This window comes from Labrus mixtus, chromosome 11 (genome assembly GCF_963584025.1).
Source record: "Labrus mixtus chromosome 11, fLabMix1.1, whole genome shotgun sequence".
NCBI lineage: Eukaryota > Metazoa > Chordata > Actinopteri > Labriformes > Labridae > Labrus > Labrus mixtus.
Window position 1 is genome coordinate 3,004,652 of NC_083622.1, and position 70,018 is coordinate 3,074,669.

The window sequence follows — 70,018 nt, forward strand, 5'->3', positions numbered from 1 at the left end:
GAATCCCACTGTGATGTCACAAGGAGTGCAAATTTGAAACGTAGCATTTTTCTCTGTTTTGTAAGACTTATGCCGAAATCCACAAACAAAGGACTGGATGGTTTATCACATTTTGTGGGTCAGTAGACACTCAGGTTACCCAAATATATGTTCAAAAACACTGTAAAAGTGGATTTTTCACAACATGTCCCCTTTAAATGATTTTGACGCACATGACGAGAAATTATGACACTTGTTGGCTAGCTGTTTTCCGGTACATCCATTACGGTAAACATTTTGATCGGACTCGTTTCCTTGTCCGTTTGATTGTGGTTGTTTATGGCAAGTTGGTCCTGCATTTATGACGTCTATCTAACTTTATGCTTCATGTTTGCTGTTATCGCCATGGTTATTGCTGTTGTGCTTCCTGCTTTAGTCAACTTGCTTACTTATTGGCTATTGTTCCGTTCCACGTGCGCTTCGGCTCGGCCGTCCTCTGTGTTCTCCCCACTAAACTCGATTTCTGATCATAAAACCAAATAAATGAGTAACTCATTGTATAAAGTTACACAGCTTTTTAACAGAACCTTTAAGACACTTTCTTTCATATTATAATGTAATAAAACCCTATCAGAGGGTGTGTTTTGTTGTTCTCCATGTTTAACTGTATTATTTTCTCCTCCAGGAGGATTCCTGATCCCGTACATGATCATGCTGGTTCTGGAGGGGATCCCTTTATTCTACCTGGAGCTTGCCATCGGTCAGAAGATGAGTCTGGGCAGCATCGGGGCGTGGAGTGCCATCAGCCCATATTTAGGAGGATTGGGTAAGGCACTGAGCTTAAAGACAAAACCGGAAAAAAAAAATATGTGAAAGATTAAAAACATGAATGTGGAAATGTGAAGAATAGTGAGAAAAAGAATCCAGATGTGGTCATGAAAATGTTGCACTAAAGAGGAGACACACACTAGTGTTGTAGTACTCGTAATCCGTCTTGGTCTTGAGACCTCTTTTTTGAAAGTCTCGGACTGGGCGGACTCCGGATTTTAAATGAAAACCGGTCAAGGCCATCACAGAGAACAAATCATTTCAACTAATTTGTAGTTTGATTTTATTAATCTTTATTAAACACAAGTTGATGATTTCTCAGTGATATTTATGGTCTTGGTCTTGGTCTTGTCTCGGTCTCGCCCTGACTTAATCTAGGTCTTGACTGTGTCTCGATCCCTAAATATTTCTGTCTTGTCCCGGTCTCGGAGCACTCTGGTCTCAGGTATTTCTTGGTCTCGGTTAGTGTTAACACACATATTGGTTTTAATTTCAATGTCTTCTTCTTCTTTTAGTTTGGATTTTATAAAGCTCTTAAACACCCCTGACCTTGTTCTTACACATCGTTTGCTCGCTGAAAATGTTGATACCATCGCTCTCCAAACATATGGCTGTACTTCTGAGTAGGTTGTTTAGTAGGCTAGCATACTACTATGGCGTTGCTAAATGATGTGAAGCAGAGTATTTTAGAACTTGGCTCAGGCACGACCTCAGCCTGTGGACAATATTCTGATTTTAATGATTGATTTTATTATTTTTTTACTGGTCACCCAAGTAATGTGCGTTAATATGTGAGAGTAACACATTAATTTTCTGTCCTTTTTAGGCAAACCAAAGCTAAAAAACGTGGGCTTGGTTTGTCTCTGAGATTTGACTGGATTGATGACTCACATAGACTCAGAAGCATCTTTAATTGATTTATAATTTTTGTTTAATTCTCTCACTTTAGGTCTTGCTAGTGTTATGACCTCTCTGTATCTGTGTCTCTATTACAACATCATCAACGCATGGAGCTTCTGGTACCTCTTTCATTCATTTCAAGTAAGCTGATTTTCAATAAACTACTATATATCTTTTTTAAATAGGTTTCAGTTTTCAGGTTAATAATCCTTCCCTGTGTTCTCTTACGTCACAGTCCGTGTTGCCGTGGGCGGAGTGTCCACTCAATGCTAACCTGACAGGACCTGTGGAGGAGTGTGAGCGGGCCACGCCCACTCAGTATTTCTTCTACAGAGAAACTCTTGGTATTTCTTCTTCTATTGAGGAGAACGGAGGAGTTCATATGGGCCAGGCTCTCTGCTTCCTGCTGTCCTGGATCATTACGTACCTGTTCATCGTCCGAGGAGTCAAGTCCACTGGAAAGGTGAGACATTGAGTCTCTGCGATCAGACACACTGCTAGTCAGTCTACAGATGTTGTATTTAAAAGAAACTACAAATATCTATGTCTTTAGTTTGGTTGCGCCATGGAAGCGTTTAGGTTCATCCTTATTAATACAGACTGTAACATCCAAACTACAGAAATGTTGCAGAAGTTATTTTTTGACTTCAGGTGATCAGTCAGAAAGCATTTTTGTTTCCTCTTGTGCCTAAATGCTAAAAATACCTGATGTTAACCGACGTTAATCAGCAAACAGCAACATCTATGTAAGCTATGACAAAGCATCGTTGTCGTTACCCTTAATCAGGGGTGAAAGCAGAGGCTTCTTTGGTCACCAGGTCTCAGCGAAAAGCATATCCATGTGTCCTCTGCATAAAAATGGGAAGGAGAGATTGTGTTGTTGAATGATGTTACAGAGAGGAAGGATAAAAATAGAAAATAAAAGTGGACCTAAAATCAAACCTTGCGGAACACCCCACAGGTAATAAGGGAGGTGGCGAATGAGTGGTTACCTATGGCGGCCGCAAAGATTCTGTCTCATAGATAGGTATTAAACCAACTAAGTGGCGCCCCCTTGGCACCATCCCAAGTCTTGAGGCGTTCAATTTAATTGCCATGATTTACTGTGTCGAATGCCGCACTTGATCTCTCTCCTTTATCAGTAGCTAAAAGAAAGTAGTTTGCTACTCTGCGGAAGGCGATTTCTGTATGAAGTGCTAAAACCAGACTGAAATTTCTCTAAGATGTCTTTTACATTCATAAAAAAGTTGAAATCTGTTGAAACAACTTTCTAGGGATGCAGGTTGAGGTAGTTGTACGGGCAGGAATTTAAAACACCTTTAACCCCTGACCTTACTCTACAGCTAGTGTGAAATATGTACAGTCATGAAGGGGGGCTTAACATATTCAACTATGACATGAGGTAATTTAATGGTACTCTATCATTGGGGCGGGGGGGGGGGGGGGGGGGGGGCACTCATGTATTGTTAACTGTTAACAGCTAAACCACAGAAAAGCTGTTTGCCTCAGAAAACAGGGAGGCTGCCACAAAGCTACCAGGAAATGTAGTTAAACTGCTAACGCTGCTATTTGCAGTCCTGTTACTGTCCAACACTGAAGACAGGTTTTTAATTCCCTCAGGTTTTTTCAAATTCCTCCAATGTATTAAGTATAAAGTTGATACTTTTAACGTTAGCCTTCTTTTTACAAGCTCAGTGTTTGCCTGACCAAAACATCTGCAGAATGCTGATAAATAAACACATCAGTTACTTTTTTAACAAGGCTTTAACTGTGACATATTTGTATATATGATTTGAACATTTTACCAACTTGCGCTGCAAACATCGCACTCAAGCATGTTATAGGCATGGCCATCTAGTGGTACCTGTGTGTTTCTACAAAATATAGTAGGTGTGAGATTCAAAGAGTTGGTAGGTTGCAATGCCAATTAAGACAACATGAAAATACACACAGTTTGGGTCTACCACTTGCCTATACCCGGGAAAGGCCTTTATTTGTTTATGTCCAACAGCTTGAGCCTGTGTTTGACTACTGGCTTTTAGTTGAGGAAACACAGCAGATGACAGATCTGTAGACCAAACTGGATGATAATTGGGGTCTGAGGGTCTCAAATTTGCCGTCCAAACCCCACAAACACACCCGTATATTTAGACTTCGGCTCTAACTTTTCCCCCCTGGATCCCTCTTTAGGTGGTGTACTTCACAGCTACATTTCCATACTTGGTCCTCTTCGTCTACCTGATCAGAGGTGTCACTCTTCACGGAGCCATCAATGGTATCGTTTACATGTTTACACCAAAGGTAAGGATCCAAGTTGTATATAATCATACCATCCACAAGTTACATAACAAACGGCTTCCACAAGGTTTTTTTGTATCAGAATTACAACCCCTAATTCCCAAAAGTTGGTAGTGCATCAAATGTAAATAAAAACATGATGTGATGATTTGCAAGCCCCATATTCATTTGAACAAGCAGAGAAGGACTAAGGGCACACTCACACTAGGAAACACGTACTGCGCCCAAACAAGTTGACTGGTGATTGAACCCCGACCTTCCAGTTGGGAGCTGACCCACTCTACCAACTGAGCCAATTACACAAGCTTTGGGCTAAGTGGTAGAGTTAGATGTCTCTTAACCAGAAGGTCAGAGTTTCCATCCCCAGCTCTTGCAGCTACATGACCATTAGCCATTAACAAGCACTGGTATGCAACGTGGACATGACATTTAATCGATAGCCGCCTTCCATAATCGCAGGAGTGTAAAAGGCTGAATCTGACCAAAACGACTCAACATAAGCCACAAAGTCAGTAAAAGTTGCATTTATGTTCTCTGTGTTGTTCTCCATAGTACTGACTCTGAGAATGCGTTACTTGATGACGTACAGTATGTAAAAGGGGTTAACCGTGCTCAGGTCCGGAGCAGTATGAGCGCACCCTCTGCCTCTTTTCACAACTTTTTCAGTGTTTTGTTGCCTTTGTCACAACTTTTTTAAAACACGTTGTCAGCATCAAATTCAAATGAGCAGATCATTATCCAAAAACAATAAAACTTCTCTGCTATTTTCTGTTATATGTGGAGTTTCAGTGTTTTGCAAATCATCACAATGTACGACCTTTTTATGAAACTGGGGGTTGTTTAAGTGACATTTTATTTCAAAATACATTCTCCCCCTGTTATAGTGCCTTTGTTTCAGCCTCAATGAATTCTTAAAATGTAATGCTTTGTGCTCAGATTGCTCATATGTTAGTGTGTCTGCACCTGTTCCCACATGTGCTGCTGTCTTATTTTTAGATGGAGCAGCTCGCCAACCCGACCACATGGATCAACGCGGCCACTCAGATCTTTTTCTCGCTGGGCCTGGGTTTCGGGTCCCTCATAGCTTTCGCCAGCTACAACGAGTACAACAACAACTTTGAGCAGCAGGCCATCGTCGTCTCCTTCATCAACAGCGGGACCTCCATCTTCGCCAGCATCGTCACCTTCTCCATCTACGGCTTCAAGGCCACCGTCAACTACGAGAACTGTCTGGAGAGGTGTGTGTGTGTGTTTTCTGCTTCTCTGTGTGCCATGAAGGTGTTTTTTGTGCGAGGTGAGACTACATGCAAAGTCACAATGAAGACTGAAATTTACACCAATATGTACAACTCAAATATGCACTGTGCCATGAAAGCAGAGCGGCAATGAGGTCTCTATGGCATCATCATTTTGAATCAAAATGATCATCCTGTCCATCCAAACTCCAAACATAATTATGGATTCAAGCTTTTTACAAATCAACATCAGGATGTAGTTATTTCAGTATCCACTCAACCTGTTTATTGTAATGAAATCACAGTAAAATCTGTTTATTTCTGGTTCATAGCGCCGTAGCAAGACAGATTTCAGCCGACATGTGACTTGCTAAATACAGTGAAATTGCCACTCACAACAACTTTTAACAAAGACAAACCAAAACAGAGCACTGTCAAGCATGCTGAATCCTTCTGACCTTTTAATTTAATTGTGATGGTCCTCACCACAGCTGTGTCTGCATCGTCCTCCTCATCACAGCTGTGTCAATACTAAACATGATGTTGTTGAAAGGGATCGGACATCTGTGTGTGCAGAAGTAGTCTGTGCCTGCTCGGTTGAGTTTCTATCAATCTTTGTGTCAGAAAGCAGTTTTCAGTTTGAAAAGTTTTGCACGGTGTGTTAAGTACCTCCGGTCTGGTCTTAAGGTATCTGACTCCTGTCCACAGTGTTTGAATATGTGTTGAGGTTTCTGATATCAGCCTGTAGCTACTGCAGCCGTAAAAAGTTAGTTAGTTAGTTTTCAGTCGTCTTTTTTGCTCAAATTAATAATCTGTTGAGCTGTTTCTTTTGGTCAGGCTGCTTGTTTCCTTTAAGGTCCTGTTTAGCCAAGACCTTCTTAGCCTAAGATTCTTTGTAGTTTCCAACGGTCTGCTGCCATTTTACATATTGTTTTGAGCTATTTTCTTCGCTGGGGCTTTTGCGATGTTATTGCCTTATCAAAACTTAAAATGGTTTGAGTACATTTTTGAAAAGTAAAGACTAGTGTGGAACTCACAGGTTGTTTTTTTTTACATAACGAGAGAGATTCTTGATGAGTGATTAATTTGGCTGTTAAAAGGTCACATATTATCCTCCTTTTCAACCAGTTTAAATAAGTCTCAGAGCTCCACATGTCTGTAAAGTTTCTTGTTATAGATCCACTCTGATCCTGTATTTGATCATGCCTATAAACCCCTCTATCTCAGCCCTGCTCAGAACAGGCTGTTTCTGTGTCTGTAGCTTTAAATGTAAATGAGCTGTGTCTGACCACGCCCCCTCCCTGGAAGGAGGTGTGGCTCTGGCATTCTCGCTCCATGTCCTGTTGTTTACGGTGAGAAGGCAGACTCAGAGGGCAGAACAAACACCTAGATGTGGGAGTGTCACCCACCTGGGGGAGGGGTTACTGCCCTTTGTGATGTCATGAAGGGAAAACCTCCAAATGGCATGTTTGAGCACACATTTTCCGAAAAGTGGAGCAGGCTAAAGATGGAGAGGATGGACTTTTCTCATCATTGGGTGGTTTATAGACGGACTAGAGACACATATTAGTGTCAGAAACACTTGGTGAAGTGTATTTTGTATAATATGTGATAAAGAAATTACAAAATGCCTCTGTAATTATTAATTACAGAGGCATTTAATAATCTCCAGATCATGTGTGTGTCACCTAATGTGAGGGTGAATGTTAGGCTTTTTATTTGCCATATTATATACCGGTACACTTTTTAAGACATGGCTGATATACAAACATATTTAATAGAATACAGTGTTGAAATATGACTCACTTGGGATGCACTGGAGGACTCTAAAAGCTCATAATATTCTTGGTGAAGATACATTTTTACTGTTAATTTAACAGTCCTGTTTCTTCCTTGTCAGCACTCGTGTTCTGCTGCTGAACGCCTTCAGCCTGTCAGAGGACTCCATCAACATGGAAAATGTCTTCGAGTGGCTCGAGAGGCTGAACTCGACGTACCCGCAGCAGTTTGCTGAACTCGGTCTCCCAGATGTCCCCTGTGACCTGAACAAGGAGCTGGACACGGTCAGTGCCTCATTACTACATCTTAACAGTGCTGAACAAATCAAAATGACCATTACTGATTAATGATAAAACATTAAATAAATACATTAGAATAGTACATATCACAATGAGATAGTGACAGAGAGATGTATAGGGGTCAATCGCCAAGAAATATGCTCATTTGGTGAATCAGGCCCTCAATTTCTGTGCCAGTCTTCAAGAGTTTGCGTTTTTCTTTCTCATGTTTCAGGCGGTAGAGGGGACCGGTCTGGCCTTCATAGTTTACAGTGAGGCCATTAAAAACATGCCTCTGCCTCAGCTGTGGTCCGTGCTCTACTTCTCAATGCTCCTGCTGCTGGGCATGGGAAGCATGTTGGGTAACGTCACCGCCATCATCACCCCGCTACGAGACTTCAAGGTCTTCTCCCACATTAGCAATGAGTTGTTCAACGGTAAGATCTGACTTCAAAGTTGTCACATATTTTTGTTCATCATACTTCGGTCGGTCAGCGTGTTCTTTTGATTTACTACAATTCTTCAATTAATTTATCAGACGCTTTTATCTAAAGTGACGTACATCAGAGAGTAAGAACAACACAAGAAATGATTTCGAAAAGAGGAAACAACATCAATAAGGGCAAACAAACATCCTTAAGTCTGATCGTACACACAGGTGCTGACAGAGAGTGACCAGAGGCAAAGCACAACATCGACAGCTGTTCTTGAAATTTCTAATCAACATCAAAACCTTCCTTAATGTCGTCATCATTCTTATCAAACAAAACCATCGTTATCATCATAAAAACATTGCATGACATCAGCCTTGCGTAACCTGCGGTGGTTTGCATCGTTAGTTGTGCACGTCCTCAGAAATTAACATAATGCATCTGCAAAATGCAGTATGAATAGAACAGCTTGGAGCAGTATAGACTAGTATGGTGATGAGACAGTAAATGACAACATCGGAGACACCAGAGAGCCGCTACAACAATGGCCGAAATTTTTGGAGAAAAGTGAAAATATCGAGTCCGTAACTACCGGCACTATAATGTGTCATTGCTGTTGCATAGCATACAAAAATGCAAAATTTGAGCCCCTAAGGTTGGCACGATACCAGAATTTTAGACTCCAATACAATACCAGTAAAAATCAAACAATATGAATACCTGGGAGAAGTCCTAGAAACCCAACACTGGGTGATTTATTATTTGTAATTAACAAAAATGGCTTGATTGATGAAATGATAATCTAATTATAATGAACGAGTGTCTGGGACTGTATGTGTTTCACTTGCAGGTTTAGTGTGTCTGTTCTGTCTGCTGCTCGGCTTCGGCTTCACCACACCATCAGGAAACTACTGGTTCACCATGTTCAACGACTACGGAGCAACTTTCTCTCTGCTCTTCATCGTCCTCGTTGAGGTCATCACCGTCAGTTACATCTATGGAATTAGAAGGTTTGTATGCATTCGATATCACGCCCACAACACAACCAAATAAATTAACATGTTCATGGAGTATAAAGAACCAGCAATGCCCTCAGTGATGTAACTTTGAATCAATTTGGATTTACATACACCATCTACTCATTTTAGGTTTGAAAAGGACATAGAGGACATGCTGGGTCATCGTCCTAACTGGTACTGGAAGATCATGTGGGGCGGAGTAAGTCCTGTCCTCCTCATCGCCCTCTTCATCTTCTACATCATCAACTACATCCAGGGAGGAACCCCCACCTATCAAGCATGGAACAAAGACAAGGTTAGCTGTGGCTTATTTAACTTTTTTATTATTGATGTTTTAGATTTTATACTTTTTGGCTGGTGAAAATCTGTGAAAGGGGTCAGATTTTGTCAGCCTGAATGAAGGTCTGCCTGATTTACAGATCGAGCAGCTTTTCCCCCTTCAATATCCTGTCCTGAATAAGGGCTGTTTCAGGGAAAAAAAGCTGACATTAACTTGCAGATCATTAAACAGCAGAAAAACTCTTTCCACCACTCTTCTTTGAAGCTTGCCTGGAGGATTTCACACATTTTGGCTCTCCTTGTATGCAGACGACTGTCTGACTTATTTATGAAATCCAATGTCCTCCCATCCAAAATCTTAATGACAATCCGAAACAAAATGGTTAGAAACTCCAAAAAACAAACAAACATTTCCATATCAAGGTTAGGTTACAGCCTAAGGATCTGTTTTTTTACAGAGATCTCTGCTTCCGGCTACTGGTGAAATGGATCTTTTTTTTTTTTTAATTCCCCCTCTCTCCTCATTAATTAATTGAGGAGATTAATATCTCAGTATGAGTGACAAAAGTAAAAGCAGCTTTAACTTATCCAATATTCCTGCATTGAACAACTAAACACATTATGAGAGTAACAGTAGGAAAAGGTGAACCAGCTGAAAGTGAGATAACAATGTTGTTTTCAGGCAACCACTTAAACAGAAAGCTCAGTTATAAGTTTACAGGCACACAGGCACACAAAGAGCAGAGATGGTGCAAAGAGCATTAGGTCAGTCTTAATGTTACATAACACAAAGGCCCCGACAGTTGTTATGATCACAGTGAGCTGATCTGAGTATTTTTATATATAATATATAAGTATGATTCTTTAAAACCTTCTAATGCATTTTGAGATTTGACATTCTGATTACATTTTCATATCTCCAAATTTGGACTGTAAAGTGTACAGTTCACCTTCACTTGTACATTATTGTCAGGAGTTGGGAGTGGGGTAATAGCTTAGCCTAACAACAATGTTCAGTTTTCAACACATGGATGCCTAATGAAGCATTTTCATCTCTTTAATGCAAAAACTGTGCTGTACAAAGCAGTAGACATCTGTACACATGAGCTCTTTGCAAATTTTTAGCATATATTCAAATACTGGTGCACAGAATGCTGGTGAATTTAAGGTTAAAAAAATATACATCTATTATATTTGTTATTTCAGCTAGACTGTAACCATGCCTGTCGTTTCCTCAGGGTCAGTCGGAGGTGATGGAGTACCCGGTGTTTGGTCAGCTCTTCATCGGACTGCTGCTGGCGTCATCGGTGTGCTGTGTTCCCCTCACAGCTCTGTATGTGTACTGCAGGAAGAGGAGACATGGGAGCCATCATAAGAGGCAGCGTTCTATCAGCACGGTATCTCCTTAATGACACAGAGCCACCTGTGAACATCACCTGCCTTCATAGACTCCTCCCCCTCCAACTGAGCTCAGAAACACAACATTTTTTATCATGGATCGTATGGAGGACACGATATGAATGGTCATTTTGTCCTTTACATTTTATACTTCTTTTAAAAAATAACTGAGTATTTAAAGTGAATGTATTCTTATAGCTATATCTTTTCCCTCAGTGTTAAAGTTAGACTTCTGAGCCAGGAACACTCTGGACACTGATATAGGTAAAGGCCATCACATTTGGAGTAGAGACTCTCCCACTCTTAGCCCGCAGGCTCCACTGCATTTCTAGTACTTTTTAATATTTCGGGGTCCTATCTTACATGTTTTGGTTTGTAAATCACCAAATGGTTCAAAACGTTCAGGAATTTCTCCAGTAGATTTCTTCAGCCTGCAGCAGTAAAACAGTCTGCAATGGCTGCAACATAATCCTTGATAAATCAAAGCGCATCCACTAAAAGGTCTTGTTTTTGTCACTGAAAACATTACAGAAGGGATCCCTACAGAGACAGACATTTGGTTAAAGATGAACATGGTTTTTACCATTATTAAAATAATAGTAAAGTATTGTTGTTGTGTTATTTTGGTGTTTTTTCTTTATTTATCTGGCTCCACAGAGTATTTGTGTAATCTCAAATAACACAAACAAACAGATCAAACAAACCGGTGGTAAAATTACTGTTTTTATCAATTGGAGTCTGGTGTCTTTGAAGAGAATGATGTTACAGCTGATTCTTGTTTTAAAAAATCCTCTTACTCTGTTGGAAAAAGGTCTCTCTCTGTAGGGATAATTTCTGTCAAGTTGTTTGACACTTAAAATAAGAATCTGAGCCTGTCAGAGACAAAAACAACAACTTTAATGGAACAACTTTGATCAATTAGTGACTATGTTGCAGCCACAATGACCTGTTTCACTGCTGCAGGCCGAAGAGAAATCTACTGGAGAACTTACAAAACTTGTTTGTTAATATATGAGTAAATTAAACCCTAAAAAAGATTTAAAAAGTAGAGCTCGGGTTAACTAATGTTGGAATTTCCCTCTAACTTTAAAACATAGTGTTGATATAGTTTATTGAATTACCAAACATTCACAACAAATAAGGTTGTAATACAGTATTTGTTGTGACACTAGTTATCTTAGTGTTCATATGATGAGTGTTTGTAGATATTAGTTTACTCAATGAGTAATGACATGTAGCGTGTGCAGTCATTGTTGTCATATTGTACACACTTACAAAACGCTCAAAGTCGTTCTTATTAAGCCTTAAAATTTTCTCTTGTAAACGGAGTGAACTAATTCAGGGTCAAATTTTGTTTATTGGTAGATAAACAAAATCCAACAACGGGATTAAAGTCCAGCAGAAGGATTAGTGGAAGTCCAGCTCTAAAACCACCAGAAAAAAAAACTATTCTTGTAGTTGACCTTTTATTTCTAAAAGTGTCAGTATTTACACTTGGTTTTAAACAGTCAAAATTGGAAATGTTTTAATGTAGTACTCGTAAAAGAAATATTTTAAAGGTCACATATTATTCAAAATACACTTCACCTTGTGATTCTAACACTAATATGTGTCCCTATTCTGTCTACAAACCCCCCAACGATGAGAAAAGACCATCCTCTCCATCTTTTCCCTGCTCCACTTTTCAGAAAATGTGTGCTCAAACATGCCGTTTGGAGATTTTCCCTTCATGACATCACAAAGGGCAGTAACCCCTCCCCCAGGTGTGTGACACTCCCACAGCTAGGTGTTTGTTCTGCCCTCTGAGTCTGCCTTCTCACCGTAAACAATAGGACATGGAGCGAGAAAGCCCGAGCCACCCAAGCCCTTCCAGAGAGGGGGCGTGGTCAAACACAGCTCATTTACATTTAAAGGTACAGACACAGAAACAGCCTGTTTTAATCAGGGCTGAAAAAGAGGGGTTTATAGACATGTTCTGAATCCACTCTGATCCTGTATTTGATCAAGAAACTTCACACACATGTTTTGGGGAGCTATGAGACTTATTTAAACTGGTTGAAGAGGAAGAGAATATGTGACCTTTAAGTCAATAAGTGTGTTTATATGTTTGCTCTTTATGAGAAGAATGTACAAATGATAAATGTTTATTACATATGAAGTGCTTTTTGATAACTACTTTTATATATGTTTTAAAGGGGCTGGTATCTGCTGTCATACATTTACTATAAGAGATGGATGTTAAACAGAAAGCACATACAGTAAAGTCTACCGTGCCAAATATGCATTTTGATCATTTTGCCTTTGTACAACCTTAAAATGTGTAAAACGTGTAAATACTGTAGATATTTGTTTCTTTTACAGAGCTGATGATTGGAACGGTAACGGTTAAACTAATAACTGCCTTAAAAAACTGTTTAATGTTATTGAAACACAAATCAAATGTTGTTGACATGTAATGTCCTGAGTAGAAATCTAACTATTTGTTTTCAGCTTTTTAACTTCCTGTAAATAACCAACAGTGATCCTTTTTTTTTTTTTTTTTTTTTTTTTAGTAAAGACAAAAGTTGCTGTACATTAAAGACATTTGGTCTGTGTGATTTTTAAGTGTGCTGAAGTTATTGGAAACATTATTTCATGTTTGATTCTCTGACTGGTTTATATGATTTTTATCACTGAGCAGACGACACTCTAGAAATCCCTCGGACCAGAGTGAGTTTGCAAACAAGGTTTGAGGTCTGAATGTGGAATGTGAAGTGTTGTTGTTTCTGTTTGTAGTCCGAGTAGTATTGACTAATCATTTAACAACAAGCTGTGCCGTTCAAAATATTGTAACGTCAGTGAAAGTGTTACTTATTACACTTCTGGTGGCTGAACTGTCCTGTGTTTTCCTTGCATGCACAGCGGATGTAGCTCAGTGGCAGAGCGCATGCTTTTCATGCATGATCAGGGTTCAAACCTCGGCACGTTCGACGCAGAAGTCAGCAGATACTGTACATGCTCTTTGAACTGGGTGGGATTCATCCAACTCTCAATCCATTCTAGCAGAGGCGCTGCTTGTCAACAGGCAAGGCAGGCAACTACTTGGGGCCCCAGACCAGAAGTTCAAATCTGACCTGTGGCCCCTTCACAGTGTGCCCGATTTCTCTCCCAGCCCCGCCTGCACGTACACAGTCATTGACGTTAGTGCCCGCCCACCCTGCCTCTGACTCCCATCAAAACCTCTGTAAACAACAACCTGCTGTTAGGTGGTGTATGCACCTTTAAATTGGGATTATAATATGCCAAAATACACAAACAAGAAGAACAACCTTTTAACACCTGTATTTATTTGAGTGTAAGTTTAAAATACAGTGAAGCAACTTTTTGAGTTGACCATCAGGGAGGAAAAGGAAAAAAAAGACAGAATTTGAGGGACAGAGCTGCAGGTTAGTTTTGCTTTAGTGAAACGTTCTACACATTCACAGAAATATTTAACAACTGTGTAGAGAAATATGGTGTGGCAGAGATTTTACGTCCTTATTCTGAATTCTGGCATTGGGCTGGTTTTTGGGCTATAGCTTTAGACGCTGTTTGGCAAGTTTTGGGTTAGTTTCTTTCACACCGACCCGGCAGCCCTGGCCTCCCTCCTCCTGCTCGCTGAGGCTAATCTGAACCGGCATCTTAATCTGGTTGTTTCCTCATCTCCTGATCCCCGTCACAGTGAACACACAGGAAAAAAACATCCAGGTAGAAAGAGTGAGACCAAACTACACTAACATGCATTTAAAGGTTCTTAGAAGTGCAGGTATAAGAGTATTAAGAGTATCACTGACAAAAAACACTGCATAAATGCAAGTTCTAATTGTGAAAGAGTTTGTATATGGTATGCAATAGGGCAGGGGTTTTCTAATTGTGGAAACATTACAGTGCCGAAGCATTGTGGATGCCCCCCCCCCCTCCCAAACTACAACACCTGTGGTTGCAACCAAACCCAGGATCTTGCCTTCCTCCTAAAAGTCGATGATAAATCACCTCTCCAAAGCCTAATCTAAGAACCTTATTCTGTGTAACAGGTGTTCTTTACAGTGTCATAACCAATCCTCACAGGTCAGCTTGATTAAAAAAAAAAAAAACCTAAACGTAGACATTGTTTCCTGCACTGTTTAAACGATCCACAAAGTACAAAAGAAAATTAAAACATCATGACCCTCATAAAACAACAATGAACTGAATCCAGATAAAAACAAGGCTCAAAGGAGATAAAACGGTCAGTAAAATAATAAACAGTGGAAACACTTTTAGTGCAGTGTATCCTGTCAGACCAAGGCTGTTCAAAGTACTGCTGTCATTACTCTCTATCTAATCTGATAAAAAATAACCCAGGTGTTAACACAACACGGCCTGAAAATGAGTAAACACAGCTCACTGTTTCAGGGAGCTGGAGGTGAGAACATGAGGAGAAAATGTAAGAAATAACACATTACATAACAGGCTCAGATGAATCTTCCTGCTGCTGTTTATAACCTGTAACCTGCTGTGATGTGTACAGACGGTGAAATTTCACTTTCAAGTTCCTCTCCGCTTGTTATACATGTGTGACTCTGCAGTTTGTGTCTCACAGTACCGTCATAAATTCCACCTTTGAGCATCTCAGACTTCTGTTTTTATTGACTCTGTATCGCACGAAGGGGTCAACACATCTGTTGGACGGAGTCACTAAGTTGTATTCTGTCTGTTTATTCAGGCGTTTGTCTTGAGCTATTTTACTACAAATCGTAATCCTGTCACAAGCAAACACGGTCCTCACAGCAATCCTCTTTGAATTCCTGACCTGATGAAAGCAGTTTTTGTTTCAGCTGTTTGTTGGATTAACTGGCAGCGTAAACACTCCGATTTTTCTGGTCAGTCAATAAACAGCTCACTGATAAACAAAAAAACCCAACAACAACAGATTTAACATCTGAACAAGAAGTGCTTTAAACCTGCATTCTTTCTCATGTCCAGCAGGGGGGGCGATCCAACTGGTTTTTAATAAAAAGTAGGAGGATAAAATGCTCTGAATTCCCAGCTGATTGAACATTGAACATTGAACATTTTCCTGAGTTTATGGTCTCAATCTATAGATCGAGTCTTCTTCAATACAACATGATGTTCACTTTGTTATTCACGGTCCCATTTAGAGTCAAATACGAAGGTCGTTGTTGTTGGGGGGCTACAATAAGCAGATAGAAGGATGACCTAAGGTAACACCTAAGAAACCAGTGAAACACTCCTATGATTACACAATGTGATTTTACATGCTCAGTTCAGCAGAGTTACACTGACAGTAAGGGGGGGGGGGGGGGGGGGGGGGGGGGGGGGGGGGGCTGTTAATGATTGTGTGCAGACAGACAGACAGACAGGACAGGTGAGCACTTGTTAAAGGTTGGATAAGGCTTCAGTCTGCTCTGATGACCACATTCTGCTGATGTCACAATTGCATGGCTTAACTAGTCCATGTTCAAAAAAGGGTGTAGGACAATGTGAAAAAACACATCCAGTCCTACCCGTATCCAAGGTCCAACAAGGGCTAATTTAGATATCTGTCCTCTAGTAAGAAAAGGAACAGATTTAATATATTACAGACATTCATTGGTAGACGGTACAGACCTCACAAATGACACTGATTACATTTTTCTCATTATACATCTGTTAAATATGTTGTTCTTGAAAATGTGTTTGAACTCTCCTGTCTTTATTTCTTCACTGCAGATGTTGATACAGTGTAGCTTCGCATTGGTCCTTACTGCTTGTTTTTTTTTTTACATAAATATTGCTGTGAGGTTTTCTGTCCTTCTCTCTGCTTAAAAGAAACCTTTGGATACTGTTTGGCAACTGATCATTCTTATCTCTGTACATGATTTGGATGGTTTTAGAGTGGACCAGGTCCATGAATTTCAGAGTACTAAGAGTGGGCTTGTTGGTCCTCTGTAGGTGGATTTAATTAAAATTCTTATGGCTCTTTACTGAAGAATGAAGATTGGCTCTGTGTTTGTTTTGTGCTCCCCCACACTTCCATACAGTGACCAATGTATGGGATCATTTGGGAGCAGTACAAAGTGTAGTGGCTGTTGATTTAACAGCATGTTCACTTTATATAAAATAGCAATAGATTTAGATATTTTCGCCTCTATCCTGTATTATTTGTAAAAGAGGAAAATGTGAGGGTAGAAAAGATTAAATTGCGTCAGCCTGCTTTTCCTAATATTGTAAAGGTGCTGCTTGATTCTGGATTTCAGGGTCTTTCCCTCATACAGTGTGCCACATACCTGATACACAAAACAAAATAAACAAGTTCTGGCTTTGGAGAGTAAATCTTGCCACAATTGGAGCACTGGTTCCTCCATGTGGAATAAATAGGAATTGCATTGATTTTCTTTTAAAGAGTCCTGCATCCATTTAAGGACTTAAACCAGCAACCACTCATTCATAAAAAGTAATAATTAATAATCAATCACCACATTGTTAAATTGGATATTTGTGTAATATCTTGACACTGGGGTTGTGTGGCACTAATGTCCTTGTGTCTGTTTATTTTTTTTCCCTTCATGGAAACACAAAATCTTTTCAAAACTATGAAGTGAGCCACAAATCCAACCTGTCAATGCAATAACGATGTAAAGCAATTTTTAAACATTTATTTGACTGACTTGTAAGGATTCAACATTTACCATAATTGATCTGAACCTTATACTGATGACCAGATAAATGTTTGGATTATAAAGTCATGTGGGAAAGATAATCGTCCTGGTTTTTGTGTAGAATCCTGCACATGGTGTTTGGATTTGACCCCGTTTACTTACGTTTGACTTCATGCAGTTCTTTGCATCTAAACTTGAAGTTAAAGGGACACCACACTCCTTATTAATCATGTTTTCAATTTACATTGTTATTTCAGTTAACCTTTTAGTCATCTGTAGGTGCCTGTATCAGAGGAATTTTCTCTTTTGTTGTGATGTGGTGGCTCTTAAAAGAGCCTTTGTGTGTGTTGAAGTCAGGATTTGGGTCTCTACTTCTTGGCGGCCTTCTCGGTCTTCTTGGGCAGGAGAACAGCCTGGATGTTGGGCAGCACTCCTCCCTGAGCGATGGTGACTCCTCCGAGCAGCTTGTTGAGCTCCTCGTCGTTGCGGACAGCCAGCTGCAGATGACGGGGGATGATACGGGTCTTCTTGTTGTCACGGGCAGCGTTACCGGCCAGCTCCAGGATCTCAGCGGTCAGATACTCGAGCACAGCCGCCAGGTAGACGGGGGCTCCGGCACCAACACGCTGGGCATAGTTTCCTTTACGCAGCAGCCTGTGAACACGACCGACTGGGAACTGGAGTCCAGCACGGGAGGAGCGAGTCTTTGCCTTTGCTCTGGCTTTTCCGCCGGTTTTGCCTCTTCCTGACATGGTGTAGGTTACTCTCTAGAGTCGGTACTGAGAGAAATATATTTTGTGCCGAGATGTCCCCCCTTATATGTCCGCGCAGCGCGCTCGTTTTCCTGCCCCTCCAATCAGAAAAGAGGCTTCGAGTTTAGCAGAGGAGGGCGGCCCCGCTCGCAGCCTCGCTCCGCAATTCGAACAACTTTTCATGGCTCTGCAGGAGTCCTTTTTGATAAAATATTTGTAGTGAAAATAAATAATACAATTAAAGAATATCAGAGATAAATGGATCGGATCAGAATTATTATCTTACAAGAAACACAGACAGTTGCAGACAATACCAAAGCGAGATGGGAAACAGAAATGACGATAATGATTTCATCAGTATGTTTAATATATTTATTGAATTTGTGCTATTTAAATATATTATATTTTTGTGTTGGGTTGTTATAGACTTTCTTTTTGTTTCAATATTCAGATATCATTTATTGAAAGAAGCTGATAGAGCTTCCTGTCCTCCTCTCCTGGATGTTTTTATGACCTTCGCTGTCCGAGGTGCTGAAATGATCCCTGCTGCAGCATGTTGTGTCATTTGTTTAGAAACAGAATAAAAAGAATCTTCCTTCATCTCGGTGTGAAAGATTTCAAGCCAAGATGTTGAATGTTTTCTTCACCTCCTGGTCAATGTGGAGCTCAGTCAGTCTAACAGGAGTTACGCTGTCCGTGATTCATGCTGCTGATCAGAGGGGGGCGCTGATGCTTGAAATGATTTTGTTTTTGAAATACATGAGCGAAGAAGAAGAAGAGTAGACTTTGTCTTCTATAAGGTTCTCATAAACCAGATATAGAAAACCGTGAATTCTGGTAAGGATCAGTCAGCTCTTAAAAACTGATCTGCTAACATGTCTGGAAGAGGAAAGGGAGGTAAAGGACTCGGTAAAGGAGGCGCTAAGCGTCACCGTAAAGTTCTCCGTGATAACATCCAGGGAATCACCAAGCCCGCTATCCGCCGTCTGGCTCGTCGTGGTGGAGTCAAGCGTATCTCTGGTCTGATCTACGAAGAGACTCGTGGTGTGTTGAAGGTGTTCCTGGAGAACGTGATTCGTGATGCCGTCACCTACACCGAGCATGCCAAGAGGAAGACCGTGACCGCCATGGATGTGGTTTACGCCCTGAAGAGACAGGGACGTACTCTGTACGGCTTCGGAGGTTAAACCTGATCTTGACCCACTCGCACTGAAACCCAAAGGCTCTTTTAAGAGCCGCACACTTAAGCTGAAGAGTAATTCCTAGCTGCAATTTACTGTATGACGAAGATTATTAAAGGTGACCGTAAGTGAAGTTATGTTTGTGTTATTGTTAACAGTAGAGGTTGTTGCAGTAGTGTGACAAGTTGACGCGTTGTAGCCGTAATAACACCCGTTGAGAACCGTCAGGACGGGGCGACAATGACGTCACCCTTGAGTCATCCTACATGTAATCCGAAGTCCCGTTTCTGCCTTACATTCTGACAATCAACGTTTATATTTCTGTAAATGTTTGAAATGTGGAAATGAAACCACTGCGTGCTACAATTCTATTCTTACTGTCCTGTGTCTTTGTTCCAATGTGGTTTTTATGCTCCAAATGGCAATAAACTGAACATCTGATCATCTAGGGGTGTTCTTTTTTTTTTTTTTTTTGAGGTTAATATGTATGGGAGGGGGGCGACGGTTTTGTGGTTTAATTTGTAACGAATGTTTCATGTCATGTACGTCTTCGTAACCTGCTACTGGATGTTTTGAATTTCCCTCATGATCAATAAAGTATCTATCTGAACATGCAGAAAAGTCGTAGTTAACCTCAAAATGGATTCTTTAACATTTATATAACCCCCAAAATGATACACTTTACCAATATAACATTCTTCAATCCCCATGTTTTACAAACATAATTAGACTATTCATTACCAACATAATAATAAGTAGGCTATAATTATATATCGATGAGCTATAGGCAACATGTCAAACACTGTAGGACTAATAACACTTATAACAGAACAGTTAGAATAGAAAAGAAAACAATAGAATAAATCTTTAATGTCCACCAGAGGTTTATATTTGCCTCTCCAGATACTCTCCAGGTTTCTTCCAGCACCTTACATGCTGAAATGTCTTGATGAGGTCAAGTATCTTGAGGTTTTATTTGTAGAGTAATTCTTGCCTACTCAATTACATTTAAGTCAAAATCCAGAATAACTACTGATGAAGTTAACGGTGAATGAATTCGGACAAAGCATGCTCACGCCACATGACGCACGGCCCCGAGCGCGCAAATCTCAGCCAATCCTGTGAGAGCAACAGCACATGGACATTTGCTTCAACACCAAATATAACCAGCTATCTGACACTGACTTTGACATCAGTTTTTGAGATCACCACTCAGAAAACATGCCTGAAACCGTGAAAGCTCCCAAGAAGGGTTCCAAGAAAGCCGTGTCTAAAGCCACCAAGACCGGCAAGAAGAGGAGAAAGTCCAGGAAGGAGAGCTATGCCATCTACGTCTACAAGGTCCTGAAGCAGGTCCACCCCGACACCGGTATCTCCTCCAAGGCTATGGGCATCATGAACTCGTTCGTGAGCGACATCTTTGAGCGCATCGCCGGGGAGTCCTCTCGTCTGGCTCACTACAACAAGCGCTCCACCATCACCTCCAGGGAGATCCAGACCGCTGTCCGCCTGCTGCTGCCTGGTGAGCTGGCTAAACACGCCGTGTCTGAGGGCACCAAGGCTGTGACCAAATACACCAGCTCCAAGTAAACCCACTGATAACCAGCAACAACACAACGGTCCTTTTAAGGACCACCCAACACTTCATCTAAGAGCTGAAATCCTGTTTGCTGTAAACAATAATCACTTATATTTCAGTAGACAGAGGTCAATCACTTAAATCAGACTATTGATTCTGGGTAAGAGAACTCCAATTCAAACATTAATTTAATCTTATTTCACTGTGTATCAGAATTTTGGTTTGTTGCCAAGTACATATACACATACAAGGACTTTAACTTGGTGTATTGGTGCTAAACCATTAACAAGGAAATACAATGAAAACAGTTTAGTAGGACATTCAGGCAGGAAGTCAAATGTTAGAAACATGCTGTGTTCACCTTAATGCAGCAGCAGTTTAAAAAAAAACAGATTTCCCAGCTGCCCAAGCCTTGATTATTATAAGAGTCCTTTCTTTTGCCTGTTCTTATTGTAAATTAAATAATCCAACTTTAATTTCCACTGCTCCACCTTGATCCTAACATGAAAGTAATCTCTAAAGAAATTATCTTTATATTAACTATAATGTGAAGTCTGTGAACTCTTGTATTGTATCTGTCACAGTTCACTTTTATAAGAAGCTACATTGTTAATTTAAATGCTGAGATTAACAGTATGTGGTCTCCTAAACCTTTTAACAGATTAACTCTCTTTTTAACTACATGCATGATATAGTCATCACACAGCCTGAAACTATATTAACATTTATTATTTTTTACATTATAGTCTAAATGTGAATGTTTACACGTGTTATGATAACTACAGGGCTTTAACTTTTTAGGCCTAGAGCTTGATTTTAGTTCATAACACAACAAAAGGAATTTGTCTGAGATGTTGAAACTTCATGCAGGTGATGTCGTCAAGGTGATTTCTCCCTTAATTAAAACAAATAAACACAACTTCAGATCTGTTTTCATCTTTGCTGTGTGCAATGGTTATAAACACAAGGCTTCAATATATTCTCTATGTATTCACATGCTGTTAATATGACACTATAGTCAGCTGATTTACTCACAGCCCGCTGTGATCCAAACCATCTCTACTGCAATTATATCAACTGTTCCCAGGTAAAAGTGCTGGAATATGTGAAAAATTAGTATCTGTCTGGGGCCCTGTGCTCAATTATATAACCAAATTAAAGACACTACAGGACAGTTGATTCTCTAACTATGCTCTGTATAACAATGTAAGAAGAAAGGAATAGATACTGTTATATCATTGTTGTTTTTTATTTTACTATTACATGTTTTTTTAATTATTATCATTATTTTTCTTTAGTATTATTATATTATTTTTGTGTTATTTTGTTGTTGTTTGTGTTTTGTGCTTGTCTTTTCTTTTTACCCCCTGGTATGGTTATTTTATTGTAATTAATGTGTCTATGTGTGTGTGCATGTCTGCGTGTGTATATGTATGGGTGGGCAGGGGGGGTTTGTGACATGTTACCAAAAAAAAAAAATGTCCTTAATGATTATTGTATCATGATACCGGTCAAATTAATAAAGAGATATTTAAATAAATAAAAGTGCTGGAATAAATGTGACCACTCCCTGAGCATGAGAATGTTTTTCATTCAAATCAGATATTAATGTACCTTTAATATTTGTTTACAGTGGTTGTTGCCTAGCCTCAAGACCCCTCCATTACTTTCTTCATGAAAAATCACAACCGTAGTTTCTGATATTTTTTTCATCGAATCAGAAAAATGACATGAAAAGTTCTGCTGTTTGGACCTCAGACGGTACACAGAAATGTGACAGAAAAAAGACACAGAACAATAAAGGATTTTTTAAAAAGCTCTTCACTTCACAGACACTTTTTTTTTCAGGCACTCTGCGACCCACTTTTGGGTCCCGACCTACCAGTTGAGAAACACTGTTTAAGAATGTAAAATAAACATATTTTCTACACATTGAAATACTAAATATAAAAACAATAAATCAACAACTTACGTTAAGGATGTTGTTTGTTGATTTGATTTGTTTCTCCAAAAGGTTTTACTGACTTTCAGAGCAGCAAAGACAGATTGTCAAAACTTTAGAAAACCTCCTCAAAATGAATAGGCTACAAAAAACGTGAAGTCTGTTGTATTTTATATTTCACATGAACCAAAAGTTGAATGACTTTTACATATTTATGTAGTTTACAAGACAATCATAAGCCATAGTCTAGAATCCATATTAAATATATTACAGAGGAGAGGGAAAATAACTCTCCTCTGTAATATATGTAATAACCATGCTCGAAGATGTGAGCTCAGCTGAGGAGAATGAGATTCATTTAATTAATTTGAAGTTATTAGTCAGTACAGTGATTTTTGGTAAGACTATAGAAGGTTATTTCAGAGACAGTAACCACACAAACTGAAACTCAATGTGATTTATTCAGTTAACTCTGTTGTTAGATTGTTAAATCGTACTAATTTTAAACTTTATCCCCTTCTTATAAAATCTATCATTTGGTCTGACCTGGAGATCAAACCCACATCATCATCTGTGAGTCTGTGTGACCTCCTGAGTCTCCGACAGCCTCCGTGTGTTTACCTCCACAGAAAACTCTCCGATTAAAACTAAACACATCAAAGTGTAAGGTTAATGTTTGTTTTATTTAAATAACTGATGTCTCTGCTTACACTATCATCGTTTTAAAACTTTCACAGGTCTCATTTAGACACTTTAGGAGCCGAAATGTGACGGAAAATCCCCGCGTGTTGTCCAAACAGAGCGGGTATCATAGAGGTTTGAAGCCTGCTGTAATGAAATTAAAGAGTCCTCGTCCACAAACATGAGCTGAATCTGAAGAGATGAAGGTTTTCTAACTGATGCGGGACGTTTTTTCCGTTCAAACAGATTCTGTGTGTGAGTTTTATCCCCATAAAGTTGAAGATAAAACACAAAGTGTCGCCACATTTCAGACAGGAGGAAGAGCGTCTGTGTGGGTTGACTCTTTACGGTTCTCATGTTCCCTATAAGTCCCGCCTCTTGTCGGTCTACGCCACACGTCTAGTGAGAGATCAACATGGCAGAAGAAGCTCCAGCAGTACCAGCAGCAGCCCCGGTGGTGAAAACCCCGAAGAAGAAATCGGCTTCCAAGCCGAAGCCGAAGTCTGATGGACCCTCCCTCCCGACGCTCATCATCAGCGCTGTGGCTGAGTCCAAAGAGCGCAAAGGTGTGTCCTTATCGGCCGTGAAGAAGGTACTGGCCGCTAAAGGTGTGGATGTGGTCAAGGCTAACAAACGCATCAACGCCGCCGTGGTGAAGCTGGTAACAACGGGAACTTTGACCCAGACTAAAGGCAGTGGTGCCTCCGGATCCTTCAAGCTCGCAAAGAAAGAGCCCGCAGCCGCCAAACCAGCAGCGAAGAAGGCCGCAAAGAAAGCTCCAGCCAAGGCGAAGAAGCCCGCTGCAAAGAAAGCTACACCCAAGAAGAAGACTCCAGTCAAGAAAGTAGCAGCAGTCAAGAAGTCCCCGAAGAAGGTAGCAGCCAAGAAAGTTCCACTTAAGAAGGTAACCAAAAAGCCTGCTGCAAGTCCCAAGAAGGCTGCTCCCAAGAAAGTGGTGAAGAAGACTCCAGTGAAGAAAACTCCAGCTAAGAAAACAGCAGCAAAGAAGACTGCAGCCAAGAAGGCCAAGAAGTAAATCTGTAGACCAGCATTCAATGCATCAAAGGCTCTTTTAAGAGCCCCCACAACTTCTACTAAAGAGTCTGTCCTCAATATTATATATTATTTAGAATCATGTAATCTATGTTTATAATCACCTCTGAATGTTGACATCAGCTTTTAGTGTTTACACTTCTCACAGTCTTTTAGATTCTGTCATTACTTTTTCAGAGTATTATCTATAAAATACAGGATAGTTATACTTCTATAATCATTTAATAATGTAGGTATTTGTGTAAACACCTCAATGAGTGTAATAAATTGAATACATACAGTACATTTCTTAATCCATATCTATAGAAACAGAATTTAGACAATAAATACACATGTACGGTGATCAACACTGAATTGTGCTCCAGGGGAAAACGTGTTGTCACAGCTTTGTGCAGTTGGCACACAGGTATACATATACGATGACATGGCACATGAACATGAACAGGAAGAAACACAGACGATGAAATAGGCCGGTCAGCGTTGAAGCTTATTTAGAGCTTCAACAGCTGAGTGAACAAAGCTCTGTGTAAAGCGGGCCCTCTTCCAGGTCAGAGTCTTGGTGAGGACAAACTCTTAGATTGTGGTCCTGTAGAAACCCCCCTAATCTCTCCCCACTCTCCATACTGAACAGCACAGTGTCTACTGTGATCAAACTAAATGCAGAGAGCTAATATTTTAATATAATAAATGTTCATGTATTTCTACTCTATTATATATATTCAATTTCAATAGAATAAATACAAAACATTGTTAGACTGTATGAACTTTTTCAAGTGATATGCCACATCATTCCAATGATATGAGGTCCATTGATAATTGTATTTAATTATAAATAGTGTCCCCAATCCTCATACGTGTGCATGATATAATGCACTTATTGTGATAGTAATAGCGTAACATGTGCTACTACAGTAAAATTGTGTATGAGAGGGATTTTGTCTTTTGTTGTGACGTGGTGGCTCTTAAAAGAGCCTTTGTGTGTGTTGAAGTCAGTATTTGGGTCTTTACTTCTTGGAGGCCTTCTCGGTCTTCTTGGGCAGGAGAACAGCCTGGATGTTGGGCAGCACTCCTCCCTGAGCGATGGTGACTCCTCCGAGCAGCTTGTTGAGCTCCTCGTCGTTGCGGACAGCCAGCTGCAGGTGACGGGGGATGATACGGGTCTTCTTGTTGTCACGGGCAGCGTTACCGGCCAACTCCAGGATCTCAGCGGTCAGGTACTCGAGCACAGCCGCCAGGTAGACGGGGGCTCCGGCACCAACACGCTGGGCATAGTTTCCTTTACGCAGCAGCCTGTGAACACGACCGACTGGGAACTGGAGTCCAGCACGGGAGGAGCGAGTCTTTGCCTTTGCTCTGGCTTTTCCGCCGGTTTTGCCTCTTCCTGACATGGTGTAGGTTAATCTCTAGAGTTGATACTGAGAGAATTAAATTCTGTGCCCAGATGTCCCCCTTATATGTCCGCGCAGCGCGCTCGTTTTCCTGCCCCTCCAATCAGTAAAGAGGCTTCGAGTTTAGCAGAGGAGGGCGGCCCCGCTCGCAGCTTCACTCCGCGATTTGAAAAACTTTTCTCCAATGAGCAGCGGAGATTGAGGCGGGGGCTCGCGCCCCCTGCGGGACTGAGCTCCAGACGCGACTTTGTCACCAATCAGAGGCTAGAGATCTGACGCGGCGTCACTGTTTCACATCCGCTCACTCTTTTTAAAGGCAGCTCGTCTCCAGTCTCTGACACATTCACCTCTTACTCAGAGACTAGAAACCATGGCTAGAACTAAGCAGACTGCTCGTAAGTCCACAGGAGGCAAAGCCCCCAGGAAGCAACTGGCCACCAAGGCTGCCCGTAAGAGCGCCCCGGCCACCGGCGGCGTCAAGAAGCCCCATCGTTACAGGCCCGGTACCGTGGCTCTCAGAGAGATCCGTCGTTACCAGAAATCCACCGAGCTGCTCATCCGCAAGCTGCCCTTCCAGCGTCTGGTCCGTGAGATCGCTCAGGACTTCAAGACCGACCTGCGCTTCCAGAGCTCCGCTGTCATGGCTCTGCAGGAGTCCAGCGAGGCTTACCTGGTCGGTCTCTTCGAGGACACCAACCTGTGCGCCATCCACGCCAAGAGGGTCACCATCATGCCCAAAGACATCCAGCTGGCCAGAAGGATCCGCGGAGAGAGAGCTTAATCTGTCTACTGCTCCAAAACAACCACAACGGCTCTTTTAAGAGCCACCACATTTTACTAAAGAGATAATCCTGTACTGTCTGTTTAATTTATATTGATGATGATTTTATCATATAATTCTAGTTCTATGTTGTCAACGAATTGGGTCATACAGTACTGCAACCACAATAACATTACAATGTAGTCACAAATAAAATATATAGAAACCATAGATATAGAGCACAGACATATTACAAAGTTATTAACATAATACACACTACATGTATGTTACATTTATTTTTTTCTCCACTTAATTATATTTGAATTTGTTCCAAATTAATCAGCTGTGTGTGCCCGTTAGATATAAACAGTACACATGTGTATATATAATATGTATTATCTCATAAAGAGACATTGTCAATATTTAATCTCCCTCATGTTTCTTTCGTTGCAGATTTCTAGAATCATCGTTCAGCTACAAGAACTTCAGTAAATCACCAGAACACACTATGAACTCAGGAATCACTTCGTTATAGACGTTCTAATTTTTACAATAAATAATTGAATCCCATTAAACATCGAAGTTGATACCATTATTTCTACGGGCCTTTAAGTTTGGATCACTGACGACCACTTGGAATAAATATAACAGTGATCCATAAAGACGGTTAAGATGCTACAGGATGCTCCTCATACAGATCCATATCATTATTAAATACTGATGATAAAATACTAACTTTAGTTAAAAATATGACCCCCCCTCCACACATACACACAATCCACAACTATTTGTAAAAAAACAAATCTAGTTAAGAAAAGTGATTGATGGACTGAGGAAACACGCTGTCCAAGGTGCTGAAATGATCTCTGCTGCAGCTTGTTGTGTCATTTGTTTAGAAACAGAATAAAAAGAGTAATAATCTTCCTTCAACTCGGTGTGAATGATTTCAAGATGTTGAATGTTTTCTTCACCTCCTGGTCAATGTGGAGCTCAGTCAGTCTAACAGGAGTCACACTGCAGCTGCTGGTCAGAGGGGGGCGCTAATGCTTCATTAAAAATGAACAATGACATTTTCATTGTGTCCCTGTTAGATAAAGAATGAATATTAATTTAAAGTCTAGGGGACGACTTAAGTGGAGGTGAATGTGATTGTTCAAATGCATCTCGGAAGTATTCTGACCGGACTGTTCTGATGACAGTCAGACATCCTGAACATTAAAGTGTGAAAATGAAACTAAATGAACAATAACAGATACATTTTTTCTCATTGAATGAGCTCATTGCTTATGTCCAGGTTTAATAAATCAGAAAAGAAGGATGAAGTGGTGCAGGATGAGTGAGTGAGTTTGGCTGAACAAACCTATTTTATAATTGTGAGAGTATTTTCCAGTTTTTTAAGATTGCAATGCCATTTTTTTCAATACTTCTAACGATTTTCCTAAACTCTTATACACAGGCTATGCAATCAACACATTTATTGTTGCTTTGACACAAAATGCATTTAACACAAATTTAAAATGCTTTAACTTTACATACAAGTTCAACCAAGACCAGAACAATGGATTTTTACTGCCAAATTTGACAATCATTTCACACTGTATGTCAGAACAGATAACATCATGTTCTAAACATCATTTATAGATTAAAGTCTAAGTGAATAGCTGTTCATATTGTAGATTGAAACACATATATATATCCCCTGTATCTTTTCCATTGCTACTGAGAAACCACTGATTGAAGTTATGCAAAACTATAAATCACAGCTGATTCCCATCTAGGAAACACACTCAGGAGTTGAGGATCTTTCAATCTCATGCCCATATGTTATACAGTAAAAAATGACCTCTTTGGGCTGATCTTGTGTGCAAAAGAAACAATACAGAGCAACATAAAGAAAGTAAATACAATGCCTCGAGAGGGAGAGGAAGACGAGTAGCAGGACGAGGGAGAGGAAGATTCAAGATTGTTCACATGCTCAACAGATGTGCAGTGAAATGTAAAGACTGTTACGCAATACCATAAAATAAACACTCAAAAATACTACAGTGATACACATACAGTAAATGTAGAAATATACTGTAAGATAAGATAAAAACTGATAAGTATAAATATTCAAAATGTAGAAAATACAAACAGTGTAATGAGTAAAGTGTCAGCACGTAAAGTCTCCAGGGTGTCTGTGGATTTTTAGAGAAACCAACGGGTAGGATATTGTATAATGGCTTCTCCTACAGCAAAGTGTAAATAATTGCACCATGTTTTACCGTAAATGTAAGCCTCCGGTTTCTAATATGTAACTGTATTTTGTCTCTCTAAGGATTCAACGTCTACCTCCCTCAGGGGGCAGAGGAAAGCCCCTAAATGAGGAACAGGAACTTGTCATTATCAACATGGTGATTGCTGAGAATGAAATAAAACCTTTAGTACAGCAATTCTGTCTCTGGCTTCTTTTTTTTCATAAACGGTACATTATATAAAGCTACTATGATATGGGTCATTCCTTTTTTGTATTGAATTCCTGCAGCAAAATAAACAAAATACATGCATTTACTAAACCCAACAAAACAGAAATGTAGAGAGGCTTCAAAAGAAAACACAATCTATGATCAATATACTGTAATGTACTGTCTGTAAGGGCAGACCTGACACATGTAAAGTAATGCAGTTTCTGTTATTCCATCTGATGTTAGTGTTTTTATGACATTGTGATGTGATTTACTAAATGTTCCTGTTGGAAGACAACATGTGTTAGTGTTTTGGTGAACATAGTGTGTTGTGTTTGTGTATTATTGTATTTTGAAAATGAGTTTAGTTTACAATGGGTTTGGAGCATGAAATTAACTGTTTTGCCAATTGTGTGTTTTAGGTGTGTTGGTGTGTTAAGAGTTTATGAAACTTGTTAAAAGAAAAAATGGTCATAGCAATTGTAAAAAAAACTGCAATTCTGACAAAAAATATATATAAATGAGAAAAAAATTAATGGCAATCATTGTTGATTTTTATTATATTTACACACCAGTCAGGTAGACATTATTAGTTATTAAAACACTTAAAAGTAAAGTATCAACCCTAACAGTGGGTACGGAAAGTATTCAGACCCTTTTACATTTTTCACACTTTGTTTCATTGCAGCCATTTGCTAAAATCAAAAAGTTCATTTTATTTCTCATTAATGTACACTCAGCACCCCATCTTGACAGAAAAAAACAGAAATGTAGAAATTTTTGCAAATTTATTAAAAAAGAAAAACTGAAATATCACATGGTCACAAGTATTCAGACCCTTTGCTCAGTATTGAGTAGAAGCACCCTTTTGAGCTAGTACAGCCATGAGTCTTCTTGGGAATGATGCAACAAGTTTTTCACACCTGGATTTGGGGATCCTCTGCCATTCTTCCTTGCAGATCCTCTCCAGTTCTGTCAGGTTGGATGATGAACGTTGGTGGACAGCCATTTTCAGGTCTCTCCAGAGATGCTCAATTGGGTTTAGGTCAGGGCTCTGGCTGGGCCAGTCAAGAATGGTCACATAGTTGTTCCGATGCCACTCATTTGTTATTTTAGCTGTGTGCTTAGGGTCATTGTCTTGTTGGAAGGTGAACCTTCGGCCCAGTCTGAGGTCCTGAGCACTCTGGAAGAGGTTTTCTTCCAGGATATCTCTGTACTTGTACATCTTTCCTTCAATTGCAACCAGTCGTCCTGTCCCTGCAGCTGAAAAACACCCCCATAGCATGATGCTGCCACCACCATGTTTCACTGTTGGGATTGTATTGGGCAGGTGATGAGCAGTGCCTGGTTTTCTCCACACATACCGCTTAGAATTAAAGCCAAAAAGTTCAATCTTGGTCTCATCAGACCAGAGAATCTTCTTTCTCATAGTCTGGGAGTCCTTCATGTGTTTTTTGGCTTTCATATGTCTTGCACTGAGGAGAGGCTTCCGTCGGGCCACTCTGCCATAAAGCCCCGACTGGTGGAGGGCTGCAGTGATAGTTGACTTTGTGGAACTTTCTCCCATCTCCCTACTGCATCTCTGGAGCTCAGCCACAGTGATCTTTGGGTTCTTCTTTACCTCTCTCACCAAGGCTCTTCTCCCACGATTGCTCAGTTTGGCTGGATGGCCAGGTCTAGGAAGAGTTCTGGTCGTCCCAAACTTCTTCCATTTAAGGATTATGGAGGCCACTGTGCTCTTAGGAACCTTCAGGGCTGCAGAAATTCTTTTGTAACCTTGGCCAGATCTGTGCCTTGCCACAATTCTGTCTCTGAGCTCCTTGGGCAGTTCCTTCGACCTCATGATTCTCATTTGCTCTGACATGCACTGTGAGCTGTAAGGTCTTATATATGTGATATTTCAGTTTTTCTTTTTTAATAAATTTGCAAAAATTTCTACATTTCTGTTTTTTTCCTGTCAAGATGGGGTGCTGAGTGTACATTAATGAGAAATAAAATGAACGTTTTTGATTTTAGCAAATGGCTGCAATGAAACAAAGAGTGAAAAATGTAAAGGGGTCTGAATACTTTCCGTACCCACTGTAACTTGTGGAGAGAATAGCTATGAATAAACTGAGACTGTGATGATCACAACTTATATTTAAAAACTCTTCAGAACATTTAGATATATTTCAGTGTTCCTCTTTTTACAATATTTATAATATAAGATTTAATTTTGTTTCTAAATAAATAAATAAAAATGTAAGCAGTCAATTAACCTCTTTATACTACGTGGTCAATTTTAAATCCATGAATCCAAATAAAATAAATCTCAGGTAGGCTTCATCATCACTGAATGTAAAATGATTTTAAACCTTTAAATCTAATTAACAATAAGAATGCTATAAATACTGTAAACATGATTCGAGATTTATTTGAAGAGGGGAAATGTTTATGCTGTCTAATTTGTATTTTGTTTATTAAACAGCTCGTGCTGCAGCTCCTCGGAGTGATCAACGGTGGTCGCTACTTTTCTAAACCCTAAAGGCACCTCAGGCCTCAGCGCCGGTCACGTGACTGAAAACTAAGACTTTCTCAGTGTGGCGCTCAGCCAATCCTGTGAGAGCAACAGCACATGGACATTTGCTTCAACACCAAATATAAACAGCTTTCTGTCACGCTCACCGATATCAGTTTTTTGAGACCACCACTCAGAAAACATGCCTGAAACCGTGAAAGCGCCCAAGAAGGGCTCTAAGAAAGCCGTTGTTAAGGCCACCAAGACCGGCAAGAAGAGGAGAAAGTCCAGGAAGGAGAGCTATGCTATCTACGTCTACAAGGTCCTGAAGCAGGTCCACCCCGACACTGGTATCTCCTCCAAGGCTATGGGCATCATGAACTCGTTCGTGAGCGACATCTTTGAGCGCATCGCCGGGGAGTCCTCTCGTCTGGCTCAATACAACAAGCGCTCCACCATCACCTCCAGGGAGATCCAGACCGCTGTCCGCCTGCTGCTGCCCGGTGAGCTGGCTAAACACGCAGTGTCTGAGGGCACCAAGGCTGTGACCAAGTACACCAGCTCCAAGTAAACCCGCTGATAACCAGCAACAACTCAACGGTCCTTTTAAGGACCACCCAACACTTCATGTAAGAGCTGAAATCCTGATTGTCATACTATTATAATTAATCATATTATATTACGCTGTTCTCAAATTATCATATCTACACTGGATGACTCACTATACATTACTATTCACACCAAGTTATTGATGTTTCAGTGAGATGTGAGAAACACATTTTGTAGCCGTGTCCTTCAGGAGCATAAGGAAAGTGTAATTTAACCTCCCCAGCCATGATTATTCTAATATCTACATTGAAACGAATTCATCGTTCAGGCTAAATAAATAATCTTCTCCGGTTATTCAATGTACTCATTGACAGTGGTCTGAAATTCAATATAATTGTGACAAGCTGTATTCACCAAATGACTTGATGCAGAGTCCTGTCTTACATTGAAATATAGCCTACGTGATTGCAATCTGACAAATTAAAGCATTGTAGACACTGGCTGTAAGAAGAATGAGATCAGGACTTTTCTGAATGTGTTTACACACAGGGTTAATAAATACAACCACTAGCTAACCCTAGTGTGATAATGAAATGTATTCTTTAATTATTAGCAGCACCTGATTCTGCTATGTATATTGTTGCTATATAACAATGATATAAATCAATTTAAGGGTCCATAATAGTATTTATCCTGAGGATGAGATATGATGCGCATCTTCATTTGAAGTTACATTAAGTCAGTAAATGTTGTATCACCATACATGTATTCAAACATTAACAGTGAAAGGATAAGAGATTATTGGTATGGATGTTATTAGTTTCTTAACTAATGATTTGTTATCTGAAATATAAAAAATTGCAGCGAAGTATATATACACTTACTTTAGAGTTTTCCCTATATTGATTATCAGATGCTGGATTAAAGTAATATTACTATAATATATTTCACTAAATATAGAACGACTCTTCAGATTAAGTGTGTGGCTCTTAAAAGAGCCTTTGGGTTTGAGTGTGAGTGGGTCAGGATCAGGTTTAACCTCCGAAGCCGTACAGAGTACGTCCCTGTCTCTTCAGGGCGTAAACCACATCCATGGCGGTCACGGTCTTCCGCTTAGCATGCTCGGTGTAGGTGACGGCATCACGGATGACATTCTCCAGGAACACCTTCAACACACCACGGGTCTCCTCATAGATCAGACCGGAGATACGCTTCACTCCACCACGACGAGCCAGACGGCGGATAGCGGGCTTGGTGATTCCCTGGATGTTATCACGGAGAACTTTACGGTGACGCTTAGCGCCTCCTTTACCGAGTCCTTTACCTCCCTTTCCTCTTCCAGACATGTTAGCAGATCAGTTGTTGAGAGCTGAATAATTCTGAGCCAAGATTCACATTTTTTTAAATCCAGTCTCTGAGAACCTCGTTGAAGTCAGAGGGCTGCTTTCTTCCTCTTCGCTCATGAATTTCAAAAACAACATCTCATGAAGCATTAGCGCCCCCCTCTGATCAGCAGCATGAATCAGGGACAGCGTGACTCCTGTTAGACTGACCGAGCTCCACATTGACCAGGAGGTGAAGAAAACATCCAACATCTTGGAGTGAAATCATTCACACCGAGATGAAGGAAGATTATCACTGATTGCACAGCTCTGGACAGCTCCCTATGTCAATACTGTTCATTTACAACTCTGTTTTTGCACATTCACATTTATCTCTAGCAAAGTATGTTGTATTTAATATTTTCCTATTTAAGAGTAGTAATGCTAAGTTAAATCCTGGTTGTATATATTTACATTTTTAGTTTTGATATTTTTAGTGCTTATTTACTTTGTATTTAATATTATATTGTGTTTATTTGCTAATATTGTGTGTTTGGACAACCTGCTGCTGTAACGCCACAATTTCCCACTTTGGGATCAATAAAGTAAATCTATTCTATTCTATTCTATTATTACGGTTTTTATTCTGTTTCTAAACAAATGACACAACATGCTGCAGCAGGGATCATTTCAGCACCTCGGACAGCGAAGGTCATGGAAAAAGAAAAGATGACTGAATGTTACGACGGAGGATTAGGGCCACGTTGAAAACATTATTATTTTTTGTAATTTTGAGATTACAGTCGTAAATTTACAAGATTAAACTCGTAAATTTACAAGATTAAACTCGTAAATGTACGACTTTATTCTCGTAAATTAACGAGTTCGAAACCAGCCTGCGTGAAAATGATGAAAGTACAACTTTTAATGTCTTGAATAAATAGAATAAAATAATAAAGTGGTTATTTTTAGTCTATATCAGAAGAGCAGCAGCATCCTGTTCTCAAATGACAAACATGGAGCATCTTGTCCTAAAGGTTTCACTAATAAGGAAATAGGATACTTCCTTGTGTAGTCGGTAAAAAACAGTTCAAGGGAAGTTTTCACTTCAACTTGTAAGACCTTGTTTATCTGTAAAATGATGAACAGGACACAAACTGTCTCTGCACATGAGACACTTTAACAAGGCAGACCGATAACAGACACTAATAGTTGTGTTGGAGCTTTACTTATGCAGATTTGAAACCACACATGCTTTTGGCACATCATCATCTTCACATTGTCTTTAAATATCAGCACGCTTAAAAGATACTGCAAGAAACTGAAGAAAGAAGCACACTGACTTGGAGGAAGTTGTCTGCAGAGGAAAAGATTAAGCGTTCTACTTTCATCATTTTGCACAGACTGGTCTCAAACTCATTAATTTGTGAGTTCAATCTCTTAAATTTAGTACTTTATTCTCGTTAATTTACTACTTCAATGTCAAAAAAAAAAAAAAAAAAAAAATTAATTAACGTGGCCCTAATCCTCCATCATAAAATGTTGAAACAAAGATAAATAAACTATTGTACAACTGAACCAAATGAGGGACACATTATGTTCAAAAGCACAAAATCGACACAAATATAACAAATATGTAGAGAGAGCAAGAAGAAGATATCAAACTGAACATAAATAAATCAAAACTTACCCTTTATGTGAGTCTCTGCTGCAACAGACACAAAACACATAAGTGAATCAGAATCTGTTTTTATTGCCAAGTGCTCTTACACACATAAGGAATTTGTCTTTGTCTTTGTGTATTGGTGCAAAAAACAGTTAACAAAGGAAGCTTTGACATTATTTTATTTTTTGTCTTATGATGCTTGATAAATGTTAGGGATTTTAACCATAATTCATTTAATGAGCCATTCCCAGTTTCACTGTACCAGCCTCGTGTACTCAGACTTGAATGATGTAATCTTTGAGGATCAGGATCATCCAGGAAGCCCTCAGACAATTCGATAAACAGAGTTTGATAGATAACCAGGGAAGTTTCTAACCTTTGTGAGGACGCTCGTTTTAGTGACGAGTCTCACATCTTGTTTGAATGTAAGAATGTGAGCGTAATGATCTACACAGAAACATATCTGCCAATGTGAACCGTCCATCTATGTAGAAGTTATTTTGTTGTTACAATCAGATAAACCAAAAGTTATTTGTAAATTAGATACCTTTTAATCCTTCTCTTGTTTAAGTTCTATCTGTTTTATTTTGCTACTTTGTTTTTTTTATTACTGTGTGTTGTGTTAGTGCTCCGTACCATGTGATATGATCATGAGTCGTATAAATAACTGAAATGAAAGATTGAATAACTGTGAAAAAAAACTCCAGTTAAGAAGACTGCAGCCAAGAAGGCCAAGAAGTAAATCTGTAGACCAGCATTCAATGCATCAAAGGCTCTTTTAAGAGCCCCCACAACTTCTACTAAAGAGTCTGTCCTCAATGATATTATTTAGAATCATGTAATCTATGTTTATAATCACATCTCAATGTTGAATGTGGTCACATCCATGTGTGCAACAAACTAAGATGAATAGGAAGTCCAAGGTTTTGAATCAGAATATAAACTAATCCTTATTTCAGGCAAGGCTACATCTTCACAACCAGAAAGGAAACCAGAATTTAGACAAGCAAAGAAAAATAATAATTAAGGACACAGACAGATTTACTTACAAATAAGCTGTTAAAACACATAAATAGCTGAGTTTATTATTGTATCATAGTCCCATGTTGTGATCTAACTGACCTACTATTACAGTGATACAACCAGTTACATTAAAATATAAGTCCTATATGAAATATATAATGCACAGAGAGCACATAGCATATATACTATGACATTAAACCTCATCAGTGTAGCTCTCCTACTTTCTCTCTATGTTATGAAGAATGCAGCTTTCCACTTCGACATCGTCTGTAGTATTTGTCAACAGTTATCTGATATTTTCTTTTTTCAATAATTCTCATTTTAAATCTTACCACCAAATTTCATTTTTCTCCACTTTATTGTATTAAATTACATTATTTAAGAAGGAAATCAAATAAATCAACAGGACTGTAGTAAGTCATATATATATATATATATATATATATATATATATATATATATATAATCCTTATTTTAGGCTAAGCTATTTCAAACGGAAAGGAAACCAGAATTCAGAATAATTATTATTAAGGACACAGAATGAATAACACCTTAATCCTTTCCAAACAAATCAGGTTCTAAAGGGTTGACATATTTCACAACTATTCCATGAATAGACAAACCTGATATTAGAGTTTAAGAAATGTATGCATCAAAAAAAACGTGTAGTAAAAACGACTTTTAACAAATACTGAGCGTTTATTTTCAGGCCTCGTGCCTCCATTTTTCTCACAATAACAAAGAGAAATGAGATGAGAAAAAACTTATTTGGATTCATTTTATATCCAGGACAGGATGTGATGATTTTCCAAGACAACAAATCAAATGTAGAAGTAGAGAAAATAATGGTACAGTTAAATTATGACGTGGTTCATAGCTGTCAGGGTCTCTAGTAAGAGCCACCACAACTTCTATTAAGGAGTCTGTCACAGGACTTCATATTCACATTTAAGACATGCATCCTTAATGTGTAAAATGTTGGCGTATTTATAAGACAACAGGTGAGAATAACACAATACCTGTGTAACAGTAACCATCATGTCTAATCCACATTCATGACTGTTTCTGAATTATTATAGATGTGGTGGTAGATCATTTATTCAAATTGTAGATTGTGTTGATAACAAGCATCACGGGTGTTTCTCGACACACATGGTCTTGCAGACAGCTTATTAACTACTTCACTTATTATAACAAGAATTTGGTCTTTTGTTGTGACGTGGTGGCTCTTAAAAGAGCCTTTGTGTGTGTTGAAGTCAGGATTTGGGTCTTTACTTCTTGGAGGCCTTCTCGGTCTTCTTGGGCAGGAGAACAGCCTGGATGTTGGGCAGCACTCCTCCCTGAGCGATGGTGACTCCTCCGAGCAGCTTGTTGAGCTCCTCGTCGTTGCGGACAGCCAGCTGCAGGTGACGGGGGATGATACGGGTCTTCTTGTTGTCACGGGCAGCGTTACCGGCCAACTCCAGGATCTCAGCGGTCAGGTACTCGAGCACAGCCGCCAGGTAGACGGGGGCTCCGGCACCAACACGCTGGGCATAGTTTCCTTTACGCAGCAGCCTGTGAACACGACCGACTGGGAACTGGAGTCCAGCACGGGAGGAGCGAGTCTTTGCCTTTGCTCTGGCTTTTCCGCCGGTTTTGCCTCTTCCTGACATGGTGTAGGTTAATTTCTAGAGTTGATACTGAGAGAATTAAATTCTGTGCCCAGATGTCCCCCTTATATGTCCGCGCAGCGCGCTCGTTTTCCTGCCCCTCCAATCAGTAAAGAGGCTTCGAGTTTAGCAGAGGAGGGCGGCCCCGCTCGCAGCTTCACTCCGCGATTTGAAAAACTTTTCTCCAATGAGCAGCGGAGATTGAGGCGGGGGCTCGCGCCCCCTGCGGGACTGAGCTCCAGACGCGACTTTGTCACCAATCAGAGGCTAGAGATCTGACGTGGCGTCACTGTTTCACATCCGCTCACTCTTTTTAAAGGCAGCTCGTCTCTAGTCTCTGACACATTTACGTCTTACTCAGAGACTAGAAACCATGGCAAGAACCAAACAGACCGCTCGTAAGTCCACAGGAGGCAAAGCCCCCAGGAAGCAGCTGGCCACCAAGGCTGCCCGTAAGAGCGCCCCGGCCACCGGCGGCGTCAAGAAGCCCCATCGTTACAGGCCCGGTACCGTGGCTCTCAGAGAGATCCGTCGTTACCAGAAATCCACCGAGCTGCTCATCCGCAAGCTGCCCTTCCAGCGTCTGGTCCGTGAGATCGCTCAGGACTTCAAGACCGACCTGCGCTTCCAGAGCTCCGCTGTCATGGCTCTGCAGGAGGCCAGCGAGGCTTACCTGGTCGGTCTCTTCGAGGACACCAACCTGTGCGCCATCCACGCCAAGAGGGTCACCATCATGCCCAAAGACATCCAGCTGGCCAGAAGGATCCGCGGAGAGAGAGCTTAATCTGTCTACTGCTCCAAAACACCCACAACGGCTCTTTTAAGAGCCACCACATTTTACTAAAGAGATAATCCTTTACTATTTGTTGAATTCATAGTGATGAGTTTATTATTTGATTCTAGTCCCATGTTGTCAACTAATTGGGTCATACAGTACTGCAACCACAGTAACATTACAATGTAGTCATCTCTAACCATAGAGAGCACAGACATTAATTTATTAATATAATAAACACTACATTAGTGTTACATTTAATTCATTCTCCACTTAACTATATTTGAATTTGAGGAGTTATTAGAATTAATCAGAGTTTTTCAGTTAGATATAAACAGTACACATATTTTAAATATGTAATATCTAAATAAGAGACATTGTCAATATTTAATCTCCCTCATGTTTCTTGAGGTGCAGATTTCTAGAATCATCGTTCAGCTACAAGAACTTCAGTAAATCACCAGCACACACTATGAACTCAGGAATCACTTTGTTATAGACGTTTTAATTTTTACAATAAATTAATGAGTCCCATAAAAACATTTTGAAGTTGATACCATTACTTCTACGGGCCTTTAAATTTGGATCACAAACGGGATCACTGACGACCACTTGGAATAAATATAACAGTGATCCATAAAGATGGTTAAGATGCTACAGGATGCTCCTCATACAGATCCATATCATTATTAAATACTGATCATGAAATACTAACTTTAGTTATAGCCTGTAGATTAAAGGATACTGTACCTGATATTACAGACAATGATGAATGCAGGTTAAGATCCACCACATTAGATTAATTATCTTTAAAGACGCACTATGGGAACAAATAATGACCTCTAAAGACACAGTTCTCTGAACCACCACAGACACATCAAAAAGTCTCATATATGAAAAGTATATTCATCAAATATGTGTGTCTTTATATAACACACACACACACACACACACACACACACACACACACACACACACACACACACACACACACACACACACACACACACACAATCCATGCACATGATAAAAAAGTCTTGTTATAAAAAATGATTGATGGACTGAGGAAACACACAAGAAGATAATAAAACACTAAAAGATGATCTTTAAATCAACTAAAGAGACTCAGATATAAAATATATGTTTAATCAAAACTACTTCAAAGTTAGATACTATATATAATATATATTCAGTTAAAAGGTCTTCAGTTTGCTTTCATAAATATCGACATGAAGCCGTGGAGATGAAACGATAATGATAATTATCAGGATATAAACGTTGTGTGTTGACCTCAGGTCTTCAGGTAAACTCATCCATCATCTGAGCATCACTTTAACTTTTCCTGTTGAACTTTACACTGTAAGGGAATTTAGATAAACTTGTGAAGTACTTTGGATTAGAGAAGAGTGAAACTGGATTTTCATCTCAGGATTTCCTGAATCACCTCTCTGTGACTGACCAACTGGTAATTATCATCTCTATTAAGAACAATGTGATTCCCTTTGCTCTGCTCTCCATGTTTGATTCTATTGTGTGGAGGTGTGGGAGCCTTTGGGTAGACGTTCTGCTGTTGATCGTCTGTGGGTGTGGTTGTTTTCTGTAGTGTTTAATGTTTTAAATGTTCTTTAATTTATTGAGACTGTAGGAGAGTTTGTCTCTTTTTAAAGTCACTGTGAGCGATGATCTTGTTTTTATTTCTTTAGAGAACTAGCAATGCTCCTACTTTTGGAAGACATTTCTCTTACAACATAATAAAAAAGACAATTTTCTAAAGACTTGAGGGATCCAGTGGGTTCATAAGACCATTAAGAGCTTCATTAACTTATTCTATAACAAACAGAGGTGTAATGTGTGCTCTATCTCTCGTCTCTGTTAGTCGTCATGCAGCTGAGTTCTGGATATATAGAGGACATAGATATCTACCTGTAACTTGTGATCGTCACAGTCCCAGTTTATTAAATCTGTTCTTTGCACTACAGTTAATAAACTCCAGAACATTCAATTGTAGAAATAAATATGTAGAAACATCAATTTAGAGGCGTCAATAATAACTTAAATATACATACACAGTTATAATCATATGAAATGTGTTTAAATATGAAGATATAAAGGATAGATGATCCAAGGTGAATTGTCCTGCAGTGAATAAGTGATGATGGTCCAGTTATCACGATGAATCCAAACTACAGGAACTGTCTACATGTCATCAACAGCTTCTAACTGAAGGAGACAAAATAAAACACTTCTTATTATGAATACTCAGTAACCAGGCTGTTCTGGAGAATCTGGAGGATTTTACTGTCAATCATATGAATGGTTCAATTAATTTTGTTTCCTAAAGATTAAATTTTATTCTAAATAAATGAAAAAAATGTCAACAGTCAATTAACCTCTTTATACTACATGGTCAATTTTAAATCCATGAATCCAAATAAAATAAATCTCAGGTAGGCTTCATCATCACTGAATGTAAAATTATTTTAAACCTTTAAATCTAAATAACAATAACAAAACTATAAATACTGTAAACCTGATTCGAGATTTATTTGAAGAGGGGAAATATTTATGCTGTCTAATTTGTATTTTGTTTATTAAACAGCTCGTGCTGCAGCTCCTCGGAGTGATCAACGGTGGTCGCTACTTTTCTAAACCCTGAAGGCACCTCAGGCCTCAGCGCCGGTCACGTGACTGAAAGCTAAGAGTTGCTCAGTGTGGTGATCAGCCAATCCTGTGAGAGCAACAGCACATAGACATTTGCTTCAACACCAAATATAAGCAGCTTTCTGACACTCACATAGATATCAGTTTTTTGAGATCACCACTCAGAAAACATGCCTGAAACCGTGAAAGCGCCCAAGAAGGGCTCAAAGAAAGCCGTTGTTAAGGCCACCAAGACCGGCAAGAAGAGGAGAAAGTCCAGGAAGGAGAGTTATGCTATCTACGTCTACAAGGTCCTGAAGCAGGTCCACCCCGACACCGGTATCTCCTCCAAGGCTATGGGTATCATGAACTCGTTCGTGAGCGACATCTTTGAGCGCATCGCCGGGGAGTCCTCTCGTCTGGCTCAATACAACAAGCGCTCCACCATCACCTCCAGGGAGATCCAGACCGCTGTCCGCCTGCTGCTGCCCGGTGAGCTGGCTAAGCACGCCGTGTCTGAGGGCACCAAGGCTGTGACCAAATACACCAGCTCCAAGTAAACCCGCTGATAACCAGCAACAACTCAACGGTCCTTTTAAGGACCACACAACACTTCATCTAAGAGCTGAAATCCTGATTCTCCTATTATACACTATCATTGACCATATCTGCAGATGTGGGCACATTCATCTAGTATCAGGCTGCTATATGGAAATTCATAATGTATTGATAGATGACTCCTCCTATTATCCACAATGACTTCTTTATCTTAGAATAGGAAGTTTTTTGTAAGAAACGTGTTGTGAAGTCATCAACTCAAACACAGCGTTGATTATGCTTACTCTAATATCTAAACCCAAATAAAACTTGACAACTAAGTAGCCATACAGGCAATTATCTGCTTAAGTTAAATGTGTTCCACCCACCACCCTCTTTCCGACAATACAACTAAGTCTGATCGCATTCAGGTAATTGACATACGGTCGGATTTGAGCTATAAGTACAACTTTTCTCCTGAGAAATTTCCCTCGGACTCAAATCAAATGTAGTTTACTGATCCACAGAGATGACATTATTGCTATTAAGATTATGAATCAGGGTTCCAGAGAGCCATGAAAAGAGTGTAGTCAAATTTCAGTTCATATTTATCATTGTCCCTTACGAGATGAATAGATATATTGCCAGGTTTTAGTTTAGAATATCTATTGGATGAGATATGCATATATTGTACTTGAACCTGCATAAATACAAGTTCTTGAACATTACAATCTGACTCTGTAAATTTGATCATGAACAGGCCTTAGATGGGATGAGTCAGTTGAATTCTTGCAGGAAACGTTTGGCTGTTATTTTCCTGGCCTTACACATCAGAAACATAAGTGCAAAATAATGTAATTTTTAAAAGATCAGAACGTTACTAACAGTCAGCTATTATGGAGTACTACTGCAACATATTTCACTAAATATAGGACGACTCTTCAGATTAAGTGTGTGGCTCTTAAAAGAGCCTTTGGGTTTGAGTGGGTCAGGATCAGGTTTAACCTCCGAAGCCGTACAGAGTACGTCCTTGTCTCTTGAGGGCGTAAACCACATCCATGGCGGTCACGGTCTTCCTCTTGGCATGCTCGGTGTAGGTGACGGCATCACGGATGACATTCTCCAGGAATACCTTCAACACACCACGGGTCTCTTCGTAGATCAGACCAGAGATACGCTTGACTCCACCACGACGAGCCAGACGGCGGATAGCGGGCTTGGTGATTCCCTGGATGTTATCACGGAGGACTTTACGGTGACGCTTAGCGCCTCCTTTACCGAGTCCTTTACCTCCCTTTCCTCTTCCAGACATGTTATCAAGTCAGTTGTTCAGAGCTGAATGATATTGGCCAGAATTCACGGGTTTTTATATCTAGTCTCTGAGAACCTTATAGAAGACAAAGTCTACTCTTCTTCGCTCATGTATTTCAAAAGCAAAATCTCATGAATCATTAGCGCCCCCCTCTGATCAGCAGCATGAATCAGGGACTGTTAGACTGACTGAGCTCCACATGGACCAAGAGGTGAAGAAAACATTCAACATCTTGGATTGAGATCATTCACACCGAGATGAAAGAAGATTATTTTTATTCTGTTTCTAAACAAATGACACAACATGCTGCAGCAGGGATCATTTCAGCACCTCGGACAGCGAAGGTCATAAAAAACATCCAGGAGAGGAGGACAGGAAGCTCTAACAGCACACCTTTAAAGAATCATGACTGAAAGTTGAAACAAAAAGAAAGTCTATAACAACCCAACAAAAATATGTTGTATTGTATTTTATTTCAAAAGCACAAATTAAGTAAGTAAACACACTGAGAGAGCAGAACAAATCAATAAAACTGAAAATAAATCAAATTTTTTCTTTTATGTGAGTCCCTTTAACAACAGACACTTTAAATCCCAGAAATGAAGATTTGAAATTAGTTCAGTTTTAGTTTTAGTGTTTTCAAGTTAACTTAACATCATCTAAAATCATTATCGCATTTCTGTTTCTCATCTCTGTTTGGTTTTGTCTGCAATAGTATTTTATTTCTCATTAGTTCTTACCCACTTTTGAGATTTGACTGTTTCCTCTATCTCTTTTATTTCTGCTTATGAATTACATTCACCTGCACATTATCTGGCTCTGTTCCTGTCTTAACCTGTTCATAAAGAAGCTCCTTACTTCAAACTCTGTGTCTTTTTAGAAGAGTCTTTTATAATATTTAGCAAATTCTTCATCTGCTTTGTCTCATTCTGTCACAAGTTCAGCTCACTTCCTGTTTTCAATTCAGTAAAATATTCTGTCTTACTTCTTTAGTCTATATGCTAGAAGTCATACTTTATGTTTTCCATAATTGCATTAATGTCTCCACTTCCTCATCTTTGTGTTTCTTTATTTTTTATTTCATTTTGAATTTAAATTATTTTATTCCAAACGTGATGCTGTAATGTCTTCTGTTTGATTGTTTTAATATTTATTTAAATGTTGTGTTGTGATATGAGAAACACTGCTTTAGCTCCTTCCCAATAAAGTCATCAGATGTATATCCCCAGTAACATTTATCTCTAAGTTTTGTTTGATTATATATATATATTTTTCCTTCAAATATTGTATCAACGAGTAGTTATTTAACCTCCGGATTGTATGTGAAGATTTAAATATGATGTCACGATGACATGATGTCATGAGTCCCCTTTGCCTATTTAAATATGTATAAATGTGACATGAACACAGTAAGGGAGGATGTGATATGTAACATAAAATAAGAAATAAAGGAATGAAAACTGTCAATAAGGCAGTGATTGTACCTTCCTGCGTTCATAGTGTGTTTTGGTAATTTATTGATTTTATTTTAGCTGAACGGTGATTGTAGAAAAATACACACGACTCAGATGAGGAAGATTTTAAGTGATAACGATAGATGAAATAAAATGTATAGGCCATGTGAGATCTGTAATCTCTCTGTATTCTTCATGACACTCTGGGAGACATTTGGAACAGTTGGACATGGTTCTCTTCAGAAGGGTCCCTCACAGTGACTTTAAATAGAGACAAACTCTCCTACAGTCTCAATAAATTAAAGAACATTTAAAACATTAAACACTACAGAAAACAACCACACCCACAGACGATCAACAGCAGAACGTCTACCCAAAGGCTCCCACACCTCCACACAATAGAATCAAACATGGAGAGCAGAGCAAAGGGAATCACACTGTTCTTAATAGAGATGATAATTACCAGTTGGTCAGTCACAGAGAGGTGATTCAGGAAATCCTGAGATGAAAATCCAGTTTCACTCTTCTCTAATCCAAAGTACTTCACAAGTTTATCTAAATTCCCTTACAGTGTAAAGTTCAAAAGGAAAAGTTAAAGTGATGCTCAGATGATGGATGAGTTTACTTGAAGATCTGAGGTCAACACATAACGTTTATATCCTGATAATTATCATTATCGTTTCATCTCCACGGCTTCATGTCGATATTTATGAAAGCAAACTGAAGACCTTTTTATTCTGGCTTTTTACTGAATATATATTATATATAGTATCTAACTTTGAAGTAGTTTTGATTAAATATATATTTTATATCTGGGTTTGTTTCGTTGATTTAAAGATCATCTTTTAGTGTTTTATTATCTTCTTGTGTGTTTCCTCAGTCCATCAATCATTTTTTATAACAAGACTTTTTTATCATGTGCATGGATTGTGTGTGTGTGTGCGTGTGTGTGTGTGTGTGTGTGTGTGTGTGTGTGTGTGTGTGTGTGTGTGTGTGTGTGTGTGTGTGTGTGTGTGTGTGTTATATAAAGACACACATATTTGATGAATATACTTTTCATGTATGAAACTCTTTGATGTGTCTGTGGTGGTTCAGAGAACTGTGTCTTTAGAGGTCATTATTTGTTCCCATAGTGCGTCTTTAAAGATAATTAATCTAATGTGGTGGATCTTAACCTGCATTCATCATTGTCTGTAATATCAGGTACAGTATCCTTTAATCTACAGGCTATAACTAAAGTTAGTATTTCATCATCAGTATTTTAAAATGATATGGATCTGTATGAGGAGCATCCTGTAGCATCTTAACCATCTTTATGGATCACTGTTATATTTATTCCAAGTAGTCGTCAGTAAACCCGTTTGTGATCCAAACTTAAAGGCCTATAGAAGTAATGGTATCAACTTCAATGTTTTATGGGATTCAATTATTTAATGTAAAAATTATGAAGTCTATAATGAAGACTCTTTAACAGCATCACGACTCATATCAGTAATACTAGACACTGTGTGTTTTTAATAAGTGTACATACCTTGTATTATTCTATCATTGTATGTTTCTCCCTTTAATGAACTGATATACATATGTTTTATTTTCAACTCGTTATTTTTAATAATTATATTCCAGTTTCCTGTTTTCTTGTAATGAAAAAATGTCCCCCATGTTGGATCAATAAAGTTTAGTGTGTGCTGGTGATTTACTGAAGTTCTTTTAGCTGAACGATGTTTATATTTTAACATTAGGCTACTGTAAGTAGTGTCCCTATAATGTTACTCCTTGATGAGTGCAGGGCATTACCCACGTGTAACATGGTTTATTTTTAGTTGTTTGTATTAATGTGGCTCCTATCTTAACACAAACAATTAACAACATTTAACAAGAAAATGTGATCCCAAACATAAAAAAATTTCTAAAAATAATTCAGTCACTGTTTTCTTGTTTGAGATGTCTTTCAGCTTCAATGTTTTGCTCATCATCACATCCTATTTGACACACTGTCCAAATTAGTTTTTGAAATACATTTTATTAAAATAAATAAGTATTTCTAGTAAGGTGGTCATCATATCATTATAATATTGTCTGAAACAGTTCTGGAAGCAGATTTAATTAAAAAAATCATCCTGGGGAGACATATGGAGCACATTCAGCCAACAGACGGTCATTAAACCAAGATGAATTATTCTGTGAGGATGTTTCATTCTGAGTTTAATGCTGGCTGAATTTAATTTATATTTTAATGTTCATATCAAGAGTCAAAGCAGGTCTGGTAAGAGGAAACTGGAAACCACAAGAACGGATCAATAATGAACAATTAAATAAGGAAACAACTCAAATAATTAATAATTAAAAGTATCTGTCCTGTTTCCTTTAAACTTTATATCCATGTAATATTAGCTTTTGCAGAATGTCCTTAACTCCTCGTTCAATAAGATGATGAATATTGAAAACTCTTCATATGTTTAATTATTTTTGTTGATGATTAATAACCCTTATTGATGAGTCATCTTTCAGTGTCTGAACTATTTAAATGAAGGTCACAATATTCACCATTAACTTGATGCTAATTAGCATGCTATTAAGTAGCATACTGGCTGCTTATATGTCATAATTAAGCTCTTTATAGTACCTTAGTCTACAGGACCATAATCTAAGAGTTTGTCCTCATCAGGACTCTGACCTGGAAGAGGGCCCGCTTCAACTTATTACACACATTGAGGTGTTTATACACACCTGAAGACCTACATTATTAAATGATTATGATCCTGTGTTTTGAACATAGTACTCTGACAAGTAACATATCTTAGACTGTGAACACTAAAAGCTGATGTCAACATTGAGAGGTGATTATAAACATAGATCACATGATTCTAAATAATATCATTGAGGACAGACTCTTTAGTGGAAGTTGTGGGGGCTCTTAAAAGAGCCTTTGATGCATTGAATGCTGGTGTGAATTTATTTCTTGGCCTTCTTGGCTGCAGTCTTCTTTGCTGCTGTTTTCTTAAGTGGAGTTTTCTTGACTGGAGTCTTCTTCACCACTTTCTTGGGAGCAGCCTTCTTGGGACTTGCAGCAGGCTTTTTGGTTACCTTCTTAAGTGGAACTTTCTTGGCTGCTACCTTCTTCGGGGACTTCTTGACTGCTACTTTCTTCACAGGAGTCTTCTTCTTGGGTGTAGCTTTCTTTGCAGCGGGCTTCTTTGCCTTGGCTGGAGCTTTCTTTGCGGCCTTCTTCGCTGCTGGTTTGGCGGCTGCGGGCTCTTTCTTTGCGAGCTTGAAAGATCCGGAGGCACCACTGCCTTTAGTCTGAGCCAAAGTTCCCGTTGTTACCAGCTTCACCACGGCGGCGTTGATGCGTTTGTTAGCCTTGACCACATCCACACCTTTAGCGGCCAGTACCTTCTTCACGGCCGATAAGGACACACCTTTGCGCTCTTTGGACTCAGCCACAGCGCTGATGATGAGCGTCGGGAGGGAGGGTCCATCAGACTTCGGCTTCGGCTTGGAAGCCGATTTCTTCTTCGGGGTTTTCACCACCGGGGTTTTCACCACCGGGGCTGCTGCTGCTGCTGGAGCTTCTTCTGCCATGTTGATCTCTCACTAGACGTGTGGCGTAGACCGACAGGAGGCGGGACTTATAGGGAACATGAGAACCGTAAAGAGTCAACCCACACAGACGCTCTTCCTCCTGTCTGAAATGTGGCGACACTTTGTGTTTTATCTTCAACTTTATGGGGATAAAACTCACACAGAGAATCTGTTTAAACGGAAAAAACGTCCCGCATCAGTTAGAAAACCTTCATCTCTTCAGATCCAGCTCATGTTTGTGGACGAGGACTCTTTAATTTCATTACAGCAGGCTTCAAACCTCTATGATACCCGCTCTGTTTGGACAACACGCCGGGATTTTCCGTCACATTTCGGCTCCTAAAGTGTCTAAATGAGACCTGTGAAAGTTTTAAAACGATGATAGTGTAAGCAGAGACATCAGTTATTTAAATAAAACAAACATTAACCTTACACTTTGATGTGTTTAGTTTTAATCGGAGAGTTTTCTGTGGAGGTAAACACACGGAGGCTGTCGGAGACTCAGGAGGTCACACAGACTCACAGATGATGATGTGGGTTTGATCTCCAGGTCAGACCAACTGATAGATTTTATAAGGGGATAAAGTTTAAAATTAGTACGATTTAACAATCTAACAACAGAGTTAACTGAATAAATCACATTGAGTTTCAGTTTGTGTGGTTACTGTCTCTGAAATAACCTTCTATAGTCTTACCAAAAATCACTGTACTGACTAATAACTTCAAATTAATTAAATGAATCTCATTCTCCTCAGCTGAGCTCACATCTTCGAGCATTGTTATTACATATATTACAGAGGAGAGTTATTTTCCCTCTCCTCTGTAATATATTTAATACGGATTCTAGACTATGGCTTATGATTGTCTTGTAAACTACATAAATGTAAAAGTCATTCAACTTTTGGTTCATGTGAAATATAAAATACAACAGACTTCACGTTTTTTGTAGCCTATTCATTTTGAGGAGGTTTTCTAAAGTTTTGACAATCTGTCTTTGCTGCTCTGAAAGTCAGTAAAACCTTTTGGAGAAACAAATCAAATCAACAAACAACATCCTTAACGTAAGTTGTTGATTTATTGTTTTTATATTTAGTATTTCAATGTGTAGAAAATATGTTTATTATACATTCTTAAACAGTGTTTCTCAACTGGTAGGTCGGGACCCAAAAGTGGGTCGCAGAGTGCCTGAAAAAAAAAGTGTCTGTGAAGTGAGGAGCTTTTTAAAAAATCCTTTATTGTTCTGTGTCTTTTTTCTGTCACATTTCTGTGTACCGTCTGAGGTCCAAACAGCAGAACTTTTCATGTTATTTTTCTGATTCGATGAAAAAAATATCAGAAACTACGGTTGTGATTTTTCATGAAGAAAGTAATGGAGGGGTCTTGAGGCTAGGCAACAACCACTGTAAACAAATATTAAAGGTCCATTAATATCTGATTTGAATGAAAAACATTCTCATGCTCAGGGAGTGGTCACATTTATTCCATTCCACATTTTTTTTTTTTAAATATCTCTTTATTACTTTGACCGGTATCATGATACAATAATCATTAAGGACATTTTTTTTTTTTTGGTAACATGTCACATACCCCCCCTGCCCACCCATACATATACACACGCAGACATGCACACACACATAGACACATTAATTACAATAAAATAACCATACCAGGGGGTAAAAAGAAAATACAAGCACAAAACACAAACAACAAAAAAATGACACAAAAATAATATAATAATACTAAAGAAAAATAATGATAATAATATAAAAACATATAATAGTAAAATAAAAAACAACAACGATATAACAGTATCTATTCCTTCCTTCTTACATTGTTATACAGAGCATAGTTAGAGAATCAACTGTCCTGTAGTGTCTTTAATTTGGTTATATAATTGAGCACAGGGCCCCAGACAGATACTAATTTTTCACATATTCCAGCACTTTTACCTGGGAACAGTTGATATAATTGCAGTAGAGATGGTTTGGATCACAGCGGGCTGTGAGTAAATCAGCTGACTATAGTGTCATATTAACAGTATGTGAATACATAGAGAATATATTGAAGCCTTGTGTTTAAATAATTGTACATAAGTATGTCTCTTTGACCTTCTATAACCATTGCACACAGCAAAGATGAAAACAGATCTGAAGTTGTGTTTATTTGTTTTAATTAAGGGAGAAATCACCTTGACGACATCACCTGCATGAAGTTTCAACATCTCAGACAAATTCCTTTTATTGTGTTATGAACTAAAATCAAGCTCTAGGCCTAAAAAGTTAAAGCCCTGTAGTTATCATAACACGTGTAAACATTCACATTTAGACTATAATGTAAACATAATAAATGTTAATATAGTTTCAGGCTGTGTGATGACTATATCATGCATGTAGTTAAAAAGAGAGTTAATCTGTTAAAAGGTTTAGGAGACCACATACTGTTAATCTCAGCATTTAAATTAACAATGTAGCTTCTTATAAAAGTGAGCTGTGACAGATACAATATAAGAGTTCACAGACACATTATAGTTAATATAAACACCATTTCTTTAGAGATTACTTTCATGTTAGGATCAAGGTGGAGCAGTGGAAATTAAAGTTGGATTATTTAATTTACAATAAGAACAGGCAAAATAAAGGACTCTGCTGCATTTAAGGTCGACATGGCATGTTTCTAACATTTGACTTCCTGCCTGAATGTCCTACTAAACTGTTTTCATTGTATTTACTTGTTAATTGTTTAGCACCAATACACCAAGTGAAAGTCCTTGTATGTGTATATGTACTTGGCAACAAACCAAAATTCTGATACACAGTGAAATAAGATTAAATTAATGTTTGAATTGGAGTTCCCTTACCCAGAATCAATAGTCTGATTTAAGTGATTGACCTCTGTCTACTGAAATATAACTGATTATTGTGTACTGCAAACAGGATTTCAGCTCTTAGATGAAATGTTGGGTGGTCCTTAAAAGGACCGTTTTGTTGCTGGTTATCAGCGGGTTTACTTGGAGCTGGTGTACTTGGTCACAGCCTTGGTGCCCTCAGACACGGCGTGTTTAGCCAGCTCACCGGGCAGCAGCAGGCGGACAGCGGTCTGGATCTCCCTGGAGGTGATGGTGGAGCGCTTGTTGTAGTGAGCCAGACGAGAGGACTCCCCGGCGATGCGCTCAAAGATGTCGCTCACGAACGAGTTCATGATGCCCATAGCCTTGGAGGAGATACCGGTGTCGGGGTGAACCTGCTTCAGGACCTTGTAGACGTAGATGGCATAGCTCTCTTTCCTGGACTTTCTCCTCTTCTTGCCGGTCTTGGTGGCTTTAGACACGGCTTTTTTGGAGCCCTTCTTGGGAGCTTTCACGGTTTCAGGCATGTTTTCTGAGTGGTGGTCTCAAAAACTGATGTCGAAGTCAGTGTCAGAAAGCTGGTTATATTTGGTGTTGAAGCAAATTACCATGTGCTGTTGCTCTCACAGGATTGGCTGAGATTTGCGCGCTCGGGGCCGTGCGTCATGTGGAGTGAGCATGCTTTGTGTGAATTCATTCACCGTTAACTTCATCAGTAGTTATTCTGGATTTTGACTTAAATGCAATTGAGTAGGCAAGAATTACTCTACAAATAAAACCTCAAGATACTTGACCTCATCAAGACATTTCAGCAGGTAAGGTGCTGGAAGAAACCTGGAGAGTATGTGGAGAGGCAAATATAAACCTCTGGTGGACATTAAAGATTTATTCTATTGTTTTCTTTTCTATTCTAACTTTTCTGTTATAAGTGTTATTAGTCCCACAGTGTTTGACATGTTGCCTATACCTCATCAATATATAATTATAGCCTACTTATTATGTTGTTCATGAATAGTCTAATTAAGATGGCGACAGCGCCATCTTGTTGATCAGGATATTAATCTCATTTATGAATAATAAATTCCCTCCATGTGATGAACGTCGCTTAATAGAGTAGTATGAAGCAGTTCAGAATCAGAATCGGGGTTTATTGCCAAGTACATTTACACATACATGGAATTTGACTTGGTGTATTGGTGCTAAAACAATTAACAAGGAACTAAAGCAGAACTAGAAACTTCTTCTAGTACAGTCTAAGAATCCATTACAATATGTAAAATAGAATTGTAGCACGCAATGGTTTCATTTCCACATTTCATAACGTTAACGGAAATATAAACGTGCGATAGTCAGAATTTAAGGCAGGAACGGGACTTCGGATTACATGAAGCTAAGGGTGACGTCGTTGTCGCCCCGTCCTGACGGAGTGTTATTACAGCTACAACGCGTCAACTTGTTACACTACTACAACAACCCCAAGTCTTAACAATAACACAAACATTCAGTTATAGTCACATTTAAGGCTCTTCGTCACACAATAAATTGCAGTTAGGAATAACTCTTCAGCTGAAGTGTGTGGCTCTTAAAAGAGCCTTTGGTTTTCAGTGTGAGTGAGTCAGGATCAGGTTTAACCTCCGAAGCCGTACAGAGTACGTCCCTGTCTCTTCAGGGCGTAAACCACATCCATGGCGGTCACGGTCTTCCTCTTGGCATGCTCGGTGTAGGTGACGGCATCACGGATGACATTCTCCAGGAACACCTTCAACACACCACGGGTCTCCTCGTAGATCAGACCAGAGATACGTTTGACTCCACCACGACGAGCCAGACGGCGGATCGCGGGCTTGGTGATTCCCTGGATGTTATCACGGAGGACTTTACGGTGACGCTTAGCGCCTCCTTTACCGAGTCCTTTACCTCCCTTTCCTCTTCCAGACATGTTAGCAGATCAGTTGTTCAGAGCTGAATGAATCTGAACCAGGATTCACGGTTAGTTATATCTAGTGTCTGAGAACCTTATAGAAGACAAAGTCTACTCTTCTTCTTCGCTCATGTATTTCAAAAACAAAATCCTTTGAAGCATTAGCGCCCCCCTCTGATCAGAAGCATGAATCACGGACAGCGTGACTCCTGTTAGACTGACTGAGCTCCACATTGACCAGGAGGTGAAGAAAACATTCAACATCTTGGATTGAAATCTTTCACACCGAGATGAAGGAAGATTCTTTTTATTCTGTTTCTAAACAAATGACACAACATGCTGCAGCAGGGATCATTTCAGCACCTCGGACAGCGAAGGTCATAAAAACATCCAGGAGAGGAGGACAGGAAGCTCTATCAGCTTCTTTCAATAAATGATATCTGAATATTGAAACAAAAAGAAAGTCTATAACAACCCAACACAAAAACATAATATATTTAAATAGCACAAATTCAATAAATATATTAAACATACTGATGAAATCATTATCGTCATTTATGTTTCCCATCTCTCTCTGGTATTGTCTGCAACTGTCTTTGTTTCTTGTAAGATCTTACACACTTTTAATATTGTACTGTTTCCTCTCTCTTTATTTCTGTTTATAAATTCCATTAACCTGCACATTACCCGGCTCTGTTCCTGTCTTATTAAGTTCTACTGTTTATAAGGAAGCTCCTTACTTCACACCCTGTATCTTCTCTATCTTCTTTAAACTGAGTCTTTTATAATATTTAACAAATTCTTCATCTGCTGTGTCTGTTTCTGTCACAAGTTGAGCTCACTTTTTGTTTTTAATTCAGTAATATATTCTGTCCTGCTCCGCTTCTTTAGTCTTAATGCTAGAAGTTTTAAAGAATTCGACCTCCCATCATAATTCTGATCCTTGCCACTTTTATTTTTTTATTTCATTTTGAATTTAAATTGTATTTTGTACAGTTTTATTCCAGCCATTGTTGCTCTAATGTCTTCTGTTTGATTGTTTTGATATATATTTTTTAAAATGTTGTGCTGTAATATGAGTAACACTGCTTTAGCTCCTTCCCATTAAATCATTGAATTAATATCCCCAGTAACATTTATCTCTGATATTCTTTAAATATATTATTTATTTTCACTACAAATATTTTTTATCAAAAAAGTAGTATTTAACCTCCAGATTTGTCCAGATCAGTCTTTGAAATATATTTTATTAAAATAAATAAGTATTTCTAGTAAGGTGGTCATCATATCATTTTAATATTATCAGAAACAGTGAAACAGTTATGGAAGCAGAGTTAAAAAAAAATATGGAGAAAACATATGGAGCACATTCAGCCAACAGACGGTCATTAAACCAAGATGAATTATTCTGTGAGGATGTTTCATTCTGAGTTTAACGCTGGCTGAAATTCATTTATATTTTAATGTTCATATCAAGAGTCAAAGCAGGTCTGGTAAGAGGAAACTGGAAACCACAACAACGGATCAATAATGAACAATTAAATAATTAAATAAGGAAACAACTCAAATAATTAATAATTAAAAGTATCTGCCCTGTTTCCTTTAAACTTTATATCCATGTAAAATGAGCTTTTGCAGAGTGTCCTTAACTCCTCGTTCAATAAGATGATGAATATTGAAAACTCTTCATATGTTTCATTATTTTTATTGATGATTAATAACCCTTATTGATGAATCATCTTTCATAATGTAAGAGTTTGTCTATACCAGTGTTGCCAAACCTGTGACAACACGTTTCCCCCTGGAGGAAGATTCAGTGTTGATCACCCTCCATGTGTATTTATTGTCTTTATATGTCTAAATTGTCTTTTTCCCTTCTGTTTCTATAGATATAGATTAAGAAGAATGTTGAGGGTCCATTGTATCAAATAAGCTGAGCTGAGATTCTTCTTGACTGTACTGTATGTATTCATCTTACTACACTCATTGAGGTGTTTATACACAAAAACCTACATTATTAAATGATTATAAAAGTAGAACTATCCATGTTTTGAACATAATAGTCTGACAAGTAATGATAGAATCGAAGACTGTGAGAAGTGTAAACAATAAGAGCTGATGTCAACTTTCAGAGGTGATTATAAACATAGATTACATGATTCTAAATTGTATCATTGAGGACAGACTCTTTAGTAGAAGTTGTGGGGGCTCTTAAAAGAGCCTTTGATGCATTGAATGCTGGTCTACAGATTTACTTCTTTGCCTTCTTTGCTGCAGTCTTCTTAGCTGCTGTTTTCTTGAGTGGAGTTTTTTTCAGACAGATTTTCAAAACATCCTGACAATTAATAGGCTACAAAAAAATTTAAGTCTGTTGAATTTTACTATTCAACTAGACTATTTGTAGAATCAGTATTGACCTTTTCTTATTATTTTTTTTAACCGAAAATAAATTAGAGAGGAGGAAAAATAACTCCACCATGCTCAAAGGTCTGAGCTCAGCAGAGGAAAATTAGATTAACTTAATTAATTTGTGTAAATGTGTAATAAACACGTTCTACACATTGAAATACTAAATATAAAACCAATCAAGCAACAATTTATTATAAGGATATTGTTTGTCAACAACAACATGGATTCAATATATCCTTTGTTGATTTGATTAGTTTCTCAGCTTCTTGTAAGACAATGCTATTTCAGAGAAGCTGCTCTCCACACAAACCCAAACTGATGTGATTTATTCAGTACATATTAACTTGTTAGATTGTTACATCGTACTATTTTCAAACTTTAACTCTGTCCCCTTCTTATAAAATGTATCATTTGGTCTGACCTGGAGCTCAAACCCACAACATCATCTGTGAGTCTCCGTGTGTTTACCTCCAGAGAAAACTCTCCGATTACAACTAAACAAATCAAAGCATAACGTTAATGTTTTTTTTTGTTCGATCAACGGATGCCTCTGTGTATACTATCACCATTTTAAATGCTCACATGTCTCATTAAGACACTTTAGGAGCTGAAATGTGACTGAAAATCCCCGCGTGTTGTCCAAACAGAGCAGGTATCATAGAGGTTTGAAGCCTGCTGTAATGAAATTAAAGAGTCCTCGTCCACAAACATGAGCTGAATCTGAAGAGATGAAGGTTTTCTAACTGTTCCGAAACATTTATTCTGTTGAACGGATTATTTTATTTATTTATTTATTTGACAGGGACACTGTACAGCCAATTTGTTGTACCAGAGTTAGCTATAAGCCAATTTACATCTGTAGTCCCTGGGCAGGAGACAGAGACAACGTCTCTGTGAAGAAACAAAACATACACTAACGACATCATCACAATAGTAAGAACGTACACAACCACTGAACAATGGCATTGCACTAGTCCACAGTGAAATTCATACATTATATTAAAACAATCATAGGCTAAAAGCACTTGACTTTAAAAACTACACTAAAAAAACACAGCTATACGGCAACATACTGTATCTCCAATACAGCACAACAACAAAGCCATAATAACATACTGTATCAATACATTACAACATTATCAAACATAGTTCATGAAAAAGTGTTTATGTGTGATGAGGACATGATTGAGTTGATTTGAGCCATGATTTGATTTTAAATTTAAATTTAGCAAAGCTACAGCACTCTCTGATTTTAGCCGGTATGGAGTTCCAAAAGTCTGTAGCTCTAACAGAGACGGCTGATTTGCCAAACTCAGAGGATCTGTGCTGTATAACACAATCCCCTCTGTTGGCGCTCCTAGTTGTTCTTCCCCCATCTGCACGCGATGATATAAACTCTTTTAATGGGGAAGGAGCCAGACCATTAATAACCTTATACACTAGACAAGCATCAGCAAGACCCACAACATTGTCAAAGGTTAGGAGGTTATACCTCTGAATGATGTTACCGTAGTGGTAACTTGTTGGCTTTTTGTCCAGTGCCTTGACTATTTGCTTGTACAGGGTTTGGAGAGGGGCGATTGTTGTTTTACCTGCTTGCGACCAGCTTGTGATACAATATGAGTGTGTGAGAAAATCATTGAGTGCACATATAGCTTTGCTGCATTAATGGGTAACTGGTTTTGGATAAACCTGAAGTTCCTTAGGTTAAATTTTATAGTGTTACATAGTTGTTTCATGTGTTTCTTAAATTATTATCTGTCTGACTTTTATCCCCATAAAGTTGAAGATGAAACAATAGTTACAACTGTAACTCCAGATTCTATGAGTATAGGCGCAGCCCTCTAAGGCTATCGCTATTGGGTTTATCCCTTGCGCACCTGCGCAGCACTGAAAGAGTTGTAGTCCACGCCCACCCATGGTCCACCCCCAGGTATAGAACCGGCTGAGACCGTGTGATCTGTTGCCCAAATAAACAACTTTTCTTCAGCCATTCCCAGAGTCAGTGGTTGCCCACAGCTTAGAGGGCTGCGCCTATACTCATAGAATCTGGAGTTACAGTATGTAACTATCGTTCTGTCATATAGGCTTCGCCCGCTAAGGCTATCGCTATTGGGTTAGAGGCGAAGCAGGATGTAGTCTATGCCACACTGGGTCCGGAAGGTACCACAAGCACAATACACCCCACAATGTTGCCCTCAACTGCCCATAGCAGGAGAAAGCAGATAAGCCTCACTCTATACAGTCAGGGGACTGAGCACAGAGTGAGAAAAACAGGAGACATCCCGTAAGTAAAAAAGCACAAAGGAGCACGGGGAAGACCATGAAGCTGCAGTGCAGATTTCTTCCACCGTCACACCCCCATGGAGGGCAGCCGAAGAAGCAATTCCCCTGGTGGAGTGCGCTCGAATGTCCGCAGGAGGTTCAGCTCCCGATGCGATATACGCCTGGGTGATGGCGTCACACAGCCAATGTGACAACCGCTGTGTTGACAGGGGGAGTCCCACAGATCGTTCTCTATAATGTACAAACAACTGCTGAGGACGGCGCAAAGCAGCAGTACGCGTCACATAACACGCCAGAGCGCACACTGGGCACAGAAGGTGAGACGTGGCCTCCTCATCAGATGTGTGGGGAGGAGGAAAAAACCCCTGCAGCGTGATCACCCGTGATTTGAATGAACTGGTGACAATTTTGGGCATAAAAGCTGGATTAGGCCGCAAAACAGCCGAACTGCCGTCTCCGCAGATCCTGAGACAGGAGGGAGCCACAGAAAGGGCAGACAAATCACTGACCCATTTTGCTGAAGTCAGAGCCAAAAGCAAGGCTGTTTTGGCTGACAGAAATTGAAGGGGAATCTGGTCTAAGGGCTCAAACGGAGCCATAACCAGGGCGCGTAAAACCAGCGCTAAATCCCACTGTGGGGCCAGGCTGCGTACCACTGGCCTGAGCCTCTGCACCCCCTTCAAAACACTATGGACCGGGAGGGGACAGGGGAGCTCTTTTTCCAGTTCACCGTGAAACCCAGGCTTGACAGATGTGACACGAGTGCCACCGTCTGGAGAGCAGCCTCGTCCCTGGAGCGAGCCAGCAACAGCAGGTCGTCCAGATAAAATAAGACTCTCATCCCCGCCTGGTGAAGCGGAGCGAGAGCCGTTTCCACACACTTGGAGAAAGTGCGCTGGGCCAGGGAATAACCGAACCGGAGACGGTTGTACTGATACGCCCTCCCCTCGAAGGCGAAACGCAGGTACTGCCTGTGTTTCGGGATTATAGGAACATGGAAATAAGCATCCCTCAGGTCTATAGAAGTGAACCAGTCGTCCTGGTGAACACATTCTAGCACCCGTTTTATCGTCAGCATATGAAATGGTCTGACCATAATTGCCTCACCCCTCCTGTCTTCTTCGGGATCAGGAAGTAATGGGAGTAAAAACCTCGGACTTCCTCTCCTCGCTCTACCCTGGAGATGGCACCCTTCGCCAGGAGCTCCTGAAGCTCTGACCGAAGAGCCAGGCAGCCTTCCGCGGAGGACAGGACAGTCTCCACCACACTGTTGAACTGTGGCGGGGGAGAAGCGAACTGCAGGGAGTAACCCCTGTATAGCAGTTTGTCCATACGCGCCGCCACTTGGAGTAATGCTCTGAGAGCGGGCGCACATTTTGCATGTGTGTCTCTACTGTCATGGCTATCAGCCAAGCCAGAGCCCCGACCGCCGCTGCATGAGGAGGAAGCTCCCGTGCAGCCCAAGGGGGGCCTGACTCGAAAGGGCTGGGGGGAAACGCAGTGTGCCTCATCCTGTGGAACCTGTGAACCGTGGCCACATTGGATCCTGTCTGATCTCCCGGAGGAGGGGAAACTCCACCGCCATCTCATCCTGAGGAGCGAGGACTAGCGGGCCACCGGCACCACCAGACCCCTACGGGCTGCAGCTGACCGTATGATCACGGGCAGCTCCCGGAGAAGACCTCCCACCAGCGGCGGCGGCGGGTGGGTGCCTGCCGCAGCCTGAACCCCAGGGGAGGGATGGGAGAGCCCACCGTAGATCCATGAATGGAGAATGCTGAATCCTCAGACTCCTCTCCAGGATCCAGCATATCCATTGCCCCTTTCACCGAACACTCCCCCACCTGCCACACTGGCTCCGCGGCCACAGCGAAGGCGTCCGCTCTCCGCTGTTGCTCAGCACGGGGAAGGCGCGAGCAGAAGCTGCACGTTGCCCGTGACATCAGACCCAGGCTGGCGTGTTCCGGCCCGAGGCAGGTCTCACAGAGGGTAAAGTGGTCAGTGGGCATGATGTACCCTGTACGACATTCGGGACAAACACGAATCGTCGACATCTTGTGCTTATGCAACTTGCTATTTTCGAACTCACAACAGTGCCCACTCGAGCGCTGAAGAAAAGAGGGAACAGATCACACGGTCTCAGCCGGTTATATACCTGGGGGTGCACTGGGGGTGGACCATGGGTGGGGCCCACCTCGTGGGTGGGCGTGGACTACAACTCTTTCAGTGCTGCGCAGGTGCGCGAGGGATAAACCCAATAGCGATAGCCTTAGAGGGCGAAGCCTACGAAATAGAACACAAAGTGTCGTCACATTTCAGGCGGGAGTAGAGCGTCTGTGTGGGTTGACTCTTCACGGTTCTCATGTGCCTTTTATTTCTCGCTTCCGGTCGTTCTTCTCCACACGTCCAGTGAGAGATCAACATGGCAGAAGAAGCTCCAGCAGTAGCTCCGGCGAAAGCCCCGAAGAAGAAAGCGGCTCCCAAGCCTAAGACGGAGGGACCCCTCCCTCCCGATGCTCATCATCAGTGCTGTGGCTGAGTCCAAAGAGCGCAAAGGTGTGTCCTTATCGGCCGTGAAGAAGACACTGGCCGCTAAAGGTGTGGATGTGAGCAAGGCTAACAAACGCATCAACGCCGCCGTGGTGAAGCTGGTAACAAAGGGAACTTTGGCCCAGACTAAAGGCAGTGGTGCCTCCGGATCTTTCAAGCTCGCAAAGAAAGAATCCGCGGCCGCCAAACCAGCAGCGAAGAAGGCCGCAAGGAAAGCTCCAGCCAAGGCGAAGAAGCCTTCTTTTTGAAGTGCAGTTTTATTTGCTCGCTCATCTGGAATTTTGTTTTTGTTAGACTTTTGTTTTGCAAATAGTTTAAATACAATTTTTCCTGTTTTTGCATTTTCTTTTTTGTAAATATCTGCCACTGCACCTTGGAAGCCCGGCTAAAAATAAAACACATCAACTGCAGTCTTCGACTATGCCTGTGTTTTTAAGATTTTTGCGTGTTCTGAAAGAGGGCCCCGTCACACATAGATACACATTTAAAAAAATATATTTAATTGTTTTAATATTCAGTCATTAGTTTTTGAGAAGAGGATGTGTTAGGGCTTCCTGTCCTCTCCTGGGAGTTTTGTATGGCCGTTGCTGTCTGAGGTGCTGAAATGACACCTGCTGGAACACGCTGTGCAAATTGCTTTATTGCTCTTACTTAATTACTAATTAATTGCTGCTGACTAGATACTTTTTATTTACTATTTTTGCTGAGTAGATGAATATATATTGATTCATGACAATTGGCTCCTAATTGTCAGTTGATTTTTATCCCTCAGTTAACATTTCAGACTGTAGTTTCAAGTCATCTTCAGTACAGCATTATGTTCCTTTTGTTGGTCCCATGGTTCCTACATTTTGTGTTGAATTTATAGTGATTTGTGTTTTATACTAAAACAATATAAAATGCTTATTATCCTATTCTATCCTCATTTAGAGTGTTTTTTTTTAGACTTGAAAATCTTGGAGTTAAGCCTTCATTTACAATGATGTCAAGCAGATACAATATATGTCCATATGAAGTGGAATATCTGAAAGAAGAAGCAGACACATTCAATAATAATCGGGGTGGGAGTGTTTATCAGAATATCTTTATATGCATAAATTGTAAATTATAAACATGCATCGAGCATCATCACTGAAAGTTTTAGAGAATTAGTGTACTTATAGAATCATTAGGGTACTTTATCAGTATTTTCGTGGTATGTGTGTTTTCTTAAATATGTTGTTGATCCGCATCAGTAACGTTATAACCAGCACTTGTGACTGTGTGTGCTCGTTTTATTAACACGGTTTCCAATATACACAGCCCAGAGGTGAACATAGAGGCATTGAGATCAGAACAGCAACTAAAAGGAATTTCTATCAACAATTCTCTTTTGTCATGGTAAGCCCATCTATCATAGTTTAACACAAATTCTAACTATATCGATTACTTTTTCGGACATGATTTTCATCCAATTCATGTATCACAGGTAATTGATCTTTTGGTTTAGTGTGGGTGGCTCTTAAAAGAGCCGTTGTGTTCGTTAATGTATGTCGTGCGTCTCTACTTCTTTTTTTTCCAAGACCCCGAAGCCGAACACTTTTTTTTTTTCTTTCACTAAAAGATTGTTGGCAGTTGTCATCATAGTCTTGTATTTTTTAAGATTAAATTTAACAAGAAGAAGGAGCGCAGACCTCTGTGTTCTATAAGGTTCTGAGACAAGACTTATAGAACCCTGAATTCGGATTTGGAAGTACCCTCCCACATCATCCTCCCATCCAGGAATAATAAATATCTATGACCCACACCACCTTCCATCACATACATATCGAGGAATCAGAGGAAACAAAGAAGAACTCATCAATCTACTCAATAACAAAAACATCTCCATAAATGACACACTTCTGTCCAGTACATCTCGCATCAGCATCCCAGGTTACAACATCATCCGAAAAGAACGCTAAACAGGACATGGAGGAGGAGTCGCCATAGACTTTCATCACAGGAACTCAACGGAAATGAATATGTTGCAATAAAAATTACAATCCATCCACATCATCCCATCACAGTCAGCAGCATCTATTGTCCCCCTGGAATAAAACCCTCAGCTTCTCTGCTCAAAGCCACGTCACACTCTCTGATAATGGGCGACCTCAATGCCAAACACACAGATTTTTACTGCAGGAAAACAAACACAAGCGGAACAACACTCAGACAGATTCTACAGGACACAAATCTATCAATAATCAACACAAATGAACCCACCTACATATCCCCTCAGACCGGCAAAACACACATTCTGGACCTCATCATATGCACCCCCAACATGGCAACAAGATTTCACAGTTTCTCCACCACAAACCATCTCTCAAGTGACCACCTATCAGTTCTCACCACCTTCTCCTTCCATCTACAAGCAATCACAAAGATAAAGTACAACTACAGAGCAGCAAACTGGGATACCTATAGATCATTTATAGAAGAAAAACTCAAGCTCATCACCCCAACTCCCACTCCCCAGAACCTGGATCAACATTCAACACCCCTCAGCCACCTACTCACCCAAGCCAAAGAAGAAACCATACCCACAAATACTACTACTCCAAATAGCGAGAAAGGAACAGGTGTCGGGCGGACTATCAGCTATGCTCTTGATGAATATATGAATGTCCAAATATGAAGTGAATACTTCCACAGCCAGACAGAATATCATGGTTCCTGGAGGGACAGTTCAGGACTAGCAGTCCTTTTCAGTCCCGCTTTTCCACTTAGGTGGCCACAGAGGATAAAGGAGTTTAGAATGGAGGTCGTCAAGCATCATTAAGGATTCATTCACAATTCATCAATTCAAAATCAGTCACTAGTTTACAATCACCACTCATCCTGATTTTTTATTTTTTGCTCGTTTTCATTTTCATTTTTGTGTGCGTGCGTGTGAGTGTGTGTGGATGCACATTGTCACGAACGGTTGGAAAACAAGGGACTGTGGACCCAAGTGCAGAATTAACTAACTATTTATTTTAACAAAAGGCAAACAAAAACTTACTTCTAAAAAATCCAACAAGAGAAGGCGCTAGTGATGTTACGTTTGACACCGAGGCTTTGAAGCGTGTGTCGAGTAGGAGGGGCTTTTCTAGCCGAGGCCCCGTATCGAGGCTCGTGTCATTTTCAGAGAAGCGCGTCATCGATGACAAACGAGGCCTCACTTCGAGTAGAACTACGTCATTGATTTGTTTGTGTTTCGGATAAAAGGAAGCGAAACCCACATGTCATGTCTCCTTGTGAGTTTGCTTTAGTTGGTTGGTTGTTTAGTGAGAGTTCGTGGTTAAGAGTTGGAGTTTTGGTTCTGTTTTTTTGGAGAAATGGAGCCTGTGAGAAAGAGGAAAACGTCTCCTGTTTGGGAGCATTTTGAGTTGTCATCTCCCAATAAGGTAAACGTTAAAACAAAACATTTCTTCAGCGGTACCAGGAACCAAACTCAGGCCTCTATGTCAAGGTGGCACCGCCATAACCATTGTGCTACAAAGCTTTCATGTATTACTGTGCTGAATCGCTTGAATTAGTTGTTATTATTTCTGTCACTGTCATCATTTTCTGTATTTATTATCAATGGCTTATTATTTTGATTTGAAGGTGAAGTGCTTGGTGTGCTTTAAGGAGCTTGCCTATAGCAACAACACCTCATCAATGCTAAGGCATTATCGAGCTGTCCATGAGAATGTACAGCCTGATAATAGGCCAGGAACCAGGCAAGGTTTGTATTTTTTCCCCTGTAATTTGCTTTGCTTTGCTTCATCACAATCATACCGAAATACATGTTGACTAAAATACATTTTAGTCACAAACATTTTCGTTTTGTCCTAGGTTCCAGAAAGCAGGTGTTCGATGATGCTTTGGTCAACATGGTCATTAAGGACACTCAGCCTTTCACGGTGGTGGAGGATGAGGGGTTTAGGGAGCTGGTCCAAAAGCTCGACCCTACCTACAGTCTCCCTACAAGGCAGGTGTGTATACTGTGTATATATATATATATATATATATATATATATATATATATATGTGTGTGTGTGTGTGGGGCAGATGACAAAATAACTATTTAAATTGGACAATTATACACTTCTTCTCTTCCTCAGGCTTTAAAGGCCATGGTGGCTGCTAAGTACGAGGAGACCAAGGAGAAGGCCAAGGCCCAGGTGCAGAAGGTGGTGGCTGTCAGTCTCACGTCTGACATGTGGACTTCCATCAATATGGACGCCTACCTTGCCGTGACGTGTCATTTCATCGATGAGAATGACAAGCTTGCCACTGTGCTGTTGGGAGTGGAGAAATTTCCCAATAGCCACACTGCAGAGAACATAGCTCAGGTGAAAACCAACCTCATGGAGGAGTGGGGCATTAAGCATAAAGTAAGATGCCTTGTAACTGATGCTGCAGCAAACATGATTGCTACAGGCAAAATCCTACAAGTGAGGCATGCTATATGTATTGCGTACTCCCTAAATTTGATTGTAAGAAAGGCTTTTGATCAGACCCCTGGCCTTAATGAATTGCGCACCAAATCCAGGAAGATGGTGACATACTTCAGGACAAGCACCACTGCAAAAGAGAGGCTGACCCAGGTGCAGGAGCAGATGGGAAGACCATTACTTAAAATGATACAGGAGGTGGACACTCGCTGGAACAGCACCTTCAGCATGTTTGAGCGTCTGTATGGTCAGAGAGAGCCAGTGGGGGCAGCTCTGGCCTCTCTAAATACAGACCTCACCCCGCCTCATGCACAGGAATATGAGGCCATTAGAGAGTGCCTGCTTGTGCTGTCCCCATTTCAACAGGCCACAGGGGAACTCTCTGAGGAGAAAAGAGTGTCTGCCTCTAAGGTTATACCAATTCTGAAAATGCTGCAACATGCTGTAAACTGTGAAGCACTGAACATGAAAAATGACATGGCTGTCCGACTGGCTGAAAACCTGGTCAGACGTGTTAGGGAAATCTTGGTTAATGTGGAGTCCATGAGCATAATGACAATGGCAACCATGCTGGACCCAAGGTTCAAAAGTCTTGGGTTCCTCAGCCAGTCAATGGCCAGTGAGGCAGTTAGGCGACTGAAAGCGGAGTGTGCCAGCATTATTAAAACCCCAGATGTTCCTCTATTGCCATCAGACACACCAGCACAACCGTCAACCTCAACCCAGGCTGCTGGGTCTGCAACAACCTCTGGTAATTTTTTATGTTTACTGCTCAGTTTGTGAATTGTTGTTGACATATAAGTCCTGGTATATTCGTATCATGTGAAGTATAATTACTGGCAATAATGTATTTTTCTACATTTATTAGGTGGAAACCTGTGGTGCCTGCTGGACAACAGTGTGGACCAGAGCAGAAGAAGCTGCAATGCCACCGCTGATGCTACAATTGAGGTCCAGCGCTACCTCAATGAAACAAACCTCCCAAGATCAGATGACGTACTGCTTTATTGGAAAAGACAAAAGTCTGTCTACCCCCACCTCTACCAGCTGGCACTACAATTCTTGTGCACACCAGCGTCCTCTGTACCATGTAAAAGGGTGTTCTCCAAGGCTGGGGAAATTGTTTCCAAAAAACGGAATCGACTGAGCCCAAAAACTGTGAAACAACTTTTATTTTTAAATAAAAATCAATAAAGAATCTTCCCTTTTCTTCCCAGTTGCAAAACCACCTTCAATTTCACTGCTCTCACTGAAGCACATTCACTTTCACTGCCCAGTTACACAAGCACTCTGTTCCCAGTAAGCCTACAGAAGCACTTTTACTGCCCAATCAAACCTCATAATGTTGTCCCTCTTTCTTTCAATCTTCCTTTTTTCCTGGACTTGTAGTTAACATAAGTCCTCAAACTTGTTGAACAATAGATTTATATATATTATTGTTTCATAGGCTATATCTTGATAGGAAATCATAAAAAAATAAGATCACCGAATGATAATATGATTATATTAACTAAGGTATGTTATAAAGTAATATAACGTGAATCCTTATTGGTTGCCACAGTAGAACAATTTGCTATAACATGTCAGTAATGCAATGGCATGTGATGTGATCAATAATCATTTGGCTGCTCTAAATTGTTTTGACCAGTACGTGTCACTAGTGTACACTGTGTTAAATGAGGCCTCGAGTAATGAATCTATTTGCGATACAATTGGCTGGAAAGCCTCATTGCTTCACAAAGCCTCATTTCGCCGTCACTAGAAGGCGCCACGGGTAAACTGCCATGCAACAAATGACACCAACAAACACATACAATGAACTGACACAGAAAGGAAGAAACACAGAGACTAAATAGACATGGGGTAATCAAACACAGGTGAGACTAATAACACAGGTGAAGACAATGAGGGCAATCACAATGGAGGGAAACACAGAGGAAGGAATGGACACAAGAAACGCTGAGGACAACTACAAAATAAAATACATGAAACACTGAAGACACACAGAACTCAAGAATGAACAAAACCCACTACAACATAGAGAAACACTAAACACTGAAAATACAAAACTAAATAATACCAAATTGTTGTAAAATACCCTATAAAATGTATTAAAATTCCTGTAAAATGCCATTTAAATTAGGTTAAAAGGCTTGATATTTCATCTCAAGTCTTAGTGTTTAAATGTTAGTAAGACTGACAGTGATGTGCTGCAAAGGTATCTTGGTGGGTTAGTCTTCTCCTCCTCTATGATTGGCCGAAGAGATGGGTTTTTTTTAGCTCCATGAAGATACTTTATTCCCAGGACAGACATTCTTTCTTGTAGGTTCATGAGGCCAGAGAGTTTGTGAGTGTATTTATTGCTGGTGTAAGTAAGGAGTCTGAAGCACCTTTTTATAGCCAGATTTTGAACGACTTGAATTTTCCTTCGTTGAGTATTCCCTACATTGCACCAAGCAGGCATTGAGTATTCAAAGAGCAGTCTTATGTAGGACTGGTAAACTCGTAAGGCTGTTTCAGGGTTTGCTCATCCATTTTTTCTGCAAAGTACCTTCAGATGGTTGAGTTTCTTTATTGCCTCTTTTTCAATGTTGTCAATGTGTGCAGTCCACTTCATATTGTGTTGAAATGTAACACCCAGAAATTTTGCTGAGGGGGTAACCTGGAGATGTTCTCCATATAGTTTGAGGTTTATTGTTTCATTTTTGTTTTTGCGTGGGTGTTTTGAGAAGAGCACACATTGAGTTTTTGAAGGGTTTAATTTCACTCTCCACATATTTGCCAACTCTTTTATCTCGTTTATGCTTCTCTGCAGTTTCTTGCCAGCATAGAGAGGATTTTTGGATGAAGCCCAGTAGCAAAGGTCGTCTGCAAATTGGGAGACTTGTCCCTCTCCTCTGGGTGGGGCACGCCGGCTTCTGGTGTAAATCTGGTAGAGGTTGATGTTCCCACTCTCACTGCGATCTCTCTTTGATTTAAAAAAAACTGTTTAAAAGCACCACTGTTTGTTTGGGGAGTTGTCAATTATTTTATAATTAAAATTATTAGAAGTCTGTAAATGAGCCCCTCGTGCCACATCTTATCAAAGGCCTTTTGAAAATCAAAGAAAACAGCGATTGTCACTGTAAGCGCCATTTTTGCATTAATAAGTTTGATTATTATTGTTTGGATTATGATTTGCTAGAGCATAGCAGACGATATGTTTGTGTTTATCTTGGGAATATTTACTGAGATTATTCCTATTTTATTTTGAAGGTTTGTTGTGATTCTGTAAGACTTCCGTAGTCAGGAGACAGGAAGTAAAGTGTATTGTTATGTGTTACGCTGTCTAAGTAAAATAAACGAGTGACGGCGGAGCAACACGGTAGTTTTACCGTGGACACATGGGAACATGTGTGAAGCCAACTCAACGCGTAAAACAGTGTAATGTCGTCACTATAGAGTGGTTAAGAAAGAACTCAGTTTAAGAACATAAGATTTACTAAGAAGACAGAAGAAACCACTACAGTCACCTCTTTTTTATTAAAACCATCTTCTGCCAGCCTCAGCACGTTGTCAGTAGTACTCCTTTTCTTCCTGAATCCTGCCTGATGGACCCCCAGGGTCCCTATGGTGTCAAAATGTGTCTGGAGTCTGTCAGCCAGAACTTTTTCTAATAGTTTTCCGAGATTGCTCAAGAGGCTAATAGGCCTGTAGTTGATTGGCAAGTGGGGGTCATTATTTGGTTTGGGGACCATAGACACCAAGGCAGATTTCCAGGGTTTGGGGAAGTAACCAACTTGAAGGCAGAGGGTAAAGAGGTTTGAAAGTTCTGTTAAAAATTCTGCTGAAGTTTCTTTGATGAGTCGATTGTCCACTTTGTCTTCTCCGGGGGCTTTGGTCTTTAGTCTTTTGAAGTTTTGCTGGAGTTCCATTATTGTGACTGCTTTGGTTAGTGGATGATTGGTTTCAGCGGTTTGGAGAGGTAAATGAGAAGGCAGATTGATCTGGCGTTCTACTATTTCTTTCCACTCTGGATCGAACAAGGGGTCAACTGGGGAAGAGTGGGTTATTTGCAGGTGCTCTATAAAAACATTTGCTTGATCCTTTTCTTCTTCCACGATCTGTCAATTGTGTCTTAGAACTGTAATTTTTTATTTGTTTTTCTTTCCATTTATTTGGTAAATACTTCCACTTGCGAATTCAGGGTTCTTTAAATCTTGTCTGAGAACCCTATAGAACACAGAGGTCTGCGCTCCTTCTTCTTTGATCATGTGGAGGGTGCAAGGAGGAGCAGTACATGAAAACAGACACTTTTTTCAGACTTTAGCTATTGTGAACGTGAACGTACAAAAGTAGGTACATAGATTAAATATACGAACCCCAAAAAGGGCATAATATGGGCTCTTTAATGTCTCTGTTTGACAACTCTGCACTATCTGCTTTTTTAAACTTTGCTGTACATATATAAACAACACAACTTCAGAAGGTCAACACTTTTTATTTTTAATTACATATTTTTCCCCTCAACTGTTTATAGGTTCTTGCTTTAAATTACACATATATTTTTATCCCTGCACGGGTTATGTACATTTCTTGTATAAATCTATTTTTTAATTGCACAGTTTAAGTTTGTTTCATCTAGGAGTATTCTTTAAATCTTTTTTCAGGTTAATATATATGTATGGGAGGGGGGCGTCGGTTTTGCGGTAATTTGTAACAAATGTTTCATGTCATGTACGTCTTGTAACATGATACTGGATGCTTTGAATTTCCCTTGGGATCAATAAAGTATCTATCTATCTATCTATCTATCTATCTATCTAAGTAAGAATTCTGCTTAATGGTATACCCCCTGGAGTTTTACAAATCACTCTAGATTAGTCAATTGCCAAAACTGTTTTAATTGCAGTGAGCACTTAAAACAACTTAGTGCAAAGGTGCAAATCTAGAATTAAATTTAAAATAAAATATGGTAAATAAAATACAGCATGCAAACAAAATATTTAAAAAAAGTAAACAGTAAAAAAGGCACTTAAATATACATATAACAGACTACAAGTTACGATAGTCCTGGTTTGGCGAGTCCTCATGGGAGAAGGGGTATTGTCTAGGTGAGTGATTGGAGGGCCTCTGTGCCATCAGCTGCTGAAACATAAAGTTCGTCTGATGGTGCCTCTGGTCCTCCAGCTCCCTCTGTCTGCATCCACAGTCCAAACACCTCTATATCTCATTCATGGCGTGCCTGCTCAGCCTGCATAAAGTCACTCATGTTGTTTTTTCTGCAGGTTCAGAAATTGCCTCCATGATGTCATCCTTGCTGGTCTTTGCAAATAGAACTCCTAGATTCCTAACAGTGGTGCTAGATGCCAGGCTGATGTCATTAAGGACAGTCAAATCACTAGAAAAAGTCTCTCTGAGGTTTTTAGGGCCTAGCACAATAACTTCAGTCTTGTCTGAGTTAAGTAGCAAAACATTTCTGGTCATCCAGGTCCTAACGTCCTTAAGGCACTTTTTTAGCTTACATAACTGACTGGTACCATCGGGCTTCATTGATACATAAAGCTGAGTATCATCTGCATAACAATGAAACTGTATGGAGTGTTTCCTCATAATATTTCCCAGAGGAAGCATATATAATGTAAAGAGAATTGGTCCAAGCACTGAACCTTGTGGCACTCCATGGCTAACTTTGGTGTGCATAGAGG

General features: G+C 39.9%; 13 protein-coding genes and 1 pseudogene across 13 annotated transcripts in view; 9 read left to right on the forward strand and 5 right to left on the reverse strand.

Annotated features, from left to right (window-relative positions):
* Positions 1 to 10,591, forward strand: part of LOC132983327 (sodium- and chloride-dependent transporter XTRP3-like) — a 15,576-nt gene extending 4,985 nt beyond the window's left edge. The window contains exons 2-11 of the mRNA XM_061049598.1: positions 665 to 805; positions 1,757 to 1,848; positions 1,943 to 2,170; positions 3,898 to 4,008; positions 5,002 to 5,243; positions 7,141 to 7,303; positions 7,533 to 7,734; positions 8,579 to 8,738; positions 8,877 to 9,042; positions 10,265 to 10,591. Coding sequence (XP_060905581.1) covers positions 665 to 805; positions 1,757 to 1,848; positions 1,943 to 2,170; positions 3,898 to 4,008; positions 5,002 to 5,243; positions 7,141 to 7,303; positions 7,533 to 7,734; positions 8,579 to 8,738; positions 8,877 to 9,042; positions 10,265 to 10,435 — 1,676 coding nt within the window. The 3' untranslated portion in view covers positions 10,436 to 10,591. The remainder of the gene's footprint in view (positions 1 to 664; positions 806 to 1,756; positions 1,849 to 1,942; positions 2,171 to 3,897; positions 4,009 to 5,001; positions 5,244 to 7,140; positions 7,304 to 7,532; positions 7,735 to 8,578; positions 8,739 to 8,876; positions 9,043 to 10,264) is intronic.
* Positions 10,592 to 17,449: 6,858 nt separating this feature from the next.
* LOC132983359 (histone H2AX-like) lies at positions 17,450 to 25,793 on the reverse strand. Its single transcript, XM_061049633.1, has 3 exons — positions 25,280 to 25,793; positions 23,560 to 23,570; positions 17,450 to 17,846 (listed from the first exon to the last, which is right to left on the reverse strand). The coding sequence occupies exons 1-3, from the start codon at positions 25,657 to 25,659 to the stop codon at positions 17,452 to 17,454; spliced, it is 786 nt and encodes a 261-aa protein (XP_060905616.1). The 5' UTR covers positions 25,660 to 25,793; the 3' UTR covers positions 17,450 to 17,451.
* LOC132983358 (histone H4) lies at positions 18,696 to 19,049 on the forward strand. The gene has a single exon (XM_061049632.1). The coding sequence runs from the start codon at positions 18,711 to 18,713 to the stop codon at positions 19,020 to 19,022; it is 312 nt and encodes a 103-aa protein (XP_060905615.1). The 5' UTR covers positions 18,696 to 18,710; the 3' UTR covers positions 19,023 to 19,049.
* Positions 20,205 to 20,636, forward strand: LOC132983348 (histone H2B-like). The gene has a single exon (XM_061049623.1). It carries the CDS (start codon positions 20,238 to 20,240, stop codon positions 20,604 to 20,606), a length of 369 nt encoding a protein of 122 aa, XP_060905606.1. The 5' UTR covers positions 20,205 to 20,237; the 3' UTR covers positions 20,607 to 20,636.
* Positions 23,618 to 24,433, forward strand: LOC132983353 (histone H1-like). Its single transcript, XM_061049628.1, has one exon. The coding sequence runs from the start codon at positions 23,634 to 23,636 to the stop codon at positions 24,252 to 24,254; it is 621 nt and encodes a 206-aa protein (XP_060905611.1). The 5' UTR covers positions 23,618 to 23,633; the 3' UTR covers positions 24,255 to 24,433.
* A 216-nt stretch (positions 25,794 to 26,009) lies between the features above and the next one.
* Positions 26,010 to 26,489, forward strand: LOC132983341 (histone H3-like). The gene has a single exon (XM_061049615.1). It carries the CDS (start codon positions 26,030 to 26,032, stop codon positions 26,438 to 26,440), a length of 411 nt encoding a protein of 136 aa, XP_060905598.1. The 5' UTR covers positions 26,010 to 26,029; the 3' UTR covers positions 26,441 to 26,489.
* Positions 26,490 to 31,559: 5,070 nt separating this feature from the next.
* On the forward strand, positions 31,560 to 31,999 carry LOC132983357 (histone H2B-like). Its single transcript, XM_061049631.1, has one exon. The coding sequence runs from the start codon at positions 31,563 to 31,565 to the stop codon at positions 31,929 to 31,931; it is 369 nt and encodes a 122-aa protein (XP_060905614.1). The 5' UTR covers positions 31,560 to 31,562; the 3' UTR covers positions 31,932 to 31,999.
* Positions 32,000 to 37,181: 5,182 nt separating this feature from the next.
* Positions 37,182 to 37,582, reverse strand: LOC132983344 (histone H2A-like). Its single transcript, XM_061049618.1, has one exon. It carries the CDS (start codon positions 37,573 to 37,575, stop codon positions 37,192 to 37,194), a length of 384 nt encoding a protein of 127 aa, XP_060905601.1. The 5' UTR covers positions 37,576 to 37,582; the 3' UTR covers positions 37,182 to 37,191.
* Positions 37,583 to 37,929: 347 nt separating this feature from the next.
* LOC132983338 (histone H3) lies at positions 37,930 to 38,417 on the forward strand. Its single transcript, XM_061049611.1, has one exon. It carries the CDS (start codon positions 37,946 to 37,948, stop codon positions 38,354 to 38,356), a length of 411 nt encoding a protein of 136 aa, XP_060905594.1. The 5' UTR covers positions 37,930 to 37,945; the 3' UTR covers positions 38,357 to 38,417.
* A 2,412-nt stretch (positions 38,418 to 40,829) lies between these two features.
* LOC132983350 (histone H2B-like) lies at positions 40,830 to 41,656 on the forward strand. Its single transcript, XM_061049625.1, has one exon. It carries the CDS (start codon positions 41,179 to 41,181, stop codon positions 41,545 to 41,547), a length of 369 nt encoding a protein of 122 aa, XP_060905608.1. The 5' UTR covers positions 40,830 to 41,178; the 3' UTR covers positions 41,548 to 41,656.
* Positions 41,657 to 47,123: 5,467 nt separating this feature from the next.
* LOC132983335 (histone H1-like) lies at positions 47,124 to 47,882 on the reverse strand. The gene has a single exon (XM_061049609.1). It carries the CDS (start codon positions 47,873 to 47,875, stop codon positions 47,246 to 47,248), a length of 630 nt encoding a protein of 209 aa, XP_060905592.1. The 5' UTR covers positions 47,876 to 47,882; the 3' UTR covers positions 47,124 to 47,245.
* Positions 47,883 to 50,831: 2,949 nt separating this feature from the next.
* On the reverse strand, positions 50,832 to 51,254 carry LOC132983349 (histone H2B-like). The gene has a single exon (XM_061049624.1). The coding sequence runs from the start codon at positions 51,245 to 51,247 to the stop codon at positions 50,879 to 50,881; it is 369 nt and encodes a 122-aa protein (XP_060905607.1). The 5' UTR covers positions 51,248 to 51,254; the 3' UTR covers positions 50,832 to 50,878.
* Positions 51,255 to 52,292: 1,038 nt separating this feature from the next.
* On the reverse strand, positions 52,293 to 52,699 carry LOC132983352 (histone H4). The gene has a single exon (XM_061049627.1). The coding sequence runs from the start codon at positions 52,657 to 52,659 to the stop codon at positions 52,348 to 52,350; it is 312 nt and encodes a 103-aa protein (XP_060905610.1). The 5' UTR covers positions 52,660 to 52,699; the 3' UTR covers positions 52,293 to 52,347.
* A 7,059-nt stretch (positions 52,700 to 59,758) lies between these two features.
* On the forward strand, positions 59,759 to 60,134 carry LOC132983158 (histone H1-like; annotated as a pseudogene).
* Positions 60,135 to 70,018: the final 9,884 nt, after the last annotated feature.

Bases quoted from the DNA above. Each gene is read 5' to 3' on its own strand.
- LOC132983353 (XM_061049628.1), top strand. From the start codon at position 23,634: ATGGCAGAAGAAGCTCCAGCAGTACCAGCAGCAGCCCCGGTGGTGAAA.
- LOC132983338 (XM_061049611.1), top strand. From the start codon at position 37,946: ATGGCAAGAACCAAACAGACCGCTCGTAAGTCCACAGGAGGCAAAGCC.
- LOC132983348 (XM_061049623.1), top strand. From the start codon at position 20,238: ATGCCTGAAACCGTGAAAGCTCCCAAGAAGGGTTCCAAGAAAGCCGTG.
- LOC132983349 (XM_061049624.1), bottom strand. From the start codon at position 51,247: ATGCCTGAAACCGTGAAAGCTCCCAAGAAGGGCTCCAAAAAAGCCGTG.
- LOC132983352 (XM_061049627.1), bottom strand. From the start codon at position 52,659: ATGTCTGGAAGAGGAAAGGGAGGTAAAGGACTCGGTAAAGGAGGCGCT.
- LOC132983357 (XM_061049631.1), top strand. From the start codon at position 31,563: ATGCCTGAAACCGTGAAAGCGCCCAAGAAGGGCTCTAAGAAAGCCGTT.
- LOC132983341 (XM_061049615.1), top strand. From the start codon at position 26,030: ATGGCTAGAACTAAGCAGACTGCTCGTAAGTCCACAGGAGGCAAAGCC.
- LOC132983359 (XM_061049633.1), bottom strand. From the start codon at position 25,659: ATGTCAGGAAGAGGCAAAACCGGCGGAAAAGCCAGAGCAAAGGCAAAG.
- LOC132983350 (XM_061049625.1), top strand. From the start codon at position 41,179: ATGCCTGAAACCGTGAAAGCGCCCAAGAAGGGCTCAAAGAAAGCCGTT.
- LOC132983344 (XM_061049618.1), bottom strand. From the start codon at position 37,575: ATGTCAGGAAGAGGCAAAACCGGCGGAAAAGCCAGAGCAAAGGCAAAG.
- LOC132983358 (XM_061049632.1), top strand. From the start codon at position 18,711: ATGTCTGGAAGAGGAAAGGGAGGTAAAGGACTCGGTAAAGGAGGCGCT.
- LOC132983335 (XM_061049609.1), bottom strand. From the start codon at position 47,875: ATGGCAGAAGAAGCTCCAGCAGCAGCAGCAGCCCCGGTGGTGAAAACC.